This window comes from Nuphar pumila, chromosome 1 (genome assembly GCF_984573655.1).
Source record: "Nuphar pumila chromosome 1, dmNupPumi1.hap1.1, whole genome shotgun sequence".
Classification (NCBI taxonomy): Eukaryota; Viridiplantae; Streptophyta; class Magnoliopsida; order Nymphaeales; family Nymphaeaceae; genus Nuphar; species Nuphar pumila.
The window spans coordinates 173,032,387-173,104,475 of NC_143249.1; the positions used below are offsets into that span (position 1 = coordinate 173,032,387).

Below are 72,089 nucleotides of genomic sequence, written 5' to 3' on the forward strand. Positions count from 1 at the left end.
TTTTGGAATGTTACATGCATGCCTCAGGTGTGATAATCAGATCGTTAGCGATTTGAGATAGTGATTATGTTTTGGACCTCCTACGGAAGGGTGGGCTTTTCTGAGAAAGTATGACGCCTTAGTGAGTCATAACCGGTGACAGTTGGCCACGTAAGGCCTTGAGAGATGAGAATAGATTAATGTTGTTTAGGACAAAGCGTTTGTTAGAAGTAGTGAAAGCGATAAACGATGTTCTGATACTGATTCAATGCAGAGACCTCGTTCTAGGAACGAGAATAAGCTAGTTGTTGGGTGGTTCCCAGCCTACGATCAATTGAATCGTATGCTGCACTTTGACAGTGGCGCTGCTTACTTACTTTGAATCGCTTACCCGTTTGCACTATTTATGCATTTGCACTTCTTACTTACCGTTTGCACTGCTTACTTGTCGTGCACTGCTTACATGTTTAACTGCATATCTGCTTTAAACTGCTCAACATACTGAATTAAATGTACTTAATTCAGTTTCTTGTAGTCTCTCTTATGCACATACTAGTTTTTCGCGAAACTAACCCATTCTATGGGTACAAGTGATGATTAGGTACACTACAAGCGATGACGTGATTGTAAGATGACTTCAAAACTTCTTCTTCCTGCTCTTAGCTCGCGTCCTGGACGCTTTGAGTTTGTATTGGATTTTTCTTAGGATACCCGAATTTTGTGAGTTTTGGTTCTTTTAGCTAACGTGCCCAAAGTTGTCAGCTTGCCTTCTGATTTAACAAAAGAAAAATCTTTCACTGATTTCATAAACAAACTCTGAGGGAAAGAGATATTTCTAATCTCTTGCCTATTTTTCTGAAAAGGTTCGCAAGTTTGAAATTTGAGGCGTTACACAATGTATGGAAAAGTTATGAAAATAAGCATATCCATACCATAGAGAGATTTGTGGAGGGCTCTCAGCTTGGGCTTAATGGTCTAAGCCCCTCTGTTGCCACTACAAACCTCATTTCTCCAAAATTCAAGACACCCATAAGAGACGAAACCAAAATCTACAATCTGCCTATGTTTTTCTACCTATCCATGTGGAAAAATCATTGCGTCAATTACATTATAACAAGAATATTATTAGTGCAGAACCAGCATTTTCTCAAGATATATTTGATGAAAAGTGGTACACACCACAATAAAGAGGTAGCAAGAGGAGAATTACCTACCACAAAATCGATCATGATATTGCATAAAAAAAAATAATCCATCATTGTCTCAGCCAAGGAATGATATCGATATCATAGAATTTTTTAACCAAAACCCACATAACAGAAAGTATTATTATAAAGGAGAATCTCCAACACAAAACCCATCACTTTCCCCTCAAATTCTCCATGAAAACAATGTTTCATAAAAAAAAAGGTTTGGGGTTTGGTTCCACATGATTATTTGTGAGAAACAAAAAGGTTTGGGATTTTACCATATAGCCAAGCAAGAGTAAAGTTGTATTTGGCCCCCTCTGCACCGGGTAGCTCTTGTCTCTCCCCACTACACTCAGTCTCCTTTCCCACCACCATCCATTAGAAAAGAAAAAGCAAAATGAACCCTTTGTCAAACTCATCTCTAAGAGACATATTGAACAACATAAAATGTATACTAAGTCTAAATTAATAATGAAACTTAATGTTGTGCTAAGAGCCTCCATAGAGTCACAGCTAAATCAAGATTCAATCAACAGAAAAGAAGAAGAAGTCGACGACGGAGAAGAATGAAGAACGAGAAGGGAAATTTCATCAAACTTCTTCAACATATCCATGAAGGGCGCAAGCATGGCCACCACCCTTAAATCGACCCACTACAATCATCTTAATCCCTTGCTAAAAATAACAAATAACAGAGACAACCAATCTAAATCTACTAAAATTTATTGTTGTCATCGTCCTCCTCTCTTAAACATCATCACCAACCCTTGGTTTTTATTTTTATTGTATACCCCTCTCCCTCCAAAAGATAGGAATGATCTCAGAAATCCTTTAGTTTCCTCACCTGCTCCAACGTAATAAAGAGCATGACCGTAAAAGGGCCTTGCCTAGTGATGGTGGGCATGAAGCCTTTGTACAGAGCCATAACCCCCTCTGCCCTCACTGTCTTCAACGCGCAATCCAACGGCCTGGCATAGAGGGGAGCATCCCCCTGCACCACCTTTATGTTCATCATCCTCGTCTTGATCGCGTCCACCGGGTTCGACGCCACCGCCGCGACGAGCCCCGCAGTGAAGCTCGAGCTGACGTGCGTGTTGAGCTCGTTCCCCACGATCGCCTCCTTCGCCTGGTCGTACGTGGCCAGCTGCGACGCCGTGACCAGCATCACACGTTGGATGGTCATCGACGAAAATCACCAGAGGCTCGTCACGCCCAAGTTCTTAAACATCCGCCCGATGGCGTTCCCCACGTTCATGTAGTTCCATCGCTGCTCCACCGGGAGCCGTCCGTCTGCCTGGATACTCACCATTGCCACGTGTAAATTCCATAAATTTTAAGAATTATTAATAAATAAAAACTCAATTTTTATTTCAAAATTAAAAATATGTTTTTATATTTTTGAATTTGTATTATATGTTTATTTGATCATTTTTTACCAATCATGGCATAATTTGTATTTATAAAATTATTTTGGGTTATAAATCATTATATATTTATTATATTTAAATATATTTTTGATGGAGTTTGTAAATTATTAGAGTGTATTTGTATATTACATGGCTCTTAATAATAGTTTATAAGGTAATTTATCATTTTTGGCTAATCTTAGTATAATTGACATTTTTGAAGTTTTTTGCATTTGTGATCGCTGATGAAGGGTTCCTTGTATTGCTTGGGTAACGATTTTTACGAAATTCAAAACCCCTCGGTCTTTTGAGTTTCGATTTGTTGTTCTTCATATTATTAAAGTAAGATACCTTAACTGAACTTGTAGAGAGCATATTTAGGTATTAATTGTGTAAGCATGATTTAGTTACGCTAAATATTTAAATGAATTATAAATACAAGTTATGCACACATACTGTACTTAGTTATGAATATCTAGGGTTATTACGTATGCATAAGTTGTCCTATATGTTTAACTGATTTGAGTGCAGGATATAAAAAAAATGTGATACTTATGCTAACTATCAAAATGACTATAAGCCAGTGTGCATTAAATGCAATACAATGCAATGCAAAATGCAAATCGGGTAAATAGCCATGATAAATATATGGTGCAAATACATCATTCAATAAATTTATTTTATAGCATGTAACACCTTCATGTTCACATATTTCACTTAGTTGTAAATATGTAGGACTCTTGTGATTGTAGTTCGAAGATCATGCTTGTCATGATTATAATTAGCGAAATATGAAGTATGTTTGTTGCAAGTACATCTGTCTGTGGGTTTGAATGTTCGTACACTTATGAATGCATAATATGTACGCAATATGTGCCATCATACTTTGGTTTACTCATACTATGTTGCTTTGTGTGTTTGTATGAATTTGATACATGGTACACATATAACTACTATGAATATGTGTAAGTCGTGTTTGATGCATTCTATGAATGTTATATATATTGTATTGTCATATGATAGACTCATTTATTCTTGTATGGAAGAATGCATGCAAATGTTATAAATTATTTTGAACTTGTATGTCTTGTTTGCTTGAGAAACATGTGTGTATGATGTATGGTGGTGGTCGATGAGATTTTGACCTATCTTTTTTATGCAATTATATCTAAGGTAATATATTGATTCATATTGTGAAAAATGTATATATGACTTGAATCATGTGTACATAACTCAAATTACGTAGGAGTTACGTATGTTGAGGTTTAGTTGCTTCGTATTATAAAATGTGCATGTTCACATATGTATGTATAGAACTCATGTTTTTTTTATGCATGCTTCGATGTTTAATTTACGAAATGCAATGTTCCTTGTGACGATGATATGATATGTAGGATAATATGCTTATATATGATATGATTTAAATGCCACGTGATATAAAATTATAAATGCAGATAATAAATGTTTAAGTTTAATAATAAACTATGGTTTATGGAACCTTATTGGTTAAATGTGTGATTGTATAATTTAAGTGCTATATGAAGTGATGCATATTGATTGTATACATGCTTGTGCTCGTGTTGGTGGCTATCGATCCTGAGAGTGGTCAATTGTATTGATGTATGTATCACAATAATTTTCACTGGATATGGTACCCGTTGATGAACTTGTCTCAAAGGATTCTATATGACAGTGTGCACGACCAAATCAGGTAATCCGGCTAAAACGGTAAGTCTCTATGAGGAAGTGCATTGTCCAAGAGCGGGTAGCCCGCAAAGATGGTATATTCCTATGAGAAAGTGCATTATCCAAGACCAAACAGACCATCCGTCTAGAGCGGTAACTCTTTGCAAGGTTGTACATTTTTCAGACTAGGCGATCTAGCATGGATCTTGTAAATATTTATATGATTAAATGAATTTTTATGATAAATTGTGATGATCTTCTGAGTTGATTGAGATAACTAATTATGAATCTATAGATTTGGCTTTTCTATTGTAGCATGATTATGTACTAAACTCAGATTGAGAATCAGATCCTTATTAATTTTAGATCTTGATATGAGGTTATGATTGTGATACTTATGTTAGCGTATATGTGAATAACATATCACACCTACAAATGACTAGTTTTGACTTATTATGTGAACGATACATCATGCCTACATAGTTTCATTGCAAATGATTGTCTGAGTGAATATAAAACACCTTTGTATCATGATTGATGTTTATCATGAATATCTAACTAAATTACTTACAAGGTATGTACATATGTTTCATATTGGAATGGTCAAATGTGATTTGACTTATTATTTATAATAATTATGAATGCATATAAAAATGATGCAATGATTTGAATGTCTTAAATGCACACGCACACGCACACACACATATATATATACGCGATGACTTGTATAACTTGAATGCATATAGATTATGCTTTATTATGTGAGTTAAGGTTGAATAAAATATTAAGTGATGAAATGCTTTTAAATGCTTGAAATGAATAACTTATAAGACGTTGTTCCCTTGTCTATCACTTGCTGATTGATGAATAATATATCATGTCTTTACCTTTAAATGCTTGATATGTTTTCTTTAAGTTTGAGTTTGGGTTGTTTTACCAGACTTTAGCGAGTCTGACCCTGTTTTATGGGAGACAGGTAATGCAGGTAAAATATGATGAATAGTTAGAGTGAAGGACTGGTCAAGCTGCATCCTCGAGGGTCTACTCTTACCTTGCGATCTTGGTTGACATGATCTTTTTATTTTAAGTACTTGATCATGCAGAGACTGAACTATTGTTTTTATACTCTGATTTGAAATGAAATTAAAACTCTTCATATTTCAGTCTTATATTGTATGTGGTTTGAAATATGTATATCCCGTACATTTTGATTTGATTATTATTTTTAGTGTAACCCCGCCCAAAGTCTTAACCATTTTTTAAAATCGCTTCTGCATTATAAGATATGATTTACTTATACTTATCAAAAAAAAAATTAGTCTCAAAATTTCAATATTTGAACTATAATTAAGGTTAAAATTTTGGGGGCATTACACCACGTCCGTCAGGTTGCCCATTGTCGCTCTGATCCCACCAACAGTGAGACTGGTGGCGATCTTGCGAACCAGGGTGAGTTTCCTGGTGGACGGATCAAAGTATTTCTCCCTGAAGATGTTATATAGACCCATCTTGGTGGTGGAGTATAGGGCTTGCTGGAGGACAGTAGCGGAGACACTATTAAAGATCGTGGTAGGACCCTTAGTTCTTATGAACTTGATGCCGACGAAGATGGGTCCAACGCACGAGGGTGACGACGACGGTGAGGATGTTGGTGGTGGAGATGGAAGAAGAGGGGCTGGGGAAGGCAACAACAGGGGGTTGGGAAGTAGCAGCGGTGGTGGGAATGGGTGGTGGGGCTTCGCCTTGCAGTTGCATACGAACCTTAATGAGATCAAGAGGGTGGGTAGAGACGCCGACAATGATGACAGTGATGCCTCCTTTAACAAAATCTTTAGTCAGAAGGGAAAGAGAAAGAGGGGAAAATGAAGAGGGAGATGGAGAAAGGAGGACAAAAGCGATCCAGAGTGAAAAAGGGAGGACAAAAAAAAGAAAAGAAAAGCGAAATGAGGAAAATACAAGGCTAAAAGGAAGAGGGGAAAGATTCTTAGGGTTTTTTTGGCACACATAGACAACGTTAATTATTGTCGGTTTTAGATTCAAGAAGTAATAATCAACGTATTGATTATGATAATTATCACCGATTTTAGATATATTAATGATAATAATTATCATCAATTTTATATTAAACTAGTTAATTAGCATATTGATGATAAGAATTATTGGTTTAAAATAATAATGACAACAATAATTATTATTGGTTTTAGACATATTGACGATGATAATTATCATCGATTTTAGATTAAACTAGCTAATCATCATATTGACGATGATAATTATTGTCAGTTCTAGATTAATATTGATGACAATAATTATCATCGATCTAGATATATTGACGATGATAATTATCATCAATTTTAAATTAAACTAGTTAATCAACATTCCGACGATGATAATTATCATCAGTTTTAATCATAACGATAATTATCATCAATTTTAGATTAAACTAATTAATCAACATTTTGACGATGATAATTATCGTTGGTTTTAGATTGAACTCATACATCCAAGGTATCAAATGGTTTTGAGTTTTGGAATCTGGACATAAGACAGTCTTGGACCTAGTTATTAGAATTTGGATCTTGGATATATTTGGATATGGGTAGGGCTTGTGAAAGGTTCTTCTGAATTGGGTCAAGTGGGCCTACAATTGAATCTTTAGGACCTAAGGTGGGTTCAAACGGATCCACTAAAAGTGGTTTGGAATCAATTATTGGATCATCGTAATCAGATCAAGAAATGTGATTTTTTATGCTTGCATGTTTAAAAAAATTTGAAGTCGTTGATTTTCAAGCTTTAAAAGATTCTTCTTATACATCATAATCGGATGATCTAAACATGCATCTGAATTGCATCCGTACAGTTAAATTTTAGAAAAAAATAAAAAAACCTATGAAAATCTCGGTGTATACCAGTTTACATATTTGACTAGTTTACATATTTTAGTTACCCTAGATCATGGAAAACTATAATATGTAAACTAGTATGAACCGAGATTTTCATAGTTTTTTTGCAAATCTAACCCTGTAAATGCATTCAACGTGGTCCATTTGCTTAGAATCAACTATTGGATTATCGTAATCGAATCAAGAAATGTGGTTTTTTATGATTATATTTACAAAAATTCTAAGCCATTGATTTTCAAGCCTTAAAAGATCCTTCTTATACATCGTAATCAGATGATCCAAAAGTTTGTTTCTATAAAACCATGCATCTAGATCACATTCGCATGGTGATATTTTAGAAAAAAATAAAAAAAAACCTATGAAAATCTCGGTGCATACTAGTTTGCATATTTGACTAGTTTATATATTTTAGTTACCCTAAATCAAGAAAAACTATAACATGTGAACCAGTATGAGCTGAGATTTTTATAGGTTTTTTTGCAAATCTAACCCTGCAGATGCATTCAACATAGCCCATTTGCTTGGAATCGACTATTGGATCATTGTAATCGAATAAAAAAATATGATTTTTTATGCTTATATTTATAAAAATTATGAGCCATTGATTTTCAAGCCTTAAAAGTTCCTTCTTATACATCGTAATCGGATGATCCAAGAGTTTGTTTCTACAAAACCATGCATCTAGATCGCATCCATATGGTAAAATTTAGGAAAAAAATAAAAAAACCTATAAAAATCTAAGTGCATACCAGTTTGCATATTTGACTAGTTTACATATTTTAGTTACTCTCAATCAAGAGAAATTGTAACATGTAAACTGGTATGAATTGAGATTTTCATAAGTTTTTTTGCAAATATAAACTTGCAGATGCATTCAGAGTGGTTCATTTGCTTGAAATTGACTATTGGATCATCATACTCGGATCAAGAAATGTGATTTTTTATGCTTGTATATTTATAAAAATGTTGAGTCGTTGATTCTTAAGCCTTAAAAGATCCTTTTTATAAATCATAATTAAATGATTTAAGAGTCTGTTTCTATAAAATCATGCATCTAGATAGCATCCATACGGTAAAATTTAGGAAAAAAATAAATAAATAGCTATAAAAATATCAGTGCATACCAGTTTGCATATTTGACTAGTTTACATATTTTAGTTACCCCCAATGAAGAGAAACTGTAACATGTAAACTGGTATGAACCGAGATTTTCATAAGTTTTTTTTGCAAATCTAACATTACAGATGCATTCAGAGTGGTCCATTTGCTTGAAATTGACTATTGGATCATCATACTCGAATCAAGAAATGTGATTTTTTATGCTTGCACATTTATAAAAATTTTGAGTAGTTGATTTTTAAGCCTTAAAAGATCCTTTTTATAAATCGTAATTAGATGATCTAAGAGTCTGTTTCTATAAAACTATACATCAAGATTGCATCCGTATTGTAACACCTCAAAATTTTATAGCAAAAACTACGGATTTTTTTTTCAAATGATTTTAGAAATCACAACAGAAATTTCAAACTGGATAAAAGCTTTGGGTGAGTTACAGATCCATCACATCATTCACATATCAACTTAAAATTTCAACATCCACATTTAATAAAAGTCTATTACAAAATTTTAATTAATAATATTAGAGTCTTATTCAAAGTCTATAAAATAAATGTGAATGTTCACAATATAAAAGACTAGTATAAGTGGAAAAGATTTGACTCGGGTCCTGTCGCAACCTTCTGCCATCACATTGATCATCTATTCATTACCTAAAAAAAGTTTTCATAACAAGGTCAGACTTAACAAGTCCTCAATAGGAAATCGTTATTCAATTCACATAAATTAAAACAAACATGCAAAAGCATATTCTTACACTCACACATGCAAATTTCAATCAACATTTTAAGGATACATGCACTGCAATGCTTCACACGATTGCTAATCATACACACTTGGATTTCTTTTTTTAATCACGCAGTTAAAGATACAAACACTTACCATTACAAAATGGGCCATTTATGCATGAGTTGCTTACTTATCTTTAATTAGATTTTCTTTTTAAAGGGTACATGCCATGACTAACTAAATGCGCAATCATCTTAAGTTTTCACTTCTTAGCCCCGTGGGTATAATCACATGCTTAAACCTTGATTAGGGCCATGGCGCAAGCAGTGTATTCAGTTAATTGTGGCTTTGTCCTGTCCAGACACCTTTCACTAATCTCGAGTGAGGGACGACCAAAGCGAGAGATGCTCTCAACACCACCAACCCGATGCATCAGACTTTCACTCATGAGTATCTTATCCTCTACACTGCAGTCTATTGTGGAGGCTTCCCCGGAGCAATCTTTTGTGCTAAAAAACTTTATCCACGAAGCCATATGTATCACTTATCCTATCCTTATAAGCATCATACTTTAGTATCACATGGTTGACCTTGTTAATTCATTAGTTCTATGCAACACACATTATGAATCCAATTTAAGGATTCAGCCGCTTTTGGGCCCATGAAAGCATATTCTTAAAAATGCAAACTTAATCAATCATGTATCATTGCACATTTTTTTTTTCGCTTAAGCACTCATTCATCAATAAGAAATGATCATAACAAATAGATGCATCCAAACATTTATATTTCATGCATACTTCATTCACTTTGATATCAATTTGCAATGTAAGTCATTTGTGCCACAAGCACCATAATTAGATCATGTCACTAATTGGACACCAATACTTGTATACAATCAATAAGGGATTACATATGCAATACCATTCATTTCACATAAAAACATGTTTGAATACCAACAAGGTATCACATACATTGCTAACTCGGTCTTTAGCCGGTTTGAGATATGTCGAACCCCTAAACTGTCTGACTATTACAATTGTCATAGATTTGTGTATTGTTTGCAAACATAGCTGAATTTTAGATAGATTATAAAAAATTTTGTCAGCTTTCTGATGTCATAAACCGTTCATAAAAATTTTTTCGTATGAGGGAGATACACTGGTTTAGTATTCACCTATACTTTTCTATTCCGACTGTCACTGTTCTGTGCACAGTCTTGGTACAGAGCCCAAAATTTCAAAGATTGTATAAAATTTTATTACCTTTCCAACACAGCAAAGTGTTCATAAAAAGTCCATCAAATGAGAGAGATATGAATGTTTTATTGGATGAATGTTAGGTTGAAATTACGAAATAATGGAAAACATGCATTTGGGTGAGTAGAAATAAGACACCTGAATTGAAATTTTCATAAATTCTCAATAACAACACTTCACACACTATTTTAAAATTCTCAAATCATAATAATACATATTTTTTTATAAAAAATACCATTTTCACAACCATTAAACTGGAAAATCGATCTGTCTCTCAGAAAACTATTTCCTCAGAAAAGTTTTTAGTATGTTTCCTAATTTCAAGCATATATCTATATTTTTTTCTAAATATCATGGCATATTTTTAATTTTTCTATAATGACAGTATATAATAAGGATGAGAGAATTAAATCAAACATACTAACTGATTTTATACAAAAAAATTGATTATATATCCTCCCATTGAATTTGAAATTAATTTTTTTTTTCTGAGAAACCCATCATACACGGTTGGCATAAAATCCTAGGTAATTAAATAAATTTTTTTCTAGGGACTGAAATGACTCCCACTGGAAAATTTGATCAGTCCCTACTTAATTAATATATTTTTGGATCCACGAAGGGTTTTCATTCGAAAACCCTTTGGTGCTTCGAATCTGAGCTAATGCAATGACATGTACATATATATATTTTTAAGACTCAAAACCAGAGTCTTGTCTTACATGTATATATGGTATATATGTGTGTACACCTCTAATTCAGTGTGTATACATGCATGTAGGTACCAAGCTCAAATACATTTTAAACTCCCTAAAACAGATTTAGTAGAAATCAATTTTTTTGAGAGAGTTTTAAATCCAAAAACCATCTCTACTCTAAATATGATAAGTCTGATGCTGAATCTTCACATAAAGATATATCTATTTACAATCAGAATAAACTCATGCATATGAGTTCTGATTTACGTGTAGATAATAGAACCCCTACCGCTTTTTCGATAAAAACTGACTTCGTTCATCAAAAAACCAGTTTCTCAACTAGAATCACCTCATCCTTTTCGTGTGGTGGCTGCAGTTCGATGCTCAGCCCCCCTCCAACGTGTGGTACTATCCTCTTTGTGATGTGAAAGAAGAAAACCCAAGAAAAAAGGGGAAGATTGCAGCACCTCTGAAAGACAAGAATATGACTGTCATGATATATTATGCCATGTGATCATGAAGGTAAAAAAGGTAAAGTATTTATACAATGAATTCATAATATGTGCACAAGTGTTGGAATGTGCTGTAGCTGTAACAGTAAAGGGAGTATATGCCCACAGGGGTTTGAGGTGATGCAATGGCTGGTATGGCAAGGCTGTGATGACAGCACGCACCATGGAAACAAGTCAGCCTTCACAGGACTAAGTACAACAGTTCTTGTACAACTCATTAAACATCATAGCTAATGTTTTTTTTTTTTTACGAGACAAAACTTGTGAAATTACATGCAAAACTTGCCAATGCATCAGACACAGTAGCTAATTTTACTTTAGAGAGAGAACCTTTCACTTTTTATATTGAACTATCTTTAGAAAAATACCTTCCTGCTTTAGAGAGGAGCCAACAACTACTCTTTGTTGATTATGGAATTAAGTGCCCAAAGAACTAAAATGTAGATTCGCTGCTCAGTTTTGGGCAATTCAGACTTGAGAAAATTTGTCAGCAAAAAAATCAAGAATCCTTATTAGCTTTTAGCATAATAAAGAACTAAAAACTGCTTACATAGTTTAAGTGCTAACCAAGCAGCCATTGCAGCATTCTTTGGAGCTTGTTTCTTAGTCTTAGCAGGGTCTCCTGTAAATCTCATGCCGGCAAGCTCAACTGCGCAGGTAAAGACTAGCATGTGGCTTGGTCCAGATCGCACAGTGGTATAAACTGGTAGATTTAAACCAGCTCTGTGTGCTGTTTCTTGGAGCAAATTCTTGTACACTTCAGTCTCATCCTGATATCAAATTTACTTGGAGGATCGAACAAACTGAAGAAAGATCAGGACACTCGTGACATCCGCAACTTTGTCAATAAGATGAACAGAACACCATCCCAGCTTTATCAAGACGATCTTCGCTAGTACTCGAGGCCCTGCTATGCATAGATTATGATTTGGGCAACCTGGAATCAAACCTCTCAACACAGAAACCATGAGTTTGAGGGTTGCTTGTATCTCGGCCTCGAAAAATTTACTGTAGAAAACTATGTTTGTGTTTTCGACTCATCGTATTGAGGATAATGGAGCACAATCAAATCAGTTTTTGAATAGGCACAACTTAATATGCATCAAAATCAGACAATGTCCACCAAGATTACAAAGATAGTTATGTTTTATTCATGCATATGGAAATGCATACTCCCATGGAGTTTAACCTTCGGCATGGAAAAGATCTTACAGGTAAGTTATGACTTGGACGATATTGATGATGCCATGGCTCATACTTGGACAAATGCCCCCTTCATGATACCACAAGCAATCTAGCAAACTCAAAGGTAAGACAAGCGTGGAGAAGCAAGGCTGAACAGGGGAAGCAAGATAATGCCCTCATCTAGATATAAAGATATAAAGAACTGCACTAGCAGTTTCAATAAGCATGGAATAATATCAAGGTGAAGGGAAAGAATGATCATCAATCATCATTAAAACAAGAAATTGAATCTGCAAGAAATCAGAAATTGAAATAAAAGAGAAAATGGAGTCTGAATACAGGAAAATACTGAGTCAATCGACATTCAAATTACTTAAATTAAAAAAAAAAGAGAAAAGAACAAAATAAAATAAAATAAAAAGAAAAGCAAATGTTGGAATCAGACATTCCTTTTTGCTGTAGCATCTAATGGATCGACATTCGCATAAGCAACTCGACACCATCAGTGATGCATCAATGGCAACTAAAAAAAACGAGTAAACCGAGAGGAAGATTGGAAAAGAAGGAAAATTTTTTACCTGATTTGCAGAAGTCCTGAAGAGAAGGGGGAGCTGATGAAAGCTTGAGGATGCCTAAGCCTTGCCCTGTGAAATAGTCGGCTCCTTCTTTGGAGGTTTAGAGGAGAGATATTGATCTCAGCAGAGTTTCTGATTTGCAGAAACTTTGAAGGAGGAAGGAGGAAAAACGCCAAAGGAGAGACAAAGGATCAATGAAGCTTCAAGAGGATTAGCAATGGAGAGGTGAAGAGCCCAATCGTGAAGGGGAAGAAGAGGAATGTATAGGAAAGGGGTGCTGGGGTGATCACGGATCCTTGAAAAGGGGCCCCTGGGTGTCTTTTTAAGGGAAATCAAGAAGCCTCTAGAAGGAGAGGCTGTTAGGCATCGACGGTGGATGTAGGGGGGTGCGATGGATGGTTTGAGGAGGAGGAATGGAGGTTATTGCGGCTGGAAGCCATCCGTGAAGTAGGCGATTAGGGTTTCTGAGGGAAAACCCTGAGAAAAATCGGGCGAGAGTGGAAAAAGGGGGGTTTCCCTAAGCTTTTGTTTTGTGATTTTTTCGTTTTCCCAAAAGAAGGCTCTCTTAACAAAAAATTTCATAACAATGGTTAAGAAAATGATTTTTTTAGAAAAATTGATTTAGAAAGCTTAAACTCATTTGTTTTTCTCAAAAATTTTCCAAACTTTTGGTTTTTGTGTTATTTTTTCGATTTTTTTTCTATTTTTTTAATAAAATCCTAAAGTTTGGGGGAAAACAAAGATTAAAACTAATTTTTTTGTGTTTTTGCAAAAATATTTACAAAAGGGAATTTTTCTGAGAATTTAAGAGCTATTTTGAGAAAATTTCTTCAGAAATGGGTTTTGATCCAGATTTTGAGGAATTATGGATTTAAAGTGCTGGATTCAGATCCGGAGTTGATTTTGAATATATCAATATGAATTTTAATTTAGAGAATCTGAAGAAATGACTTGATTTTCTCAGAAAACGGGGTTAGTGGCAAAAGGGTCATTTTTACAAGACTTTGAAAAATTTGGGGTGTTCACAGATGCCCCTCTTTGCTACTAAGCCGGTTGAGAGCCGAGCTTAGTGGCAAAGACAACACTCCAAATTTTGAAAATGCCCCAGTCAGCAGGTCTAAACTGGGTGTGAAAGAATTATTTTAAAAATATGGTTTTTCAGGCTTTGAAACCTTATCCTGAATGGTTTTGGGGAGACGAAATCCTCAAAGATGATATGATTGAGTAGAAAATGAGGAAATCGTGATGGGACTTTTAGATGGAAATTCTGAAATGGTGGGAAATGAAAATTTTGATCAGGTCTCATGGGTGAGACAAGATACTCTTTTTGGATTGATTCAGGTTTAGCCCTTAACCTGGATGGGACAAAGATATATCAAAAATGAATTTGGAAATGAGAAAAGGAATACATGAGTACCTTGATGGGACATTTTTGAAAAATGCCTCGTGAAATGAAGCTCAAGTAGGATCCTATCCTGGATGGATATACAAAACACAGGCTTCTCGATGGGAAGAGCCATGATGGGATTGGAAGAAAACATCTCGTCAAAACGAGGAATCTTATTGGAATGTGACTCAGGTTTTACCCAAACCTGCAAGGAAGATACCTCGCGAAGCGAGGTTCCGGGTTAACTTTTAGTCTGGATAGAAAATCTACCATACGGGTTTCTCAAAAATGGAGAAAGCACGATGGGACCTTCAAAGTTTGGACGAATAAATCCGATAGGGGTTTTTGCGAAAGGAGGAAGTATAGGGTCCCTAAAGCTTTGAAAAGGGGAAGAAATTGGGCGTCTCATTGGTGACACTGAAATAGCTTTTGAAATTAAATGATCTTTCGCAAATGGTTCAGGTTTGACCCTTATCCTGAGTGGGGGAAATCTACCATACAAGTTTCTCAAAAATGGAGAAAGCACGATGGGACCTTCGAAGTTTAGACGAATAAATCCGATAGGGGTTTTTGCGAAAGGAGGAAGTATAGGGTCCCTAAAGCTTTAAAAAGGGGAAGAAATTGGGCGTCTCATTGCTGACACTGAAATAGCTTTTGAAATTAAATGATCTTTCGCAAATGGTTCAGGTTTGACCTTTATCCTGAGTGGGGGAAATCTACCATACAAGTTTCTCAGAAATAGAGAAAGCACGATGGGACCTTCGGAATTTGGACGAACAAATCCGAGAGGGGTTTTTGCGAAAGGAGGAAATATAGAGTCCCTAAAGCTTTGAAAAGGGAAAGAAATTGGGAGTCTCATTGCTGAGACTGAAATAGCTTTTGAAATTAAATGATCTTTCGCAAATGGTTCAGGTTTGACCCTTATCCTGAGTGGGGGAAATCTACCATACAGGTTTCTCAAAAATGAAGAAAGCATGATGGGACCTTCGGAATTTGGACGAACAAATCTGAGAGGGGTTTTTGCGAAAAGAGAAAATATAGAGTCCCTAAAGCTTTGAAAAGGGGAAGAAATTGGGTGTCTCTTTGCTGAGACTGAAATAGCTTTTGAAATTAAATGATCTTTCGCAAATGGTTCAGGTTTGCCCCTTATCCTGAGTGGGGGAAATCTACCATACAGGTTTCTCAGAAATGGAGAAAGCACGATGGGACCTTCGAAATTTGGACGAAAAAATCCGAGAGGGTTTTTTGTGAAAGGAGGAAATATAGAGTTCCTAAAGCTTTGAAAAGGGGAAGAAATTGGGTGTCTCATTGCTGAGACTGAAATAGCTTTTGAAATTAAATGATCTTTCGCAAATGGTTCAGGTTTGACCCTTATCCTGAGTGGGGGAAATCTACCATACAGGTTTCTCAAAAATGGAGAAAGCACGATGGGACCTTCGGAATTTGGACGAACAAATTCGAGAGGGGTTTTTGCGAAAGAAGAAAATATAGAGTCCCTAAAGCTTTGAAAAGGGGAAGAAATTGGGTGTCTCTTTGCTGAGACTGAAATAGCTTTTGAAATTAAATGATCTTTCGCAAATGGTTCAGGTTTGCCCCATATCCTGAGTGGGGAAAATCTACCATACAGGTTTCTCAGAAATGCAGAAAGCACGATGGGACCTTCGGAATTTGGACGAACAAATCCGAGAGGGGTTTTTGCGAAAGGAGGAAATATAGAGTCTCTAAAGCTTTGAAAAGGGGAAGAAATTGGGTGTCTCATTGCTGAGACTGAAATAGCTTTTGAAATTAAATGATCTTTCGCAAATGGTTTAGGTTTGACCCTTATCCTGAGTGGGGGAAATCTACCATACAGGTTTCTCAAAAATGGAGAAAGCATGATGGGACCTTCGGAATTTGGACGAAAAAATCCGAGAGGGGTTTTTGCGAAAGGAGGAAATATAGAGTCCCTAAAGCTTTGAAAAGGGGAAGAAATTGGGCTTCTCATTGCTGAGACTGAAATAGCTTTTGAAATTAAATGATCTTTCGCAAATGGTTCAGGTTTAACCCTTATCCTGAGTGGGAGAAATCTACCATACAGGTTTCTCAAAAATGAAGAAAGCATGATGGGACCTTCGGAATTTGGACGAACATATCTGAGAGGGGTTTTCGCGAAAGGAGGAAATATAGAGTCCCTAAAGCTTTGAAAAGAGGAAGAAATTGGGTGTCTCATCGCCTAGACTGAAATAGCTTTTGAAATTAAATGATCTTTTGCAAATGGTTCAAGTTTAACCCTTATCCTGAGTGAGGGAAATCTACCATACAGGTTTCTCAAAAATGGAGAAAGCACGATGGGACCTTCGGAATTTGGACGAAAAAATCCGAGAGGGGTTTTTGCGAAAGGAGGAAATATAGAGTCCCTAAAGCTTTGAAAAAGGGGAAGAAATTGGGCGTCTCATTGCTGAGATTGAAATAGCTTTTGAAATCAAATGATCTTTCGCAGAAGGTTCAGGTTTGACCCTTATCCTGAGTGGGTCATCCATACGGAATTCTTAAATGAGAAAACCGTGATGGGACAGGAAGAGATACTTCTTTTAGAGGCAACTCTTTTGAGAAATATAAATGTTAGGTTGCATCAAAAATGGATATTGAATGTTTATTTTATTCTTGGAATAGCTAGAAAATTTTGCCAATAAGATAAAATCATAGTAGATTCAAACGCTTGGAAATGTGCACGTATGTGCAAAAGATATTCTCTCTTTTACCTAGAGTATTTCCCCCAAATGAGGTTAACTCCTCAGTTCTAAGAGTCAAATTCAAAATTTTAGCACTGATGATTTTCTTCAAGGAAGCTATCCAGTTCCCTGATATGAGAATAAAAGAAATATTCTTAATTTCATAAAAGCAGGAAATGAAGAGATATTGATAAAAGAATTTTGCATGAGAAAAGATGACTTCTGGCAACTTCAGCAATTTGATATCTGGGTGTTTTCCCATGATGATCTTTTTGCACTCTTTTTGAGTCATTGGGCTTTCTCGGGCTTTTATGTCATCCTTCATTTGGATGTCTTGACTTTTCTCTCTTTTTTTAGAGAAGGGTACGTCACAAACTCCTTCATCTTGGAGATGTTCCGATTCTTCTTTTCTCAGGGATTATATATGATGACATGGGCTCAAAAAGGTCTTTAGATGATAGCTGGAATCAAATATCTTTTAGAGTTTGTCCGTAGGCTCATCACATCTGCCTTCATCTCGACAGTGATCCGAACTTTCCCTGGAAGGATCCGTCACAAACTCCGTCATCTTGGAGATGTTTCAAATCTTCTTTGGCCCCGGGGATCCACTCGCTTAATTCGCCTTCATCTTGACGACAATTGAGAGATCCCTTTTGCGGATATTTGATTGCAACTTTTTAAACGACAATGAGAAGATATGGGTTGAGTGGATTCTTTTATAGCTCCAGATATTTCCACTGCCTGATTGTCAGAAAGTCATTTTAAAACACGCGCCATAGCCAAGATCAATATCAATTCGCTTCTGGCTTTTCAACATCATTGAAGATTTCTTTTATTGATCATATCGAGGATATTTCTTACATCCTTTTGGTTGATCAACAGGGAAAATATTTGAATTTTACCTCTTTTTCGCAAAAAGTTTCACCTTTTGAAAGGAAATACAGGAGGTAATCTGAGAAAATTCTTTTTGTGTAGTAAGAATATTTAGAATCAACAAATGCTTTTAGCAAATTGGCAAAGTTTTCATGAATTCTTTGTGAAATAATCACTCAATATAGATTTTGATGAGACCTTGAGTCGCAATCTCTTGATTTTGGAAATACATGACCAGCAAAAGCTGGAACCTTTAAAATACATGACCAGCAGAAGCTGGAACGTTTGAAATACATGACCAGCAGAAAGCTGAAACGTTTGAAATACATGACCAGCAAAATCTAGATCTTTTGGAAATACATGACCAATGAAAGTTGGATCTTTTGGAAATACATGACCAGCGAGATGCTGGATCTTTTGGAAATACATCAGATTTGAGTCAGAACCTGAATTTTGTAAAAAGGAAAGAATTTGATAAGAACACTGAATTTAGAAGGTTACCGATGCGAGGATCGGATTTTCTAAATGAGCTCAACATATGATTGAAAATTTTGAGAAATAGCCAGTGCGAGGACTGGGTTGGGAAGATGAGCTAGAAAAGTAAAATTTTGATGAAAGATTCTGAATTCAATGGACCGTCACATCCTAACTACGTGGTGGTCTGTTTTCAGGATTTATCTCCTTATTCTGAATTGGGAAGGAAGGAAAGAAATACCTCGTTAGCAGAAGGCATCAGGTTTTATCCCTTAACCTGAAGGGGAAAAAGAAATGGTGGATTTCCAATGCGAGGATTGGATTCAAAAGGAAGTCCTGGTCGTAACTCAGAACTTCGACTGAAAATAATAGAAGAAAAACCCGAGTTGGAACTCGGATTTCCAAAAGAATGAAGGATTTCCAATGCGAGGATTGGATTCAAAAGGAAGTCCTGGTCGGAACTCAGAACTTCGACTGAAAATAATAGAAGAAAAACCCGAGCTGGAACTCGGATTTCCAAAGGAATGAAGGATTTCCAATGCGAGGATTGGATTCAAAAGGAAGTCCTGGTCGGAACTCAGAACTTCGACTGAAAATATTAGAAGAAAAACCCGAGCTGGAACTCAGATTTCCAAAGGAATGAAGGATTTCTAATGCGAGGATTGGATTCAAAAGGAAGTCCTGGTCGGAACTCAGAACTTCGACTGAAAATAATAGAAGAAAAACCCGAGTTGGAACTCGGATTTCCAAAAGAATGAAGGATTTCCAATGCGAGGATTGGATTCAAAAGGAAGTCCTAGTCGGAACTCAGAACTTCGACTGAAAATAATAGAAGAAAAACCCGAGCTGGAACTCGGATTTCAAAAAGAATAAAGGATTTCTAATGCGAGGATTGGATTCATAAGGAAGTCCTGGTCGGAACTGAGAACTTCGACTGAAAATATTAGAAGAAAAACCCGAGCTGGAACTCGGATTTCCAAGGTGATGATGGATTTCCAATGCGAGGATTGGATTCAAAAGGAAGTCCTGGTCGGAAATCAGAACTCTGACTGAAAATAATAGAAGAAAAACCTGAGCTGGAACTCGAATTTCCAAAAGAATGAAGGATTTCCAATGCGAGGATTGGATTCAAAAGGAAGTCCTGGTCGGAACTCAGAACTTCGACTGAAAATAATAGAAGAAAAACCCGAGCTGGAACTCGGATTTCCAAAGGAATGAAGGATTTCCAATGCGAGGATTGGATTCAAAAAAAAGTCCTGGTCGAAACTCAGAACTTGGACAGAAAATAATAGAAGAAAAACTCGAGCTGGAACTCGGATTTCCGAAGGAATGCAGGATTTCCAATGCGAGGATTGGATTCAAAAGGAAGTCCTGGTCGGAACTCAGAACTTCGACTGAAAAATAATAGAAGAAAAACCCGAGATGGAGCTCGGATTTCCAAAAGAATGAAGGATTTCCAATGCGAGGATTTGATTCAAAAGGAAGTCCTGGTCGGAACTCAGAACTTCGACTGAAAATAATAGAAGAAAAACCCGAGCTGGAACTCGGATTTCCAAAAGAATGAAGGATTTCTAATGCGAGGATTGGATTCAAAAGGAAGTCCTGGTCGGAACTGAGAACTTCGACTGAAAATATTAGAAGAAAAACCCGAGCTGGAACTCGGATTTCCAAGGTGATGATGGATTTCCAATGCGAGGATTGGATTCAAAAGGAAGTCCTGGTCGGAAATCAGAACTTCAACTGAAAATAATAGAAGAAAAACCTGAGCTGGAACTCGGATTTCCAAAAGAATGAAGGATTTCTAATGCGAGGATTGGATTCAAAAGGAAGTCTTGGTCGGAACTCAGAACTTCGACTGAAAATAATAGAAGAAAAACCCGAGCTGGAACTCGGATTTCCAAAGGAATGAAGGATTTCCAATGCGAGAATTGGATTAAAAAAAAAGTCCTGGTCGAAACTCAGAACTTGGACAGAAAATAATAGAAGAAAAACTCGAGCTGGAACTCGGATTTCCGAAGGAATGCAGGATTTCCAATGCGAGGATTGGATTCAAAAGGAAGTCCTGGTCGGAACTCAGAACTTCGACTGAAAAATAATAGAAGAAAAACCCGAGATGGAGCTCGGATTTCCAAAAGAATGAAGGATTTCCAATGCGAGGATTTGATTCAAAAGGAAGTCTTGGTCGGAACTCAGAACTTCGACTGAAAATAATAGAAGAAAAACCCGTGCTGGAACTCGGATTTCCAAAAGAATGAAGGATTTCCAATGCGAGGATTGGATTCAGAAAGAAGTCCTGGTCGGAACTCAGAACTTCGACCGAAAATAATATAAGAAAAACCCGAGCTGGAACTCGGATTTCCAAGGAGATGATGGATTTTCAATGCGAGGATTGGATTCAAAAGGAAGTCCTGGTCGTAACTCAGAACTTCGACTGAAAATAATAGAAGAAAAACCCGAGTTGGAACTCGGATTTCCAAAAGAATGAAGGATTTCCAATGCGAGGATTGGATTCAAAAGGAAGTCCTGGTCGGAACTCAAAACTTCGACTGAAAATAATAGAAGAAAAACCCGAGCTGGAACTCGGATTTCCAAAGGAATGAAGGATTTCCAATGCGAGGATTGGATTCAAAAGGAAGTCCTGGTCGGAACTCAGAACTTCGACTGAAAATAATAGAAGAAAAACCCGAGCTGGAACTCAGATTTCCAAAGGAATAAAGGATTTCTAATGCGAGGATTGGATTCAAAAGGAAGTCCTGGTCGGAACTCAGAACTTCGACTGAAAATAATAGAAGAAAAAACCGAGCTGGAACTCGGATTTCCAAAAGAATGAAGGATTTCCAATGCGAGGATTGGATTCAAAAGGAAGTCCTGGTCGGAACTCAGAACTTCGACTAAAAATAATAGAAGAAAAACCCGAGCTGGAACTCGGATTTCCAAAGAAATGAAGGATTTCCAATGCGAGGATTGGATTCAAAAGGAAGTCCTGGTCGGAACTCAGAACTTCGACTGAAAATAATAATAGAAAAACCCGAGCTGGAACTCGGATTTCCAAAGGAATGAAGGATTTCCAATGCGAGGATTGGATTCAAAAGAAAGTCTTGGTCGGAACTCAGAACTTCGACTGAAAATAATAGAAGACAAACCCGAGCTGGAACTCGGATTTCCAAAGAGATGAAGGATTTTCAATGCGAGGAATGGATTCAAAAGAAAGTGCTGGTCGGAACTCAGAACTTCGACTGAAAATAATAGAAGCAAAACCCGAGCTGGAACTCGGATTTCCAAAGGAATGAAGGATTTCCAATGCGAGGATTGGATTCAAAAGGAACTTCTGGTCGTAACTCAGAACTTCGACTGAAAATAATAGAAGAAAAACCCGAGCTGGAACTCGGATTTCTAAAGGAATGAAGGATTTCCAATGCGAGGATTGGATTCAAAAGAAAGTCCTGGTTTGAACTCAGAACTTCGACTGAAAATAATAGAAGAAAAACCCGAGCTGGAACTCGTATTTCCAAAGGAATGAAGGATTTCCAATGCGAGGATTGGATTCAAAAGGAAGTCCTGGTCGGAACTCAGAACTTCGATCGAAAGAATAGAGGGAGAAGCCCGAGTGAGAACTCGGGTTTTTGACAAGAGATTGAGTTTTGGAAATTTGCCAGTGCGAGGACCGGACCTGGGATTGAGGATGACCATTTAGGGGACTGAATGATCTGATTGCCCCCTTATCTTGATTGGAGAGGAAATAAAATCTAAAAGAACAAATGAGAAGAGATAGAAATTGATGGGAGATTTGACGAAAGAGAAGAATCAAGGAGATTTTATGGGAATCATCTTTGTTAAAAGAATTCTCACAGGTAGCATTGTCGCTCCTATGAGGGGTTTCAAGATTATCCCTTATCCTGAATGAGAAAGGAATAAAATTTAGGCAAAAAGTTGGTGAAAAGCTTTAATAAAGAATTGGAAAAATTGAAACTTAATCAAGAAATAAAACTGATAAAATTGAATGAAGAAAAGGATTTAGCTTTAAAAGAAAAAGACATTCAGGGATATCCCTCATCCCGAAGAAGGACTTCGTAGGATGAGGTTTCAGGTTCATCCCTTAACCTGAAGGGGGAGGGGAAAGAAAGAAAAGAAGGAAAAAGAAATACCTCATAGGAAAGAGGCATCAGGTTTATCCCTTAACCAGAAAGGGTAATAAGAATCAAGGAGAATTAATAAAATGGATAAAAAATAAAAATTGATAAAACTGCTAAAAATGGATAAACAAAAGTTTGATAGAAGTTGAGAAAAGAATTCGATCCTGCCTGCATGTGGGATCTTTTAAAATGAGAGAAGATGATGATAAAATCATTTTGGAAGGAAGGATTAACCACGAGAGCTAATCTTTGAAAGGGGATCATTCGTGAGAGATCATCATGAGGGTTAATTTTTTGAAACAATGATTTGAAAATCAATTTGTAGAAAATATGATCAACCCGAGGGTTGATATTGGAATGCAATGATTCAAAATCAATTTTTAGAAAATATGATCAACACAGGGGTTGATCTTTGAATGCAATGATTTGAAATCAATTTTTAGAAAACATAATCAACACCAGGATTGATCTTTGAATGCAATAAAATCAAATTTTTGGAAAATGAGATCAGCACAAGGGTTGATCTTTGAATGCAAATGATTTGAAATCAATTTTTAGGAAGATATGATCAACACAAGGGTTGATGTTTGAATGTAATGAAATCAAATTTTGGAAAATGAGATCAACACAAGGGTTGATGTTTGAATGTAATGAAATCAAATTTTGGAAAATGAGATCAACACAAGGGTTGATCTTTGAATGTAATGGTTTGAAACCAATTTTTTTAGAAAATATGATCAACACAAGGATTGATCTTTGAATGTAATGATTCAAAGTTAATTTTTTTTTTGAAAATATGATCAACACAAGGGTTGATCTTTGAATGTAATGATTCGAAGTCAATTCTTTGGAAAATATGATCAACACAAGGGTTGATCTTTGAAATGTGATAATTCGAAATCAGTTTTCAGAAAATATGATCAATGCCAGGGGTTGATCTTTGAAAAAGGTTGTAATAAAATATATGAACTAAAATTTTCATGATTTTTGAAAGACCCTCATAGGTAATATCATTTCTCTCATGAATGATGTCAGGATTGTCCCATGTTTTTTTAAAAAAAAAAAGGAATTTAATGCCCCAATATAGCAAAAAGAAGGAAGTATTGAATATCAAAGATATAAAGAAAATAGACATTTCATTGATAAGCAAAAAGTTGATAACAGAACTGAATATTTACAAGTATTTTAACTAAAAAGAAGTCACAAAGACTGAGCTGACTTGCCCCTATAAAGTGACTGACAAAAAGGGATGAAAGCAAAAAAAAAACTCTTGGTATTTTCAACTCTCTGAGTAGTATGGAAATGGTTTGGGTGGAACTGCAGTCTTCTCTTCTCCTTCCTCTGGCACTAGAAGCTCCTTGTCAATGTAGTCCTGCACAATGTTTTTGAGGACGAAGCAACGCTCCGTGTCATGCCCCCTCGCTCGATGAAACTTGCAAAAGCGATTCTTCCATTTCCCTTTGGTGACAGAGGGATCATCCTGCTTTGGGAGCTTGATCATTTCTTTCTCGAGCAGGTATTGGAGAACTTCTTCGATCGGCTGACCTAGAGGGGTAAGCTGACAATCATAACCCCAACCTTCATGCTTTGCTTTCTTCGGCTTGTTTGGCTTCCGCTGAGCACTGACCCCTATCTGGAAACTAGACTGAGCTTGCATGTTTAGGAGATCCGGATGCTTTTCTCCTTCATTTTGGACAAAGAGATTTTTATCAAGGCAATCCTGAACGATATTCTTGAAGATGAAGCAATGCTCAGTGTCATGCCCTGTTACTTGATGGTATCTGCAGAACTGGTCTATATATTTTCCCATGACTGTGGAAGGGCTGACGACTTTTGGGAGCCTGAGTAATCCGTTAGACATCATGTATTCGAGGATTTTGTCGAGCGGTTCATCCAAAGGAGTGAAATCTCGATCCCTGCTCCAATCTTTGTGCTTTGGTTCTTCTTGCTTCTTGCCTTTTTGCTGAGGACTGTATTGAAGAGGTCTATCATGGTTTTCACAATATTTCCCAATCTGGCTTTTATGCTCTCTCAAGTTGTTGCCCTGGTTGCCTTGATTGCTGCCCCTATTGGCTTTAGAATTTCCTATACCGATCTTGCTGTGTTCATTCATGGGGAAGGTGACAGGTGTCTTTCCTTCTGTGGGAGCTTTTCCGCAATTGGCTTCAGCTTGTTTAGACAAGATCTCAACCATCATCTTTTTGAATAATTGGTATATTGCGGGATCGATCTCACTTTTGCTGTCCTGAACCCCTCTTTTGACAAACTTTTGAGAATTCATTCCTTACTCTTTCCGCTTATAACTGGGATGTTAGAGCACTGTAATCTCCTGAGCTTTGTCTGACTCAACTGATAGTGTTGATGCTCTTTGTAGAGCATAAACGAGTCTTTTTTAGAAAAGATCTAGGAAGAAATTTTAATAAATGAGGAAATCATAATTTGAATATGAAAACATCCCATTACGAGGGATTGGGTTGTCATCAAAATTTGTGACAACCGCATCATTTTTCTGGAAAAGGATAGACAAGTAAAATGTGAATAAAGATAAATTTTGAAAAGGACATATCCTGACAAAAAGATGTTTTATTGTAAATGAAGGTAGGGAATGGAATATAGAAAAGAAAATTTTGAAGAATTGCAGGCAGGATAAAAAAGGAATTAGAAGAAATTAAGAGAAGAAAAAGGAAAATACACCTGGGTCTTAAAATAAAGAGGAAATTTTAAATAATATATACCCAGGGTTTTGAAAGATATAGGGAATATAAAATATCATACAATCATAGATATACAAACAAGGATGCATAAACAGCAATCCCTAGAGGCTGACTCTAAATGCAATATTTTTGAAATGGCTTGTAGGACCTTAATCCTAACTCTAGGGTTCAGATCATCTGATTCCAATCAAGATACGCTGATATACTCAAGCCGAAGCTCGAAGTACGTAGCATAGAAATATTCCTCCGGTTCTAAAGTAATGGTTTTCCCAACATCCTTGAGCACCTATCGATATACCTCGGACTATGGCCCTTAGGTACGTGGTAGGGGGGCACGAACCCAAATAAGTGGTCCAGTTGTGAGGCTCTCTCCCAAACTATGGTTCAGTGAGACAGCCCAGCAACGTGAAGACCGGGACAATATAGGTAAGGAGGTTTCCAAAATATGCTCAACATGCAAGAAATCAGATGGATCTAATGCAAGTCCTAAAGAGATAGGTTAAAATGAAGAGAAACATACACTTGCATACATTGTTTTGCATTCAATCCCTAGAATTGAGGAGAGTTGTATTTCAGACCTAGATCTAATGTGAGCATGGAATAATCTCCTCAATATGGTCCTACCAAACCATACTTAAATCCTATATGCAATGATGTCAGCTTAGGACAAAATCTGGGCTTCCTAAGGTTTGCATGGAAATGAAGCTGACATATGTTTAGAATAAAAACTTAGATAATATCAAAGCAAAGCAAAAAGGCAAAAATTTGACCGGACGGAGACGAGTCCCATCTCGGTCGCCAAAACTGTGATCATCGCAAAATTTTTTCTCTCGTAATATTCTCTCTCTTCCTTCTCTTTTCCTTTCCAACCTCTTATTTTCCTCCTTTTTGAAGAGAGAAAGATAAAAGACAGAAAGAAAGAGAGAAGAGAAAAGAAAGAAGAGAAGAGAAGAGGAATTCTTTTGCGGGTTTCACTTGACCTTAATTTTGAAGAATTTTGAAATAACTCGCCTCCGTTTTTGAAATATTTGCGGGAAAACTGGGAGACGGGATCCGCTCGTTGGTACGAGGTTCGACCGTTCCTGGCGCCTTTACCAGGGGTAATCGAACCAAGGGTCGAATTCATGCCTTTTGCTTTGCGAAGAATTTATCTAAGTATTTTATCCTAAGTCTAAATGCACAAAGAATCATGCTTGTGCAAATGCAAAGATGTATGCTCTTTTTGAAAAATGTTTTGAAGAATTTCCAAGTGAATCTGATAAAGTGAAGAAATGGTTTCTAACCTAGAACTTAAGATTTAAAGTTCTAAGTTTTAGAATAATCAGAGCTTTAGGAAAATAAATTTGGATTTCTGAGAGAAATGATCTTAAAACTGAGATAAAAGAGAAGAAAGGATTTTTCAAAGTCATAAATGGACTTTGAATTTAGAAGTTTGAACTTGGATGAATATTTGGAATGGAATTGAATTCTATCTTTGAATTTTGAAATCAAAATGAAATGTGGGAAGAATAAAATTGATTTGAAAGTTGGAATTCAAGATGGAATTTAAATCCAAAGTCTGGATTCTAAATAGAGTTGGAGATTTAAAATTGAATTATGGATTTTAGAACCTGGAAAATAGGAGTTGGATTTGAAATCTGAAAATGAAAGTGGAGTTGGATTTTGAGATTTGAGATGGAATTGGAATTGGATCCAAGATTTGGAATCCAAGATGGAATTTGGATCTGAAGTCTGAGATCCGAGATAGATTTGGACTCTGGATCCTAAAGCGAATTGGATCTGAAGTCTGAGATCCAAGATAGGATTGGGTTCTGGATCCTAGAATGGAATTTGGATCTGAAGTCTGAGATCCAAAGTAGAATGGGGTTCTGGCTCCTAAAATAGAATTTGGATCTGTAATCTGAGATCCAAAGTGGAATGGGGTTCTGGCTCCTAAAATAGAATTTGGATCTGTAATCTAAGATCCAAAGTGGAATGAGGATCTGGATCCTAAATGGAATTTGGATCTGTAATTGGAGATCCAAAGTGGAATGAGGACCTAGATCTTAAATGGAATTTGGATCTGAAACTTGGAGATCCAAAGTAGAATGAGGATCTGGATCCTAAATGGAATTTGGATCTGCAATCTGAGATCCAAAGTGGAATGAGGATCTAGATCTTAAATGGAATTTGGATCTGAAACTTGGAGATCCAAAGTGGAATGAGGATCTGGATCCTAAATGAAATTTGGATCTGCAATCTGAGATCCTAAAAGGGGAATTGAGTTGATACTTGGAAATCTGGATCCGAGTTGAGACTAGGATTTAACTTTGGATTTGGGTTATGAAAAGTCCAAGTAGGACCTTTAAAGATGGATCTGGGTTTTTAGAAATCCAAAATTTAAGTTTTGAGATTCAAATCCAAACCTTGATCGAAGATAAAGGAGGTGAACTTGATTTTAAAATCAGAAGATAACTTCAAAGTTTAAATTGAACTTTGAAATTAAATTTTGAATTGAGTTGGAAATTTGAAGTTTGAATATAAAATGATTTTGGAATTTCAAAGTCAAATTGGACTTTGAAATTGAATTTTGAATCTTTGAAATGAGATAGAATTGGATTTTGATAAGATTTGATTTAAGAAGAAGAATCACTTGGAATTTTGAAAAGGAAGTTTTTGAAAATATGATGCAATTCTACCCTAAATGATGAATGAATTTGAAGAATTTGAAATTGGATTTTTGAAAAGCTATTTCATTCTTTAAATGAATTAAAAATGAGGTTGAAGACATAATACATCCCTGACTATGGTCATTGAATGTATTATGTAATAACTACATTTAAATTCAAGTGAAGAATAAAATAGATTTTTGGTGCTTTTATAGAATTTAAAATAAAATTAACTCTCAATATGCCCTGACTATGGCCATTGGTATATATTTTGAGTTAATTTTAAGTTAAATTCTGATAAAAGAAGAAAATATTTAAGGAAAATATGATGAATTTTAAAAATGGATCCAGTGTTATTTTGTAAAAGATAAAAATGCTAAGTTTTGTCCACACCCTGACTATGGCCATTGATGTGGATCATCAACTTAGTATTTATTATCTCTTACAAAATGGTGCATGTGCCATTCGTGTTTCACCATTGTGAGAATTTTAAGAAATAAAGGCAAAAATGCATGAAAATAGACAATTCATGATATTTTATAATGCTCATCCATTCTACCTAAAGCAGGAAATACAAATTCTCATTAAGGCCTATCTTATTACATTATTTGAATCGAATCTAAAAATGTCAAGGTTTCTAAGCCAAAGAAAAAATTCTGCAAAACAGGAATTAACCTAAGCAAGAGGCAAGCATATCACAAGAGATATCATAATGGAAGCTTAAGACAGCATGATGGAATATACCTAAATGACATGCATATATATACTATTTGATATGATGCAATTACACACATTGAACTGATATGCAAAGGAAAAATGACATTGTGCATATGCAACGGGTATGGAGGTTGATGAATACGGGAAGAAGGGTTTTGCACATGATATGGATACAGCAGTATGTATGAGACATGCCGGAATGATGGTGCTGTAAAGGGGATGCATCCTAGATCAATGCCACTAATGTCAATATATACTAAAGCTGACTTTAATAAATAATGAATACATTATGTAACACCCAAAACCCAACCAGAACAAGTAAATGACCTGTACCTGATTACCATAGCTTAATGGTAACTTGGTTCCTGCAAAAGAATCATCAAGATTGGATAATATATGGTACAACAACTTAATTTCTGAATGTTGTTCAACACCCTACTCAAATTCAAGGCAGTAATGGAATCTTGATAAAAAAATGGTTTCCAACCCTCGAATTCTATACCAGCAAGATCTTGTTCCTGCAAATGGATTCTAAAAGCGGACTCCAATCTAGGATTTGAATTCCCACTTAGGCAACCACACTATCAGGTGCCTAGCTTATTATACTTAATCACAGATTGCAGCACCCCTGAAAGACAAGAATATGACTGTCATGATATATTATGCCATGTGATCATGAAGGTAAAAAAGGTAAAGTATTTATACAATGAATTCATAATATGTGCACAAGTGTTGGAATGTGCTGTAGCTGTAACAGTAAAGGGAGTATATGCCCACAGGGGTTTGAGGTGATGCAATGGCTGGTATGGCAAGGCTGTGATGACAGCACGCACCATGGAAACAAGTCAGCCTTCACAGGACTAAGTACAACAGTTCTTGTACAACTCATTAAACATCATAGCTAATGTTTTTTTTTTTTTTACGAGACAAAACTTGTGAAATTACATGCAAAACTTGCCAATGAATCAGACACAGTAGCTAATTTTGCTTTAGAGAGAGAACCTTTCACTTTTTATATTGAACTGTCTTTAGAAAAATACCTTCCTGCTTTAGAGAGGAGCCAGCAACTACTCTTTGTTGATTATGGAATTAAGTGCCCAAAGAACTAAAATGTAGATTCGCTGCCCAGTTTTGGGCAATTCAGACTTGAGAAAATTTGTCAGCAAAAAAATCAGGAATCCTTATTAGCTTTTAGCATAATAAAGAACTAAAAACTGCTTACATAGTTTAAGTGCTGACCAAGCAGCCATTGCAGCATTCTTTGGAGCTTGTTTCTTAGTCTTAGCAGGGTCTCCTGTAAATCTCATGCTGGCAAGCTCAACTGCGCAGGTAAAGACTAGCATGTGGCCTGGTCCAGATCGCACAGTGGTATAAACTGGTAGATTTAAACCAGCTCTGTGTGCTGTTTCTTGGAGCAAATTCTTGTACACTTCAGTCTCATCCTGATATCAAATTTACTTGGAGGATCGAACAAACTGAAGAAAGATCAGGACACTCGTGACATCCGCAACTTTGTCAATAAGATGAACAGAACACCATCCCAGCTTTATCAAGACGATCTTCGCTAGTACTCGAGGCCCTGCTATGCATAGATTATGATTTGGGCAACCTGGAATCAAACCTCTCAACACAGAAACCATGAGTTTGAGGGTTGCTTGTATCTCGGCCTCAAAAAATTTACTGTAGAAAACTATGTTCGTGTTTTCAACTCATCGTATTGAGGATAATGGAGCACAATCAAATCAGTTTTTGAATAGGCACAACTTAATATGCATCAAAATCAGACAATGTCCACCAAGATTACAGAGATAGTTATGTTTTATTCATGCATATGGAAATGCATACTCCCATGGAGTTTAACCTTCGGCATGGAAAAGATCTTACAGGTAAGTTATGACTTGGACGATATTGATGATGCCATGGCTCATACCTGGACAGATGCCCCCTTCATGATACCACAGGCAATCTAGCAAACTCAAAGGTAAGACAAGCGTGGAGAAGCAAGGCTGAATAGGGGAAGCAAGATAATGCCCTCATCCAGATATAAAGATATAAAGAACTGCACTAACAGTTTCAATAAGCATGGAATAATATCAACGTGAAGGGAAAGAATGATCATCAATCATCATTAAAACAAGAAATTGAATCTGCAAGAAATCAGAAATTGAAATAAAAGAGAAAATGGAGTCTGAATACAGGAAAATACTGAGTCAATCGACATTCAAATTACTTAAATTAAAAAAAAAAAGAGAAAAGAACAAAATAAAATAAAATAAAAAGAAAAGCAAATGTTGGAATCAAACATTCCTTTTTGCTGTAGCATCTGATGGGTCGACATTCGCATAAGCAACTCAACACCATCAGTGATGCATCAATGGCAACTAAAAAAAAAACGAGTAAACTGAGAGGAAGATTGGAAAAGAAGGAAAAAAATTTACCCGATTTGCAGAAGTCCTAAAGAGAAGGGGGAGCTGATGAAAGCTTGAGGATGCCTAAGCCTTGCCCTGTGAAATAGTCGGCTCCTTCTTTGGAGGTTCAGAGGAGAGATATTGATCTCAGCAGAGTTTCTGATTTGCATAAACTTTGAAGGAGGAAGGAGGAAAAACGCCAAAGGAGAGACAAAGGATCAATGAAGCTTTGAGAGGATGAGCAGTGGAGAGGTGAAGAGCCCGATCGTGAAGGGGAAGAAGAGGAATGTACAGGAAAGGGGTGCTGGGGTGATCACGGATCCTTGAAAAGGGGCCTCTGGGTGTCTTTTTAAGGGAAATCAAGAAGCCTCCAGAAGGAGAGGCTGTTAGGCATCGACGGTGGATGTAGGGGGGTGCGATGGATGGTTTGAGGAGGAGGAATGGAGGTTGTTGCGGCTGGAAGCCATCCGTGAAGTAGGCGATTAGGGTTTCTGAGGGAAAACCCTGAGAAAAATCGGGCGAGAGAGGAAAAAGGGGGGTTTCCCTAAGCTTTTGTTTTGTGATTTTTTTCGTTTTCCCAAAAGAAGGCTCTCTTAACAAAAAATTTCATAACAATGGTTAAGAAAATGATTTTTTTAGAAAAATTGATTTAGAAAGCTTAAACTCATTTGTTTTTCTCAAAAATTTTCCAAACTTTTGGTTTTTGTGTTATTTTTTCGATTTTTTTCTATTTTTTTAATAAAATCCTAAAGTTTGGGGGAAAACAAAGATTAAAACTAATTTTTTTGTGTTTTTGCAAAAATATTCACAAAAGGGAATTTTTCTGAGAATTTAAGAGCTATTTTGAGAAAATTTCTTCAGAAATGGGTTTTGATCCGGATTTTGAGGAATTATGGATTTAAAGTGCTAGATTCGGATCCGGAGTTGATTTTGAATATATCAATATGAATTTTAATTCAGAGAATCTGAAGAAATGACTTGATTTTCTCAGAAAATGGGGTTAGGGGCAAAAGGGTCATTTTTACAAGACTTTGAAAAATTTGGGGTGTTCACAAGGAGATAGAGAGAAAAAAAGGAAAAGATGCAAAACTGGCCACATATAGAGGGTGTGAGCCCCTCCTTTTTTATAAGCCTTAACCTATTTCAAGATGTTGGGATTTAATCTCAACCCTTGATTTAGATCTCCTACCTCCTTCATTTTTCCTTTACTTAATATCCTTAAGCATGTATTTATTTTATTTTATTTTTTTATACGCATTATATTATATATATATATATTCTACTTAGTTAATCTAGGTTAGGTGCCCATATGATGTACTATTATGTACATCATATGACTTAATTTCATACAAGGTTGGACGTCTTTTCCTTGTGTGACTTTCTTTTCAAATTTCAAACTAGTCAAACTTACTTGCTTGGCAAACAAGTTGACTTGATCTGCTTTTTTATTTTATTTTTTTCTTTCCTTTATTCTTTCCATATCTGATTTTTTTTTCTTTTCTATTCACCCCATCCTAGAACCTTTTAGGATGGGACAACCCCTCTTGGGTGGATTTCCCTTGATTTTGGTAACTTTTGACTTAGTTTTTATTAAATTGATTTTTGGAAACTTTTAAGAAACTTGTAATTTAAAGTTTTAAATATTTTTTTTATCAATTTAACCTTGAGGTGCTGCATAGGATGGTCCCATAGTGGATGACCCACCTATGGACCTTTACTTCTTTATTGGTTTTGGCTAAATCCAATTTTCTATTCCATAATTTCTTTATTTATTAATTGACTTTATTTGATATTTTGGATTTCAATTTTTCCAAAACCATATTTAAATTTCAAATGGAATGACTACATGTAATCCAAATTATTTCAAATTCATATGAATTTTTTTAAAATACTAATTTGTCATAATTATCAAAATTCCCTTCTCAAAAATGCCATTTTTACTAAAATTAATTTTGAGTGCTATTTTCACTAAAGTAGGTAGGGCACTTAGTTGTTTTAAAGTTTTTTTCTAAAATCTACTCTATTTATTTCATAGCTCTTATTATCATTACCCATTTATTATTTACGAGAATATTCACGAAAAATTCATGAACATATAGGTATTATATCCAAACCCCTTTAAAAAAATTGTGTCCTCAAAATTTGACTAAGGTTACTAAACAAATAGACTTGTATATTTTGCTTTCATCTCTACTTCTGGCTCTCATGTACATTCTTCAAGTCCATGGTGTTGCCATCGTACCTTCAGTAAGAGAATAGTCTTGTTTTGCAACACTTGCTCTCGTTGGTCCAAAATCTCTATCAGATTTTCCTCGATCATGAGATCATTCTGTATCTCTATTTCGTCATACTAGATGATATGTGTTAGGTCAGACACATATTTTCTCAACATCGATACATGAAATGCATCATGGATCTTCGAGAATTGGAAGAGTGCCAATCTGTAAGTTGCGCCTCCAATCTTCTTGATGATGAGAAAAGGTCTTATATACCTTAGACTTAGCTTACCCTTTTTGCCAAACAGGAACACACTCTTGGTTGGCAAAATCTTAATAAATATGTGATCCCCGACATCAAAAGTGACTTTGCGATGCTTTGGATCTGCATAGCTTTTCTGATGGCTCTGAGCGGTTAGAAGCCTCTTCTGTATCAACTGCACTTGGTCAGTGTAGTGTTGTAGGACTATTGGTGACTCGATAGCTCGATCACCAACCTCACTCCAACATACAAGAGACCTCTATGGTCGCTCATATAGAGTCATGCCAATGCTTGAATGATAACTATTATTATAGGCAAACTCTGTTAGCTTCAAGTGTTTACTCCAATCACTCTTCCATTCCAGTACACAAGAACACAACATGTCCTCTAGCGTCTAGATTGTTCGTTTGTCTGCGGGTGAAAAGTTGTATTAAACTTAAGCTTTGTTTCTAAAGCTTTCTGAAGTTGTCCCCAAAACTTGGATGTAAATATTGATCTCTGTTTGAAATAATCAAGACAAGTACTTCATGTAACTTGTTGATCTCATCCACATATAAGTCTGCTAGACTCTCCAACATCTGATTCGCCCTGGTCGGTAAGAAGTGTGTCGACTTCATAATGCAATTCACTATGATCCATATAGTGTCGTATTGATGTCGTGTCCTAGGCAGACCTACCATAAAATCTATGGTAATGTCTTCCCACTTTCATTAAGGTATCTCGATCATCTACAGTATTCTGCTAGGTCTCTGGTGTTCTATCTTGACCTGTTGGCATACTAAGCACCTTGACACATACTCTGTAATATCCCTTTTCATGCCATTCTACGAGTAGTTCCTTTGCATATCCTTATACATCTTGGTGCTACCTGGATGTATAGTGTACTTAGTTCTATATGCCTTATCAAGTAGCACCCTTCAAAGTTGTTGATCCTCTGACACCTATAGCCTCTCATTGTATCAGATGCTACCATCTTCTTCTAGATGTAGGGTTGACTCATCTTGTTTGCATGCTGCAACCATCTTTGAGAAGCTTGGGTCATCCTTCTGTTGAGCTATAATACAATCCATGAGTTCGGTGTGCACCATTAGGCTTGCAATCTGAATGCTACCCAAATTTGTGTCAAAGGGTCTCCAATCAATAAGGTCCTCGAGTAGTCTCCACTCGCCGTTGATCATGCTTGCTAAGCTTCTTGCTCAATGCATCAGCCACTACATTGGCTTTCTTTGGGTGGTAGGATATGAAAAAATCATAATCCTTCATGAACTCTAACCACCATCTTTGTTTCATGTTTAAATCTTTCTTTGAGAAAATGTACTTGAGACTTTTAAGATCAGAGAAAACCTCAAACTACTCTCCATACAAGTAGTGTCGTCATACCTTAAGTGCAAAAACTACAACTGTTAGCACCAAATCATGCATAGGGTAATTTCGTTCATGTACTTTCAATTGGCGAGAAACATATGTTATGATCTTGCCATATTGCATCAATACGCAATGAAGTCAAATACCTGAAGCGTCACTGTAAACCACAAATCCTTCACGGCCTGAATGTAGACTTAGCTCTAGGGCTGAAGTAAGCCTCCGCTTTAGCTCCTGAAAGCTTTCTTTGTACTGCTGAGTCCATATGGACTTTATTCCCTTGCGAAGTAGTTTGGTCATCAGTGTCGCTATCGTAGAAAAGACTTGAATAAATCTTCTATAATATCCTGTAAGACCAAGAAAAATGCGAATATTCGACACACTCTTCAGTTGTTTTCAGTTTAAGACTGCTTTCACCTTAGCAGGGTCCATTGACACCCTGTCTTTTGAGATCACATGTCCTAAAAACATCACCTGCTTCAACCAAAATTCACACTTAAATTTTTTTGCATACAACTGGTGTTGTCAAAGTGTTTCGAGAACAATCCTCAGGTGCTCTATGTGATCTTCCTTACTCTCTAAATAAATCAAAATATCATCGATTAAGACTATCATGAACAAATCCAAATAAGGTCAAAAAGTCATGTTCATCAGATCCATAAATGCTATTGGAGTATTGGTTAGCCCAAATGACATCACCAAATACTCGTAGTGACCATACCACATCCTGAATAGTGTCTTCTGCACATATGAATCCTTGATCCTTAATTAATGATATTCAAATCAGAGATTTATCTTTGAGAAAACCTTGAAATCCCGAAGTTGATCAAACAAATCATCGATTCATGGAAGTGGATACCTATTCTTGATCGTTACCTAGTTCAACATGCGGTAATCAATGCACAATCACATTGATCCATCCTTCTTCTTGATGAATAACACTAGAGCACCCCCACAACAAAACACTTGGTCTAATGAATCCTTTGTCCATCAGCTCTTGAAGTTGATTATTCAATTCTTCCAACTCTGCAGAAACCATGAGATAAGGAGCTCTAAAGATTGGGGTCATACTCAAGGCTAATTCTATAGAAAAGTCGATCACTCTTGTAGGCGGTAGGCTTGACAGATCATCATGGAACACATCTGTAAATTAACGAACCATGTCTAGGTCCTCCATAGGGGTCATACTGGGTTCTACCAACAAAACACTGGCCAAAAAGGCCTCACACCCCTTCTCCACACAGTGATGGGCTTTCAATGTTGAAATAATTTTTCCTTTACTCTCCCTTACTAGCCTTGTATTCAAGAACATGCCGATCGAGATGATTAAAACGTATTCGTCGCTCACGACATACCATATAAGGATAGTGCTCATACATCCAATCAATACCGAGAATTACATTAAAACCAATCATATTTAGTATGATCAGGTTGGTAGAGAGGTTATGTCTTGAAATGATCACCTCCACGTCTGGTAAGTAAGAGCAATGGATATACTGCTCGAGGGTGTGATAATTTCCAAAATATAGCCAAATGTGATCGATGTCATGTCGATCATTTTAGCAAAGCACATGGATACAAATTATGTGAATTTCTATGTTTGCATAACAAAAATTTTCTACTGATGTCCCTATTTAACATTTTATTTTAGAATTTGCATGAAACACAAAATTTAAACTTTTCAGGAACAGTTCATAACAATGTGATGATGCATTAATTATGCATAAATATAATAAATTTTTATTAGATAAATGCATCATTTATAGGTTTACAATCCACACTTAGATGCATATAAATGTTATTGAGCTACGGTTTGAATTTCGTTCGAATCGGACTTAAAACGAGAGAGAGATTGCATTTTTAGTGAAACAGGTCGAACCTCGGGGCAAACCAAGTCATTTAGGATCCAAACACCCAATTTGGGCCTTAGATCTGGACAAAATGCACCATATCTAACCCAGATCAGCCTCAAACTCATTTTTCAGAAAGAATTGCTAAAAACCTTTCTGAAAAGGGCGCCCAACCATTAGTTATTTTTTTATCCTCTTTCTAGAATTTTCAGAAAGAGGGACCTTTGGTATAAAACTGAAAAGACGCCCAAGAGGGGGCGTCCTTGCCTAGGAAATCATGCCCTAGGAGCCCAATTCTTGCTCCTTCATCTTCTTCTCCAGCCACCACACCTCCTTCTTCTTCATCTTCTGGTTTGCCAAAGTTGTAGCATCCATTGGAGTTGCCGCCACTCCTCTTCCACCGTTTCTATCGCACATGCCTTCCTTGTCTTCTCTCCTTGCTAGAACTAACGCCTCATGCTCCATTTTTTTGCAGGAACTTGCAGCTGTGGAAGGACTCCAGCCATGGCATGGGTGCTATCTGCCCTGCCATGGCTAGTCGGCCCTACCCCCATCCGGCTTTCTCCCTTCACCATTGGATTCACGCCACCTTCGGAGTTTCACTTGTTGCATGTTCCAGCTTCCTACAGCAAAGCAGAGTTAGACAACATCAACAAGGGTTATTTTGGCACAGCTTCAAGGCAAATTTCTCTCTACCACGTCCTCCCATTCGCCGAACAATCCCAATGTGAGGTTTGTCTTTCTTTTCCCCTTTCTTTTAGGTAAAAACCCCTGTGCGTGTTTTTCTATTTGTTGCATGTGTTTTCCTATGTTATCCAACCTTAGTGTTAGCGTGTTAGTGCCCAAACCAGCACTGCAATTTGTATTTAGGTATTTAGTTTAATCTTGTTTACGTTTTCATATTTGTATATGTATTTCCCTCTATGGCATCTAAATTGGCTGGGTTACTTCCAGCCGGCTAAAACCGTGGAGTGCAAGGTTCAATTCAATAAAATGGCAGAAATTAGGCGTGTTTTATTAATTGTTTAATTAGTTTTTAGTGTTGTTTAAGTAGCGTGCGCTGTGTGTGTTAGAGAGATTGCAAAAAGCCCAAAATTTGGGTGGATTTCCCCAACCGATTTAGGCATCATAGTGTAAACATTTTTTTGTTGAAATTTTCTGTGTTAATAGCCTTTAGGTAATTGTTCAATAGCTAATTAAGAAGCTTAAGTAGCCTGCAGCAGAATAGGTTAATGATATATTGGATTAACTTTGTTCATTTTCTTTGAATGTAGTTTAGATATAATTTTGCTTTATACATTGTAATGCAATTGGCCCCTTTAGTCGTTTATTATTTGTGTTAGTTTTAGAATTAGTAGTTGTTGACTGTTATTTATTAGATTAATTTATACTAGAATGCATGCAGTTTACTAAGTTTTAATTGTGTAAATAAGTTAGGTCTTGTTTAGAACGTAGTTAGATTAAGTAAACTCCAGTAGGTTAAACTAGTTCCTACTTTAACGTAAAAGTAGTAGTCAATTCAATTGGCTCACTAGGGTTCCGTAATTAGCTTATATTAAGACTATTGTATTAGGTTAGTCAATCAGATTATTCTAATTCTTAATGGCAGTGTAGTTTAAAATAGTTAGTCATGATGTGTAAGTTGGAATTACTTTAGAATTAAGTTGCTCAAGTTCTTGTTATACTTAGAAAATTAGTTTAATTGATGTCATTCAATGACTTTTAGTTAATCCTAGCATTTTGTTTGACGGTAAGTGCAAGTGTTTTAAGCAATAGTGTGAACATTGAAATAATTCAAGTGAATAGTGTACTGAAGTAGAAACCTAGTTTTTGCATTGATTTTCGCTCGTTACCTTATGTGCATTATTCTGAGTTTTCTCAAAATGACTATTCTATGCTATTCATTAGCATGTTAACTATGTGCAAACAAAAAATCAACTCGTTTTGAGTTGATTTAGTTTGCCTTTTAAGCGTTCTACAAAATTAGGTTTTTCGCGATTTTAGACTTTGGGTCAAACGGTTCTAGAATTTTGATCATACTTGAAACGCTTATATCCGGAGTTTCCGGATGAGTTTTTCAATTCCGTAAAATTTGACAGACTCTTGAGTCTGTCAGAAAGAGAACAAAAGATAAATATTTAGATTCAAACTTAGTCTGCCCCTTCAAATATCCTGTTTACAAAAACCTATCATAATTCGATTTTGCACTATTTAGGGACAAAAGAGTCATTTACCTAGTTGCTCGATTTTACATAATTTTTAGTATTTTCTAGCATGTAGTTAGTGAATTAACAACAATTAGACTAGTTAGAGTGTATTTAATTAGTTAGTTTAGCTAGAAAGTATAGTTTTAGTTTTCTTTGTTTTTAATTGTAGTTTAATTTAATAATTGGTTCAGAAATAGTTGTAGACGTAACTTAGAATTAATTATTGACTCCATACTGACTCTTTATTTTCGTTGTTTTAGGTTGATAAGTTAAAAACAGATCTACAGGTGTATGTACAATGCGAAGTGCAGATGTACGTGTGGTGAAAAGACAAAATTACCCCTGGCGATCTGGAGAAGACTTAGCAAGTTGTTTCAGTTCATTTTCATTTTTAGATTGTCATTTAATTAGAATTGTAATGTTAGCATAGTTGTAAACAGTTGCGATATTAATAAACTGATGTTTTAAGTTTAATTTGAATATATCCCATTCCTTGTGGATTCGACCCGTACTCGCCACATTCGTGGAAAGTCGGTTTATTATTACTTGATGTGTGATTTTCGAAAATGATTTCAACGATGAAAATAAGGTTTAAAAATAAGCACTTACAAAAAACCATCAAGTTTTTGGCGCCATTGCCGGGGAACAATGATTATATTCTAATTATTTCTGAGATTTCAGTTTATTAATATGTGTTTAGTTAGTTGTTTTTTATTTGTTTTAGTCAATAGGATTTAACATAGTTAGCAAATATAGGATTCACATGCTATTTTTCTTAGAATTCACTGAATTACATGATTCAAGGAGCGGATAGACAGGTAAGTTTAGAGAACATAGCTTGTGCTTTTCTATATTTGCTAAAATTACTAATTTAAATCTAGATCTCTCTTTGTTATTTTAATCACATAGAGTAATTCTGACATAGTTTAGTTGTTTTATGTGTTAGTGCTTTTATTTTGTTAATAGTTATTCAGGGTGTATCATATGTATATTAGAAATAAAATTGTTATTTGTTTTATGTTTGGGTTTGATTTTTTTGTTTCGGATTTCATCGTTGTCATGCGTGAACACTTTTCCATCTGATGCTTCAATGCATGAGTTCAAGTTACCAAACATAGAGCACGCCTTCAGGAGCAGACCATTGACCAGATCAGCAAAAAACTATGCTTTCGTATATGCATAGTGGTGGTGCGAAGTCAAGTCAATCATCGGCTTCAGAGACTTGGGCATATCAGGTTGTATCTATCCTTTCTCCTGTATCTATATTATCGTTTTAGTGTGCATCTACATTGCAATTTTATATCTCTGCATGCCACTAGGGACAGTGTCATTCAAGCATGGGTGGGGGTGGTTAAGTAGATACACACTATTTTATTCTATTTATCATGTTTTAGTAGCTAAGACTCATAAATTAGGCGTTTCAGAAATTTTTTTAGCATATATGAATGTTTTTGATATAATCTGGCATGTTAGAAATTTTTAGAAGCCCCATGAGAAATTTTTTTCTGAACAAAGCTAAAAAGAGTCAGTATTTATGTAAAGTTCAAAGAAAAGATTGTATTTGAATGTGAAAAGAAAATTTTGAATCACAAAGTATAAGTATGCACAGTGTGAAATAAACTACTAAGTAAATGAAAAATATAGGAAAAAGCTCGAGCTCAAAAGAAAAGATCCTGCGTTAGGTTGTTTGGATGATTTCACAATCCTAAATAAGATGAGTTCAGAAGCTAGTTAAAGCGTTTGAATTCCACCCGGAAAGGAGAATGAAAACTTTGTGAGCCTCAGAAGCTTAGACCAAACACAAGTTAAAGTGTTTGAACCTCATGTCGAAAGGATAAATGAAGGAAGTCACTTTTGTGCCTAGTTAATGTCCTCGACATACAAATAGTGGTACAAGAAGGCATTAACATTGCACAGGGTACAAAAGCAGACCACACACAAGCTATCAAATGGAAAGAAAAGAAAAGAAAAGAATTGAAAAATTGGAAAAATTGAAAATTCAATGAAAAAGGAAAGGAGAGCTTCAATGAAAAAGAAAAAGCCATTACTTAGAAGTAGAATGAAAGACTGTGCAGAAAAATATGCAAGTGATGAAAAATGAATAATAATATGATAATACACGATTTTCTGAGAAACAATCATAGATAAATGCGCTTTTTAGAAGAGTGAAAGGAAAATTTTTATCGTGGAGGCATAAAATCTCTAATTATGTTATGAGAAGTAAAAAATTACATGAAATGTCTACTAAATTTGATTTCGAGAATTGCCTAACATTTTATAAGAAAATTTTGAAGTTCTGCATGATTTTTTATGTTTGTGGGTAGCATCTCTGCAAACCCTCACGAGACCTCGCTCGTCCACCGGGGTAACCCAGGGGTTTAAAGGGCTTGTTGCATGTGTTGAATGCAACCGTGACTCCTACGAAAGTGAGTTAGTTGTTTAATAAGTTTGCATTTTATTAGGGTAGTCCATAGCTTCGTTGCGAGGGTAGGGTGTATTGCTGGGGACTAGCAATTATTCTAGCATAGGGATATTTGATGATACATTAATTATGCATAAATATAATAAATTTTTATTACATAAATGCATCATTTATAGGTTTATAACCCACACTTAGATGCATATAGATGTCATTGAGTTACAGTTCGAATTTCGTTTGAATCAGACTTAAAACGAGAGAGATATTGCATTTTTAGTGAAACGAGTCGAACCTCGGGGCAAACCGGGTTATTTCGGATCCAAACAACCATTTTGGGCCTTGGATCTGGACAAAATGCATCATATCCAACCCAGCTCAGACCCAAATTCATTTTTCAGAAAGAATTGCTAAAACCCCCTTTGAAAAGGGCGCCCAACTATTAGTTATTTTTTTATCCTCTTTCTGGAATTTCCAAAAAGAGGGACCTTTGGTATAAAACTGAAGAGACGCCCAAGAGGGGGCGTCTTTGCCTAGGAAATCATGCCCTAGGAGCCCGACTCTTGCTCCTTCATCTTCTCCCCCAGTCACCATCACACCTCCTTCTTCTTCATCTTCTGGTTTGCCAAAGTTGCAGCATCCATTGGAGTCGCCGCCACTCCTCTTCCACCGTTTCTACCGCACATGCCTTCCTTGTCTTCTCCCCTTGCTGGAACTAAAGCCTCATGCTCCATTTTTTTGCAGGAACTTGCAGCTATGGAAGGACTCCAACCATGGCATGGGTGTTGTCTGCCCTGCCATGGCTAGTCGGCCCTACCCCCATCTGGCTTTCTCCCTTCACCATTGGATTCACGCCACCTTCGGAGTTTCACTTGCTGCACGTTCCAGCTTTCTGCAGCAAAGCAGGGTTAGACAACATCAACAAGGGTTATTTTGGCACAGCTTCAAGGCAAATTTTGCTCTACCTCGTCCTCCCATTCGCCGAACAATCCCAATGTGAGGTTTGTCTTTCTTTTCTCCTTTCTTTTAGGTAAAAACCTCTGTGCGTGTTTTTCTATTTGTTGCATGTGTTTTCCTATGTTTTCCAGCCTTAGTGTTAGCGTGTTAGTGCCCAAACCAGCACTGCAATTTGTATTTAGGTATTTAGTTTAATCTTGTTTACGTTTTCATATTTGTATATGTATTTTCCTCTATGGCATCTAAATTGGCTGGGTTACTTCCAGCCGGCTAAAACCGTGGAGTGCAAGGTTCAATTCAATAAAATGGCAGAAATTAGGCGTGTTTTATTAATTGTTTAATTAGTTTTTAGTGTTGTTTAAGTAGCGTGCGCTGTGTGTGTTAGAGAGATTGCAAAAAGCCCAAAATTTGGGTGGATTTCCCCAACCGATTTAGGCATCATAGTGTAAACATTTTTTTGTTGAAATTTTCTGTGTTAATAGCCTTTAGGTAATTGTTCAATAGCTAATTAAGAAGCTTAAGTAGCCTGCAGCAGAATAGGTTAATGATATATTGGATTAACTTTGTTCATTTTCTTTGAATGTAGTTTAGATATAATTTTGCTTTATACATTGTAATGCAATTGGCCCCTTTAGTCGTTTATTGTTTGTGTTAGTTTTAGAATTAGTAGTTGTTGACTGTTATTTATTAGATTAATTTATACTAGAATGCATGCAGTTTACTAAGTTTTAATTGTGTAAATAAGTTGGGTCTTGTTTAGAACGTAGTTAGATTAAGTAAACTCCAGTAGGTTAAACTAGTTCCTACTTTAACGTAAAAGTAGTAGTCAATTCAATTGGCTCACTAGGGTTCCGTAATTAGCTTATATTAAGACTATTGTATTAGGTTAGTCAATCAGATTATTCTAATTCTTAATGGCAGTGTAGTTTAGAATAGTTAGTCATGATGTGTAAGTTGGAATTACTTTAGAATTAAGTTGCTCAAGTTCTTGTTATACTTAGAAAATTAGTTTAATTGATGTCATTCAATGACTTAAAGTTAATCCTAGCATTTTGTTTGACTGTAAGTGCAAGTGTTTTAAGCAATAGTGTGAACATTGAATTAATTCAAGTGAATAGTGTACTGAAGTAGAAACCTAGTTTTTGCATTGATTTTCGCTCGTTACCTTATGTGCATTATTCTGAGTTTTCTCAAAATGACTATTCTATGCTATTCATTAGTGTGTTAACTGTGTGCAAACCAAAAATCAACTTGTTTTGAGTTGATTTAGTTTGCCTTTTAAGCGTTCTACAAAATTAGGTTTTTCGCGATTTTAGACTTTGGGCCAAACGGTTCTAGAATTTTGATCGAACTTGAAACGCTTATATCCAGAGTTTCCGGATGAGTTTTTCAATTCCGTAAAGTTTGACAGACTCTTGAGTCTGTCAGAAAGAGAACAAAAGATAAATACTTAGAATCAAACTTAGTCTGCCCCTTCAAATATCCTGTTTGTGAAAACCTATCAGAATTCGATTTTGCACTATTTTGGGACAAAAGAGTCATTTAGCTAGTTGCTCGATTTTACATAATTTTTAGTATTTTCTAGCATGTAGTTAGTGAATTAACAACAATTAGACTAGTTAGAGTGTATTTAATTAGTTAGTTTAGCTAGAAAGTATAGTTTTAGTTTTCTTTGTTTTTAATTGTAGTTTAATTTAATAATTGGTTCAGAAATAGTTGTAGACGTAACTTAGAATTAATTATTGACTCCATACTGACTCTTTATTTTCGTTGTTTTAGGTTGATAATTTAGAAACAGATCTAGAGGTGTATGTACAATACGAAGTGAAGATGTACGTGTGGTGAAAAGACAAAATTACCCCTAGCGATCTGGAGAAGACTTAGCAAGTTGTTTCAGTTCATTTTCATTTTTAGATTGTCATTTAATTAGAATTGTAATGTTAGCATAGTTGTAAACAGTTGTGATATTAATAAATTGATATTTTATGTTTAATTTGAATGTATCTCGTTCCCTGTGGATTCGACCCGTACTTGCCACATTCGTGGAAAGTCGGTTTATTATTACTTGATGGATGATTTTTCAAAATGATTTCAATGATGAAAATAAGGTTTAAAAATAAGCACTTACAAAGAACCATCATAATGCATAAAATTAAAAAAGAGCACACTTACGAAGCAATGTTAGTCAGTTGGATGAGCTTTGAGCCAAACTTTTTCATCGGCTCTAATACAAAGTTATAACACCCCAAATTTTTATCCAAAAAATTGCAAAAAATAATTTTTTTTCAAATGGTTATGACAACAAAAATTCAAAATTGGATAAAAGCTTTGGGCGAGTTAGAAATTCATCACATCATTCATATATCAACTTAAAATTTTAACATCAATATTTAATAAAATTCTATTACAAAATTTAAATTAATAATACCAGAGTCTTATTCAATGTCCATAAAATAAATATGAATGCTCATAATTCAAAACACTAGCATAAGTGAAAAAGATTTGGCTTGGGTCCCGCCGCAACCTCCCACCATCGCATTGGTCATCTATTCGTTACTTAAAAAAAAGGTTTTTATAATAGGGTCAGACTTAATAAGTTCTTAGTGGGAAAGCGTTATTCAATACACGTAAATTAAAACATGCATGCAAAAGCATATTCTTACACTCACACATACAAATATCAATCAACACTTTAAGGATACATGCACTACAATGCTTCACATGATTACTAATCATACACACTTGCGATTTTCTTTCAATCATAAGTAGTTGAATAAACATGGACACTTAGATATGCATGAGCAATTAAAGATGCATGCACTTATCATTGCAGAATGGACCATTTATGCATGAGTTGGCCAATTTTCTTTTTATTGCATTTGAAAAAAAAAATTGAGAAACTCATCATACACGGTTGGCATAAAATCCTTTGTAATTAAATCATTTTTTTTTGTAGAGAGTGAACTGACCCCACTGGAAAATCTAATCAGCTCCTACTTAATTAATATATTTTTGGATCATTCAAAAACCCTTGGTGCCTCGAATTTGGGCTAATTGGCTATGCTCGATTTGCCCGTATTTGGCTACAATGCAACATGTATATATACATATTTTTTTCCTAAGACTCGAAACTAGAGTCTTGTCTCACATGTATATGCATGTGTACACCTCTGATTCAGTGTGTATACATGCATATGTGTACCAAGCTCAATTATATTGTAAACTCTTTAAAACCGATTTAATAGAAATCAATTTTTTTAGAGGGTTTTCTATCAAAAAATTGTCTCTACTCTAAATATGATAAATCTGATATTGAATCTTCACATAGGAGGTTTGGTACAAGATATATTTATTTAGAATCAGTATAAACTCATAAATATGAGTTTTGATCTACGTGTAGAGAACAGGAACCCTACCTATTTTTCGATGAAAATGACTTCATTATCTGAAAAATAAGTTTCTCCACCCGAATCACCTCCTTCTTTTCGTGTGATAGCTGCAGCTCGATGCTCAGCCCCCCTTTAACGTGTGGTACAATCCTCTTTATAATGTGACAGAAGAAAGACCAAGAAAAGAAGGGAAGAAGAAGAAGAAGAAGAGATGCAAAAATGGCCAAATGGAGGGGGGGGGGGGGGGGGGTGAGCCCCTCCTTCTCTTTTATAGGCCCTAGCCTAGTTCAAGGTGATAAGATTTAATCTTAGCCCTTGATTTAGATCTCCTACCTCCTTCCTTTTCTCTTTTCTTAATTTTCTTAATCATGTATTTATTTTATTTTATTTTTATGTCTTACAATATATATACTTTTTTTTACTTAGTTAATCAAGGTTAGGTGCCCATATGATGTACTATTATGTACATCATATGATTTAATGCCATACAAGGAGGGTCCACAAGGCTGAACGTCTCCCCCTTGTGTGGCTTTTTTTTTCAAATTTCAAACTAGTCAAACTTGCTTGCTTGGCAAGCAAGTTGACTTGGTCCTCTTTTTTTTTTTCTTTTTTTCTTTCCTTCCACTATTCTTTCCATATCTCATTGTTTTTCTTCTTTGCTATTCAGCCCATCCTAGAACCTTCTAGGATGGGAAGGCCCCTCTTGGAAAGGTTTTCCTTGATTTTGGTAACTTTTGACTTAATTTTTTTTAAATTGATTTTTGAAAACTTTTAAGAAACTTGTAATTTAAAGTTTTAAATAAAATTTTCTCAATTTAACCTTAAGGCACCACATAGGATGGGCCTCATAGGGGATGACCCACCAATGGACCTCTACTTCTTTATTGGTTTTGGTTAAATCCAATTTTTTATTCCATAATTTCTCTATTTTATTAATTGACTTTATTTGATATTTTGGATTTTCTAAAACCATATTTAAATTTTAAATGGAATGACTCTACATGTAATCTAAATTATTTTAAATTTATATGCAATTCTTTTAAATACTAATTTATTATAATTAACTAAATTCTCTACTCAGAAATGTCATTTTTACTAAAATTAATTTCGAATGCGATTTTTACTAGGGTCGGCAAGATACTTAGTCGTTTTATTTTTTTTATAAAATCTACTCTATTTAGTTCATAGCTCTTATTATCATTACTCATTTATTATTTATGAGAATATTCATGAAAATCATAGGTATTATATGTACGGTGAAATTTTAGAAAAAATTAATAAAACCTATGAAAATCTCGGTGCATACCAGCATACTAACGACAATAATTAGCATTGTCAGTAGATTACAACTAATCAGCATATTGACGATGATAATTATCATTATCAATATGTTGATCTTTTGTAATTTATTGGCAACATATTGACGACGATAATTATTGTCATCAACATATTACAAATAATCAACATGTTGATGATGATAATTATTGTTGTCAATATGCCAATTATTTGTAATATGTTAACAATGATAATTATCATTGCCAATAGATTATAAATAATCAACATATTGACAATAATAATTAACGTAGTCACTATATTGAGCATTTGACATCTTATTGATGATGATAATTATCATCGTCAATAGATTATAAATAATCACCATATTGATGATGATAATTGTCATCGTCAATAGATTATAAATAATCAACATATTGACAACGATAATTATCATCGCCAACATGCTGATTATTTCTAATCTGGTAAATATGATAATTATCATCATTAATAGATTATAAATAATCAGTATATTGACAATGATAATTATCATTGATTCTATGATAAGCATTTGACAACTTATTGACGATGATAATTATCATCATCGATATGTTGTCAATAGATTACAAATGATCAGCATATTGACGATGATAATTATCATCGTTAATATGTTGATTATTTGTAATCTACTGACGACAATAATTATTATTGTTAATATGCTAGTATGCCAACGATAATCATTGTGAACTATATTAATTTAAAAAAAAAAAATTGAATATAGCTGATGGTAAAAATAATTATCTATATCTCTTATACCGACGATAATTTATCATCGGCTTTATTAGTTTCAAAAAAAAAAAGAATTGGATATAATTGATGATAAAAATTGTTGGGTATATTTTTTATGTTGACGATAATTTTTCGTCAGCTATGTTAGTTTCAAAAAAAAAAAGAAACAAAAATTAGACATAGCCTGTAATGCCTCAAAATTTCCAACTTGAAAATGTAGAATTTTAACCCCAATTTTTTTTGAAATAGCATAGCGGAAAATAGTTTAGGTTTGAAAAGTCAGACAATTTCGGTCGATTACAAAAATGAGTTACATATTTGAAATTGAGATCCATCTTACAAACCAAAGGAAGTAAATATAATTCCATGAGACTAAGATAGTTTTAAATGTTATACATCCCCAAATGTTTAATAAAATATCTCATTAAAATGAGACACTTGGCAGCTGATTTCAAGATCGGCAACTTAATTAGGGAATATTGGATCAGGGCCTCGCCACACACTATCTCTCACACCGCATCATTGTTCATCACCTGCACTCCATGAAACATGGTGAAAACTCTTGCGAGACGGTAAACAAACTTAAGCATCATGCATTATAATAAGTAATCAAAACATATATCATAACATGTATCAAGGCAGTCATATCATTATGCATCTTTGACATCTTATCATGAGATATCAAGTAATCAATATAAATAACATGATCATAGTCTTAATTATGCAATATCAATATGATTAACATGATCATAATCTCAACTATGCAATAACATTATAAATAACATGATCATAATCTCAAATATGAAATAACAATATGAATAACATGATCATAATCTCAAATAAATCGCAACTAACTATGTTAGTAAGTTAGCAGGGTTAGTATTATTATGTTTTGATAGTCTTTTCTCCTCTGGGTAGACAGAGATATTTGTCATTATGTTAGCTAGAGTATACTACGATGTTCATTATGAAAATTGTATATTTGTCATAGTACCTACTGACCGGATAAACCAACCCAAACTCACAGTTGACAAAGGACCGAGAGATATTCGGCGCAAGGGCAAACCTGGATTGCAATCCCTATCGCTGCAACAACTGAGGCCTACCGTTTATCCGGTGACCTAAACCTCCCTGACTTTGAGTGACGGAGGTCTAAGGATGCCTCTGCTCCTTAATTTTTCAAGTCGGTATGACATGTAGCTACAACCTACATGTGATATTTGTCACTCAGGGTTGTACCAAACCACCCTCTCTCAGGTGGACCAAAGTGTGAATGGGTGACATGGCCGGCTCCATCTTCATTATAGGTAGTTAGTCTTCGACCTCTATCTGATGATAATCCATCTTGTCTAATGAAAAGTCAAAGTTAGGTCTAACGACATGTTAAATTTTTTGACTTGTCGTCAGACATTGTCTAACGACAAGTCAAACCTTTTGACTTATCGTCAAACAAAATTGATCGTGATTGTTGTCCTGTGTTGGCCATTACTCTCTAATTGTGCATTCTTTTAAGGTGTAGTTTGGTGTGTTGAAAATTTAACATTCTCTACTTTAAATAATCTTTTTGGTAAAAAACCAAATTTGATTGATTTGATGGTCAAAATAAGAGTTAAAGTGGACCCTACTCGAAAATAGTTTTTTTAGGTAGACAAATCAACTTATTTTGGTTATAACTTTGCGCTTTAGTATCAAAATGACTTGATTTTATCATGTTTGAAAGGTAGGACTCTCTAGTTTAAACTTTTTTTTGGACAAGTCTTAAGGATGTTGTTTTATAGGCCAAAAGTGCAATGAAAGTAGAGAGTATACCAAGAAAATTTGGGTCAATTGGCTTTTAAAAAATTGACCTTTGACACAAGATTGATAGGTCAAAATTGGGGTGGCTACACCACAAGAATAACATGATCCAAGCATAGATTTTTACTAACCTAAACATGTAAAACACAATTTGAGGATCAGATGCGCAAAAAGATAAAAAATAGGAAATATTATAGTTTTGTTCTAAGGGGTTCCTTACCCACAAGTGTAGCCAATGTTGTCTTATATATATATATATATATATATATATATATATATATATATATATATATATATATATATATATAAGAAATCTATTATTGTGATGTTTTTCATATACTTGACCTGTAGATGTGTTCGACATGGGCAATTTGCAAGGAAAAGATATTTAAATCATGTTTAATCAATAAAAAACATGATCTTTTAAGCCATGAATATTTATAAAAATCTTAAAATGTTGAGTTTTAAACTTCATAAAATCTTACCTGTGTGTAAGAATCATATGACAAAAAAGTTGATTTTTATAAAATCAGGTATGTAGAACACTTTTGTATGATAAACTTTAAGGAAAAGATGGAAAAACCCTTCAAAAGCTTGGTAGGCTAGAAAAGTGATAGGCAACTATATATATATATATATATATATATATATATATATAGAGAGAGAGAGAGAGAGAGAGAGAGAGAGTTGCCTACCACATTTCTTGCCTACCACCAACCTACCAAGCTTTTAATGGGTCTTTCTACGTTTTTCTTAAATGTGACGTACAAATGTGTTATACATGCTTGATTTTATAGAAACTCTTATGTTGTCCAATTTTGACCCACAAATAAGTTTTTATAATGCTTAAAAATACATGGTCTAAAATTTTCATAAATATTCAAGACTTAAAAAATATAGTTTTATAAAAAAAATGATCCAAGTATCATTTTTGAGCAATCAATTATGCCAAACACATCTGATAAGAGAAAAACAACATAAAAATATAAGAAACGTGATAGCTGCCTACCAATTTTATGGCCGACGGATGGTTAGATTTAAGAAAAACATGAAAAAACCTTTCAAATGCAGCAGTAAGCCAGAAAAGTAGTAGGCAGTTACCACACACACACACACACACATATATATATATATATATATATATATATAGATAGATAGATAGATAGATAGATAGATAGATAGATATAGGGGGTAAATATTAACTACTAATGAAGGTACATAACTAACGAGATTTTTTGTAGATCAAATGTTACATATGTGATTATGATAAGTAATTAAGTTTTTAAAGGAGTCCAAAAATCAATGGCCCACAATGTATAAAAAATTTATAACTCAAAAAATCATATTTTTACATCAGAAAAGCACAATCCAAGACTTGATCCTCAAAAAACAAACCATGCTGAACACATATGTGTGATTAAATTGAGTTGATACAACTTGCACCTATGACTTTTAGCTGACCAGTCTCATACTTTTATTAGTAGCTAATATATATATATATATATATATATATATAGAGAGAGAGAGAGAGAGAGGTGGTAATTGCTAACCATGCTTTTGAAGGGTTTTTTATGTTTTCTTTAAATCTAACCATTCAATACAAATGTGTTCTATATACTTGATTTTATAGGAATGGAGTCTTGGATCATTTGATTCCGATAAGTAAGCAGGTTTTTATAAGGTTTAAAAATCGCTAATCTAAGATTTTCATAAAATATTTCAAGCTTAAAAAATCATATTTTGTTTATAAAAAAAAGACTGTCTAACACATATGTACGGTCAAATTTGCTGAATTTGCATGGTCAAAAACTTATAAATAAGCTCTTGAATCAAACTTTTTGGATGCCTTTCAAAAATTTCACAAAGATGATTTTTAAATCCTTGTAAAACCTTACCTACATGTCAACGAAGTTTGACAGACAGTTTAGGTCTTCTCACTAAATGGTCCACCTACCTATCCCTACTTTGGGAAATAATATTTAGGGATATTTTCCAAAAATCTCGACTGTACCGATTCCATCTTCATGATTGAAAACCTATAAACAAATTACCTGGTCAATTTTTTTGATGCGTATAATGTAACAAAATTTAAAACAAAACTATGGATGTCTAGATCCTTATAAAATCCTATCTGTACACCAAACAAACTTGATCCAAAAGGTGATTCATAGGTTTTTGGTCTATAAGATCACATCCGTATGGACAGATTTTCTCAAAAACATCTCTAAAATTGAATTTTGAAGGCTAAAACAAGTAGGTGGACCACTTAAGCATTGTTTGGATGACACCCCACCCAAAACCCAGTTTTGGGTGATCAATTGGGTTTTCAGCCCCAAACCCAGGTTTTGATGTGTTTGGGTGACAACAAAATCTGGTTGAAAACCAACAGAGTCCGCTTGTCTGGTAGGAGCAGCTGGTGCACGTCATCTTTCGTTGGGACATTGCAAGTTCAAACCCAATGGTATAGTTGTATAACTGGTAAGGGTCTGTCTAACCCCAGTTTGCCCTTTAAAAAAAATCTGGTTGAAAACCTGGGGAGAGTTCAAACCTAGCCTCCCTCACATCATCATCAACTCCCACAAATTCTCTCTCCCCTCCCCCCACCTCCCTACATACCAATGGAGTCCAGCCGGAAAATGGCCGAAAAACCCCTCTTTATTTTTGTGTTTTCAGCAATGGTGGTGGCTGGCCAGCCACCAACAGAGAAATGGCCGGCCAGCCACCTTTTTTTAACAGTTTTTTTGAAAAATAAGGCTGGCCAACTATTTTCCGACCAGCCACTGGTCAGGAAATGGCTGGTCTGGGGTCGCCCATGCCTCTTGACCCCAGGCTGGCCATTTTTTGGCTGATGGCCGGCTAGCTATTTTCTGGTGGCTAGCCATTCCTCTCTCTTTTTTTCACAATTTAATGGCTGATTGGCCATTTTCTGACCAGCCGCCGGTTGAAAAATGACCCACTTTTTTTTTTCTCATTTTGGTTTTTTGTGACTAAAAACTGAAAACTAGGTTTTTGGCCACCCAAACAACTCAACAGGGCTAGTGTTTGCAAACTAGGTTTGGGTTGGTAAAACCCTAGGTTTTAACTCCTATCTATCTCCATTACACACATGTGGGCAAGGAAGCCTGTAATTGGAACTCATAGGGGAGGTTGTTTTAACTAAATCTGAATGTATTCGGCATATGATCAAAATTATAAGTATACAATCTTGGATCATAAATTTTTTTAACATAAAAATATCTATTTTATCATAAAATCTAAAAATTTAATACATTGTTGGCCATTGATTTTTCAACACTTAAAATCTAATATATATACATTAAAAAATCATGATCCAAAGGTCAGTTTCTGCTAAACTTAATTTATAATCTGAAGGGTCAGATCTGAAAAAAAAAAACTGAAACAAAATAAAACATATTACATTTTTTTCACTAAGAGGTTTCTTACCCACAAGGGTAGCAAACATTACCCCTACATGTATGCTGAACAGAAATCCATCGAATCCACATGCTACGATGCGCACGGAGTTGTCATTTTGACCAGAAAGCACACTGTACAGTTCAGCTTGCTGCTTGTGAAGGGCGTGAAGTAGTTGAATACTGCGATTGGCTTCCCGCATTTACTCCACATGCCTGCATGTCTCTGCCACTCGCAGAGTGCAAGGAGGAGCGCCACATGCAGACTTCAATATGTATAGCTAAAATGATTTGATTCAACTTGACATTTCATCAACAGAAATAGAAATTAGAAACTCTTATGCCCCACCACATTCGCATCACCTAGAGACCATTCTATTCCACTACACGAACCCTAGGCCTCTTACCCTGGAAAAAAAAAAAGATCAAAAAGACAATAAAAAAAGGCAGAGAGAGAGAGAGAGAGCAATGGCATATGACTCGAGTACTTCAACATCTATTTTTATATAAATAATAACATGATACGTTGGTAACAACAATAAAAATATACTCCAACCCAACCCCAGCTAAGAAAAAAGATAAAAACTAAGGATTCCCCCCCACGTGAGTATGAACCAAACAGACCAACTTCCTACACTGAGCGCCAACTCAACGAGCCGACCCGGTTCGGTCCAGAGGTTGGACCGGTTGTGCGGATCGGTTCATCACATGACGGAGCAGCTGTTGGCGTTCTCATCACTGAAGAAATGGGTGGCGTACTCGGCCGACTCGGAGGGCGGGGGCTGGTAAGCAAAGGCAGCGGCCGGCGGCCGGCTGTAGGCCATCTGGAGGTACCGCTCGTTCGCAGCGGCCACCTGCCGGTTGTTCATCATGGCTAGGTACTGCTGGTAGTAGGGGTTCCCGGCCAGAGACTCCGGCGTGGCTCCCTGCAAATATCCGCCGGTGTTCATCATGGCTGGCACGCCGTGGCTGGCCGGAAACCCGCCCATCTGAAAACCACCACCACCAACATGAGCAGCAGCATGACCACCATTAGTATTAACTTCCATGTTCTGAAAACCATGCATTTGGTGACCACCACCTTCGTTTTTCCCACCCTTCTTGCCTCCATTGTTGTTGCCACCACCATTATTGGGGGGCTTGCCACCACCATTATTGGGGGGCTTACCACCACCATTAGCACCATTAGGCATCTTATTCTTACCATTGCTATCACCACCACCACCACCACCACTAGTTTTTACATCAATAAAGCCAACGTTTTTACCACCATTTTTTCCACCACTCCCTTGATCTGTATTGTTCCCACCTTTCTTACCACCACCACTGCCGCCATTTTTAGCGTCACCATGACCACCTTTGTTTTGGGGATTGGAATCTCCACCACCACCCTTTTTCCCATTCTCTCCACCCTTTTTCCCACCATTTTTTTCATTCACAATATGTTGGTTGCCTTTCATGACTTGACCCTCATTCGCCGGCTTTGCTTGCTTCAGGGACTGCATCTTGTTGAACACATCGATCTCATCCTCATCGCATTCGTCGTCGTCATCATAGGCGTCGAAATCATCATCATCGTCACCGAAATCATCTTCCACCGGCATGTTGAACTTGACGGATTTGGGGTCTTTGAATGGGAGTTTCATGTCTTTGAAATGAGGAAGGAACTTCATGTCCTTCACGCCTTTGGCCATCTGCTGCTGCTGCTGGAGAAGCTGCTGTTGCTGCAGCAGCTGCTGGTGTTGCTGCATAAGCTGCTGTTGTTGTTGTTGTTGCTGCTGATTGCCTCTCTGATCTTTGCCGCCCTTTTGAGTTTTGCCATCCTTCTGGTTATTACTGTTGTCAAGTTGAAACTTCTGAATTTGGGAGTTGAATTGGTTTCCCTTCTGACCCCACAACTCTGCATGCTTTCCTGATTTTTCCAGTTTCTTGATCAGAGTTGCCGGATCTACATTACCTGAAACCGTCACCTTCCCCTGTTCCGCATCAATGGTGGTCGTATAGACCCCTGAAAATTAATCCCCACAGAAAAGAAGAAAATAAATAACTGCAGAAGCAGCGATTAAAAAAGCAAGCAAGCGGACGGATTAAAACAACAACAAGGTGAACTCGAATGAACAGAAACAAATTGTAAATTTGAGAAATGGTATTCACCGTCTATTTTCTGCAGCAGCTTCTTCACCTTCTGCTTACATCCATCGCAATGAATGTTCACTTTGAGCACACACGTCTGAAAGAAGAACAAAACAGAGAACACTCAGAAAGCAGATTAAAGAAGAACCAAGATTTGGCAATAAGAACAGTCGAACTGCATTAAATGGAATAGTTCAAACAAAAAAGTGAGAAGACAGGAAAACAGAGGATGAATATTTGCAAGATCTGGGCTTTTGGAAGCAAAACAAAAGTACCTGGATCTTCAAGAACTTGATATCTTCTTCTTTACTCATTCTTTCCACTCACAATGGAACAAGAAAAACCAAAAAGAGTTTACAGAGAGAGAGAGAGAGTCTAATACCAAAAAACCATGGATAGGGCCATTTTTAAAAGGCGGTCGAGAGAGAGAGAGGCGGTGATTTTTGCCAATGGAAAGAGAGTTGTTGGAGGCGGAACAGATTAAAATATAACTTAGCTGCTATTTCTAGTTGCCCTTCCTGTTGTGGAGCCTCCAGTACCCTCTCTCCTTCTTTTATCGTAGATTATTTATTTATTCAAAGTGATTCATCCACTTTTTCCTACTTTTTCAACACCACTTTTTTTCTCAGCTAAGTTTTCTATCGTTCCAATTATTATTACAAACAATGCCCCCCACAAACAAGCCGGCTCGCTCCCCACCTCGGCTTTCTAATCAGCTCCAAAGTTTACTTCCCCCGAGAAATTACTCGCCAGGACAGTTCTAACTCGGCGATTAGTCGCGGGGGGCAGGGGAGGACCCCCCCCCCCCCCCCCTGTGCGAGTCCCTAACTCTTACATCACCCACGCTTGGCCGAGGAAGATGGGATCACCCAAAACCTATATTAAGTTTACAATAGTTTAGTGGTCAATCCATGCTATTCTGTATAAGCAAGATTCACATGAAGGGGGACAGTGGGATCCTGTAGTCATGTACATAGGTAAGTCTAAAAGGGGACCAATCTTGATTCTTGAGGGCTATCCCAATGTGAGATGGATAGTTGGTTGGTTGTGGGTATCCCATTGTACAACAGTAGCAGTTTGCTACTATGTTAGAACTTTTTTATCTCTCATAGTTTGATTGATGGTTGTGAAGCCTATTCTGTACAATGGTATGGCCTGGTAAAAACATTCAACAGCTGCATCAGAGTGAGATGGCTGGCTCGGTGAGTCGCAATCGTACAATGGTATCACTTCACCATAAAGTCTGCAAAATGCCTAAAAACGATGGTCACAACTTGCTACTTATCAAGGGAAATGCTGTTACGGGTACATGGTCTCCGAGTTACCTGTGGAAATCACGAACCAGATGCATGGCTTGACAGTGCACGTCAAAAAAGATGAAAGTGTGACTAATTGGTTTGATGATTGGATGAATGTTTCAACTTTATCTCTTTTTTGTTTTTTTTGTTTAATAACTGTGCATGCAATATATTATTTCTCTCTCTCTCTCTCTCAACAGCCAACAATGAATGGTGGTAGGAAATCGAGGAGGCTGTGCCCCATTTTTGGAAATACTCTTAGGGCACCTTTGGAAGCTAGAAAATGGGTTGAAAAAATGCAGGTAGAAAAGAAAAAAACAAAATTTTTAATCATTTCAAACAAGATTATTTTTGAAAGAAAAGTCTTTTGTGAAAAGTCTGGTTTTTTACTAAGAAAAATTCTTTCGCATAAGAGGTCGATGAATTTTTCTTATCAAAAATTCTTTTTCATTAAGGTAATCATTCACCCAAGATTAGGGGTGCCAACAGGTCGGGTTTGGTTCGGACCTAACTGAAACCAGACTTGAACCAGATTTTTGGGTACGGTATCAGGTCCGAACCCAGGGTCCATTATAAGAAAAACCATATCCGGACCTGATAAAAACTACATGAACCAAACCTAGACCATACTAGGTAAAACCATCTTTTTTATCATTTTTACATTGAAATTTTGTGTCTTAATCGAAACTTGGGTTGGGTTCAGATCTGGTATAAAATTTCACAAACTATACCCAGGTCCATGTATTAATCAGACCTTCGGGTCTTAATCCAGTCTTCTTATTTATCACCATACCTGGACCCTATAGAGTTTGGTTCGGGTCGAGTCTGGGTAAACCAGGCCTGTTGACACCTCTACCCATGATACATCTCATTCCATGGGCTGTTAGAAGAGCTTTCTCCATCTTAATCTTCCTCTCAATCCCTACCATTTTCAGGTCTCTCTCTTGTTGGTATGGTGACTTAAGTCACTGTCATTAAAATATACATCTCAGCCCCCACAAACTTGTTTGTTTGTGTTGATATGTATTAAGGAAAATGATTGTAGTTATATAATTTTAATTAAACCTAAACTAATTTCAATTTCTCTTTCTTGTTACGTATACTCTCTCTTCTCATCTCTCTCATCCGCACTACACTCTCACTCCCATTTCTTCAACTTGGCGTCAAACCCCATCCCTTTCACATGCCTAAGTGAAAGGTGCAGGGTGTGGAGTTGTTTTTTGTAGAGGATGTTTCTGCATATAAATAAGATAATAAGAGAGTGATACCGATTGAACCTTGATAAATTTGTGGTTTGAGGGCTGAATTCGATTTTCAGGTGGATTCTTTGGATTTCTTGTGTATCAAGGTGTGATCCTTTTACTCTATCAACCTCTAGGAGCATGTAAGCATGTAGATGAAGTTTTATTTAAAACCATGCAAGCTTATTTAAAATTTTGGCATGTTTGGGAGGCAATTTAATATGTGCATCATGAGTGTTTTCTGCTAAAAAATTTATGGTATGCTACCAGATTTTATGAAGTTGACAAACCATGTTTAGATTTGAGCTTTGTAGAAATTTTGCATGCCCATGACGGTTGTATGTTTAGAAAATGGTGTTTTTAAAAGCATACATGTGTGTTTAAGTGAGTATGAGCTTTAAATGCCAATTTAAACATGTTTCTCGTAGAAATCTATGCTAGAATTGTTTACCATTGTATTTTCTGATGAAAATTCATGAAAATTCTATTTTTGAATCTTGATTTTTTTGTTCGACCTTGTCTGAGGATGACTCCTGCAGATTCAGAGTTGATTCCCTCATGTCATGCTCTTTGTTCTATCCTTGAAGGTCAACTTCTGCATATTTGAAGTTGACTCCCTCACATTCTTAGTTGTTTGTGCTTCTAGGGGATAGAGAGTCGACTCCTGAACTCAAGAGAGTAAACTATTGTGTGTATTTGATTTCTATAGAGCTCGATAGTCGACTCCTATAATCAAAGAGTTGACTCCTACAATGTAAGAGTTGACTTCTACAACTCAAGAGTCAACTCCTACATACTGTGAGTTGACTTTTGTAGCTCAAAAGTTGACTCCTGTGTGTTATTTAAGTTCTGTTTGGCTCAAGAGTTGGCTCTTGAACTCAAAAAAGTTAACTCTTGAGTGGGTTATGAGATTTATATGATGGATTTTTATGTGAGTAAAGGTTGTTCAGCCTGAGATTCGATGAAACCAACTCAAAGTAGTTGTGTATGAGTTGTTGAGATCAGTGTTTGTTGATTTTTATTAATCTTTGTAAAATGAGACACCCATTTGTTTTCAGTTGGTCCAAGGAGGGACCCTGTTCGTGTTAAGATGCACGGGTGGTATGCAAACATGCATGTGTGGTGTGATGCATATGGATACCCTTATATTCTTTTTTTTTCAGTTAATGTATTGATGATGTGGCAATACGTAGATCTAAATGCATGATATATAGTTGTTTGCATGTATTGCAAGTGTAGCAATACGTAACTGGGGTGCTTATGTAAGCATGAATTTCTTAGTTTTGTATTATAAGGTTGACAATATATAGAGGATTGCATATGACATGAGCATGTATGTCAGATTTGGGGTGTTGACCCTAAGTGTAGCTTATGTGGGCATTAGCCTATGGTACTAAGAGGGTATTGTATGATACATAAATAATTAATATTAATAATAAGTGATAATGCATGAAAATGCATTCATTATTATTAATAAATTCATACATTTATGTATCTTTTACTGTGTTAAAGTTCATGTTTATGATATTTTAGGTGTCAGAGAGCTACGATTCAAATTTTGTTCAATTTGGAGTTAAAACGACCAAGTTATAGTCGTTTTACGGTTTTGGAGCAAATTTCGAGGAGAATCGGTTCCTCATCCGGTCCGAATAACATTTGGTGGATCTTGGATCGGGTCCACATGTGATTAGTAATCCAACCCACTTAAATTCATTACAAAAATCCATAAAACGTCCCTCCTATTTGGTGCCACCCCTTTTTGCAAAATAGAGTAGGCTTAGGTAGTATTTCGAAATAGCTTTTATTTTTTGGACCCTTTTTGTAATTCTTGTAAAACCTAGAATTTAATATAAAAACTCACTTTAAGGAAGACGTGAATTAGTTCTGGCCCTCCTTTCACAGCAACCCTCTCTCTCTATGATCTCCCCTCTCTCTTTTTGATCTCCCCTCTCTCTTTCACACAAAAATCTTTTTCTCCCTTCTCTAACCTCGATTTTGTCTTCTTCTTATTCACTATTTCTTCTTTTTTTGTCCTTCTCTTCTCTATTTCTACTGATTCTTGTAGAATCAGTGTGGGATCCACTCTGGGAGCTGCTGCATGCTGCATAAGGCAAAGACTCGCTCTTTTCTCAACACAGGCCATCGAGAAACACCAGATCTACGATTCAGTATTTCTTTCTTCTCTCTTTTTTTATTGTAGATTATAATTTTTTATTTCTGTTTTATTTAGCGTGATTTATTTTTATGAATTAGGTTAGATTAGATTATGTTTATGAATCTGCATTTAATTTGCAGTTTGTATTAGTTTTTTTTATTGAAAATAAAATTAAACAGCAAGATCGATCGACGGTTTGGATTGATCCTCCTTCAATCCAAACTGTTGATCGATTTAAATTAGCATTTTTCTTCTTTTCTGCAATTTTTATTTTAATGTTTTTTTTGTTTTTTTCATCTTTCTGATTAAATAGAATATTATTGTAATTTTTTATCTTCATTTTATTTTCGTTATTTTTATTGATTACAAAAACAAAAAAAATTTAGATAGATTGATGGCTCAGATTGGTCATCGTCCAACTCGAGCCATCATCTAGATCTAGATTGACGTTCTTTATTAATTTAATTTTTTGATTTAATTTTTATTAGTTTATTTTGTTTGATTAATTATTATCTGAATTTGTTTAGTCTTTTGTTCTGTTGATTTGTTATAATTAATTTTTTTAGAAATTATTAACTGGAGTATTGGTTTAGTTTAGAAAAGTCGATAGTTAATTTTCTGGGTTTTCATTTTAATTTTCCTATTTTTGTTTTAAGCGTATCTGGACTTCTCGAATTCATTTTTTAAATCCATAAATTGGATTTGGCTTTTGGATGAGTCTATTTGCATTCTACAAATTTTTGTCAGGTTTCGATGCTGATTGATAGACTATTGCATCATTTTATGCGAATCTATCCAGAAACACCCGTTTTCTACTTTTTTGCAATTTTTTTGTTGGCATAATTGTTTTTGGGAGTTTTGTGAGGAGTTTTTCAACTCCGTAAACTGCATTGAATTTCTGATCGTGTCAGGAATGACTCTGAAAATTTTTAGCAGGATTCAATGCAGTTTATCTGTCTGTTTTGCAGATTTATGAAAACCTATTCTGATAGGAAATCTGCCAGTACTTGAGTTGAAGCCTTATCGGCCACACTCAAGTACACCTTTCTAGGTGACTAGCAAACACTCCCTATCATCATTGCAATGGACCTGACGAGTGATAAAGAGCATCAATTGATTCAGATCCTGCAAGAGCACAAGATGGCAATAGGGTGGTCCATTGCGGATTTGAAGGGGATTGACCCCTCCTTTTGCATGCATAGGATTATCGTGGATGAGGGTACTAAATCCTCTCAAGAAATGCAAAGGAGGTTGAATCCCAATATGAAGGAGATGGTTAAGAAAGGAGGTCGTAAAGTGGTTGGATGTAGGGATTATCTATCCCATGTCTGATAGCTAGTGGGTGAGCCCTACGCAGGTTATCCCCAAGAAATCGGGGCTCACAGTGACGATAAATGAGAAAAGAGAGTGCATCCCCATGAGAACCACCACAGGGTAGCAAGTTTGCATTGACTATAGGAGATTAAACAATGCAACGAGGAAAGACCACTTCTTGTTGCCATTCATTGACCAGATCCTTGAGCGACTCGCAGGCCAGAGTTATTTATGTTTCTTGGATGATCAAGTGGGCGTTCACCTTGAGGATCAGGAGAAGGCCACCTTCACATGTCTGTATGGCACCTTCACATTTCGACGTATGCTGTTTGGGCTATGCAATGCCCCCAACAACTTCTCGGACATGGTAGACGACGTCCTCGAGATATTCATGGATGACTTCTTGGTATATGGCTCATCTTTTGAGAATTATGTCTAAAAGTTAACCCGAGTATTGAAATAGTATATGGAGACAAATCTGGTGCTTAGTTCGGAAAAGAGCCACTTCATGGTAAAACAAGAAATAGTGTTGGGCCACATCGTGTCCCAGAGAGGTATTGAGGTAGACAAGGCCAAGGTGGAGACTATTGCTAAACTTACTCCACCTACCTCAGTACGCCAGATTCTGTCATTTTTAAGGATGCTAAATTTTACAGACGATTTATCAAAGATTTTAGCAAAATCTTCTGACCCTTGTATGCACTGCTTTCTAAGAAGATGCCCTTTCATTTCGATTCTGAGTGCATATAGGCTTTCCTTACACTTAAGAAAGCCTTAATTTCAGCCTCAATTTTGTGATCTCTAGATTGAGCGCTTCCCTTCGAAATAATGTGTGACACATCTGATTACGCGGTCGAAGCCATTCTCAGCCAGAGGATTGATAGAAAGCCTTGTGTGATTTATTATGCTAGTAGGACCCTCTTTGATGCTCAGCTGAACTATACCACCACAGAGAATGAACTACTAGCAATAGTATTCATATTAGAAAAGTCTTGGTCATACTTGTTGGGTTCTAAGGTAGTCGCCTATTCGGATCATGTCGCTTTGCAGTATTTGATGAGTAAGAAGGACACCAAGCCATGACTCATTCGATGGATCTTGCTACTATAAGAGTTCGATCTCGAGCTTCGAGATAAAAGCGGTAGTGGAAATGTAGTAGCAAATCATTTGTCGAAACTGACAATGGAGTCATCCCCTCAGCTGGGGCCAATCAATGACTCCTTCTTGGATGAGCAGATCTTGAACGTTCAGTGTCTTCTCTGGTTTTGCCAACATTGTTAATTATCTGGTGACCAAAAAGTTTCCTGCGCATTGAAGCAGAGCTGAAAAAGATCGATTTATGGTGCAGGTGAAGCATTACTTCTGGGAGGATCCAAAACTTTTTTGATTGGGGTCCGACTAGGTTATTTGGAGATGTGTGCCTGAGGAAGAGGTCCACTCCATTTTGACATTTTGTCATTCCTTGGCTTATGGAGATCACTTTTCCAGTAGAAAGACCACAATGAAGGTCTTACATTCTGAATTTTGGTGGCCTACACTGCACAAAGACTCACATGAGTTTCATCGTAGATGTCTGCACTGCCACCAAATGGAGAACATGTCTAAGAAGGACATGATGCCCCCAATCCCATTTTGATTATTGAAATCTTTGACGTTGGGAGATCGATTTTATGGGTCCATTTTCACCATCCTATGGTTTTGTGTATATTCTTGTGGGAGTGGATTATGTCTCCAAGTGGGTAGAGGCAGTAGCCATCCGGACCAACAATCACAAATTAGTGCTTAATTTCATTAAGCACAACATCTTCAGTCGGTTCGGTATGCCACGTGCCATAATAAGTGATGGGGGAAAGCACTTCAAGAATGTGCAGGTTGCTTCTCTTCTGAAGAAGTATTTTGTACAACACAAGATAGCCACCCCTTACCACCCACAAACCAGCGGTCAAGTTGAGGTCTCCAACAGGGAGATCAAGAGGATCTTAGAGACAACAATTAGGCCAGACAATAAGGATTGGTCCCAGCGCTTCGCATGTCTCCTTATCACTTGATTTTTGAAAAATCATGTCATTTCCTTGTTGATTTGAGCACACGGCCTATTGAGCGATCAAAGCATTCAATTTCAATTTAGCCCAGGCTGGCAAAGAGCACAGACTACAGTTGAGTGAGCTTGAAGAGCTTCGCAATGAGGCATACGATAATGCTAAAATTTATAAAGCACGAACCAAAGCCTTCCATGACAATCATATCCTTAAGAAGGAATTTGTGCCTGGGCAAAAAGTTTGGTTGTTCAATGCGAGATTGCAGCTCTTCCTAGGGAAGCTTAGGTCTAGATGGGATGGCCCATTTGTGGTCCACACGGTATTTCTGCACGGTGTAGTTACTTTACTAGACCCCAAAATAGGCAGGCTTTTCAAAGTGAATGGGCAAAGGTTTAAGCCCTATATTTCGAATCTCGGAGAGGGACAAGACATTGAGTCCATCGATTCCATTGATTGTGAGGGCTAGCAGTTTCTGAAGTCTGGCTGAAGACTTAAAACTTAGTAGTTTTTTTCTGCTTATTTTTTTTCCTTTCTTTTCGTTTGATGAGCATGAACGACAGATCATGTATACATCATTGATAGAGTTTATGAGTTATAGGTGATAGGACAGTTTGGAGCTTCTCAACAACGTATCTTCTCAAGTGTGTTTAAGTACATATCAGGTTGTATCTTTCCTTTTTTCTCTTTTGTTTTGTTCTTTATGTGCACTCATGCATTCATATAGTTTCATGTAAGCATGGGAGAGTGCCACTGAGGATAGTAACATTCAAGCATGGGGGAAAGGTATGATGCATACCTTAAATTTTTTTGTCCATGTATTAATTTTAATAAAACTCATAAAATTAGACATTTTTGAAGCAAACTTTAACAATATATGATGGTTTTTGCATATCTTTGACATTTTGAGATGAATTTTAAGCCCCGTGTAGAAATTTTTTCTGAAATGGATGTAGATGAATAGGTTATTTATGTAGCTTTTGAAGAAAATACTTGTTTATAATTGTTAGATTTTACTTTGATTTATACGAATATTGATGCACTGAATTTTTGAAAATGAGCAATGTTAGGAAGAAAAGAAAAGAAAGAGCATACAAGTAGTATTTTGATGTTTTTAGTTATTCACCCTTAATAGCAGAGTTCAGGCACAAGTTAAAGTGCTTACACTCATGTGAATAGAATCCTTAGTAGCTGGGTTTAGACACAAGTTGAAGTGTTTGTGCTCAGGAGAACAATGGCGCTTAAACTATCAAAACTCTTTGTCTAACCGACACATGAGGCTTTTTGGATTCGAGTAATTAAGTCTGAGGGGTGATCTACACCTGGTGCCCTAAAGCCATCTAGTTTGGGAGCCATCTGCCCAAAGCTCGCTACAGGGATCCATTAGAAAGCACGGTCAGTGGAATGCAAATGACAGGAAAAAACTTTAAGTAGCTATGAAAAATCTAGGATGTAGTGACTCGAGTGATTAAGTCTGAGGGACACTATGTCTAGTAACCTAAGGTCGCCTGGCCTAGGAGTCACTAGCTTAAAGCTCATTACATGGGTCACAAAATTTGAAAATTAACATAGTTTTTAGAGGAAATAAATAAAAATATAATAAGAGCTTAAAGAAAAAGAAAAAACTATTGCTTTAAATTTTTTTGCAAAACTGTGCAAAAGCATTCGTGTAATGATAGTAGATGATGACATGAGTAGGCAAATTTTTCTAATAAAGCATAGATAATCTTGAATTCTAAAGAAATAGATAGAAAATTTTTCCACTGTAGAGGAGTTGTTGATTCAAAAAAATAAAAAAGAATGTGATTACATAAAATATATCTGTTGAAAATAGTTTTAATTGCCTAATGTTTTTGAAAATTGTATAAGTATGCATGACAGAGAAGTTTGTAGGTATCATCACTAGAAACCCTCACGAGACCACACTTGTCTACTAAGGTAACCCAGGGGTTTAAAGGGTTTGTTGCATACGCTAAATGCAACTGTGATTCCTACGAAAGTGAGTTAAACATTATACATTAATTTTGCATTGTTACGCTTTGTTTCATAGATAGGTTGTTCTTTTAGTAGAATTAGCATTTGCTGGAGGACTAGCAAACAATAAGCATAAGGAAATTTGATAATACATGAAAATACATTCATTATTATTAATAAATTCATGTATTTATGTGTCTTTTACTGTGTTAAATCTAATGTTTATGATGTTTCAGGTGTCACAAAACTATGATTCGAATTTCGTTTAATTCGGAGTTAAAATGATTAAGTTATAGCCGTTTTACGATTTTAGAGCAAATTTCGAGAAGAATCGGTTCCAAATCCGGTCCGAATAGCATTTGGTGGACCTTGGATCGGGTCCACATGTGATCAACAATCCAATCCACTCAAATCTATTACAAAAATCCACAAAACCCCCCTCCTATTTGGTGCCACCCCTTTTTGCAATATAGAGTAGGCTTAGGTAGTATTTTGAAATAGCTTTTATTTTTTAGACGCTTTTATAATTCTTGTAAAACCTAGAATTTAATATAAAAACTCACTTTAAGGAAGACGTGAATTAGTTCTAGCCCTTCTTTCACAGCAGCCCTCTCTCTTTCATGCAAAAATCTCTCTCCCTTCTCTAACCTTGATTTCGTCTTCTTATTCGCTATTTCTTCTTTTTTTCATCCTTATCTTCTCTATTTCTTCTGATTCTTGTAGGATCAACGTGGGATCCACTCCAGGGAGCTGATGCATGTTGTACGAGGCAAGGACTCACTCTTTTCTCAACTGAGGCCATCAAGAAATGCCAGATCTACGATTCAGTAATTCTTTCTTCTCTCTTTTTCGATTGTAGATTATAATTTTTTATTTCTGTTATAATTAGCATGAATTATTTTTATGAATTAGGTTAGATTAGATTATGTTTATGAATCTGCATTTAATCTACAGTTTGTATAGTTTTTGTTACTGAAAATAAAAATAAACAACAAGACCGATCGACAGTTTGGATCAACCCTAGTTCAATCCAAACCGCTGACCGATTTAGATTAGTGTTTTTCTTCTTTTCTGTAATTTTTATTTTAATATTTTTTTATTTTTTTAGTATTTCTGATTAAGTAGAATGTTGCTGTAATTTTTTTGATCTGCATTTTCTTTTCATTTTTTTTATTGAAAATAGAAACAAAAAAATAGATAGATTGATGGCTCGGATTGGCCATCGTCCAACTCGAGCCATCATCTAGATCTAGATTGGCATTTTTTATTAATTTAATTTTTTGATTTAATTTTTATTAGTTTATTTTGTTTGATTAATTAGGATATGAATTTGTTTAGTGCTCTATTTTGTTGATTAGTTATAATTAATTTTTTTTTTAGAAATCGTTAACTAAAGTATTAGTTTAGTTTAGAAAAGTCGATAGTTAATTTTCTGGGTTTTCATTTTGATTTTCTTGTATTTCTTTTAAGCGTATCTAGAGTTCACAGATTTATTTTTTAAATCTATAAATTGGATTTGGCTTCTGGACAATTCTATTTGCATTCTGAATATTTTTGTCAGGTTTTGAGGCTGATTGATGGATTGTTGCATCGTTTTACGTGAATCTATCCAGAAATGCCTATTTTTCTACTTTTTCTATTAGCATAATTGTTTTGGGAGTTTCGTGAGGAGTTTTTCAACTTTGTAAGCTGTGTTGAATTTCTGGTCGTGTCAAGAATGATTCTAAAAAATTTTAGTAGGATTCGACACAGTTTACCTGTCTGTTCTGCTGATTTACAAAAACATGTCCTGACAGGAAATCGCAAAATCGCATAGGACATAATTGATGTTTTTGCATTTGTTTATTGTTGTTTTGTGAATTTTTGTGGTAGTGTTGTGTCCTGAAATAGAAGACACTCTATTCCAGACTAGATCTCGATAAAATCAACTGGGATTTGTGTTTAGAATTTTGGGTCTTTTTCTTGATTTTTTACTTGTTTTCTGCATTATTTTTTATCTAACCTAGTCGGGTAGAGTTTGTGTTTTGTGTTTGTGTTTTTGTTTGTTTTGCTAGGTGGCTGCTACGAGCTGGAGGTGTGGTGTCTAGGTGGATGCACAAGGATCAACACCCACAGATTTGGAGCTTAGTGCACGAGCAAAGGTGACTCTTTTGTTTTCTTTGTTTTTTATTTTTAAATTTTATTTCTTAGGTAAAAAAGGCCTTAGGCCACAATTGGGGTTGTAATTATTTTTCTTTCGACTCGCGACTGTGTAATAGGGTTTTACGTGTTTTGTGCTTCACATTTATTTACTTTTTTATTTTATTTTCAAGGCAATAAAGGCATGCTTTGTTTGGAATACAAAATTTTTCATCCCGTTCCCTAAGTTCAAGTGAACCAGAGTGTGAACCGGTTTTATTATTTGGTGTCTGATTTACACATCGATTTTATTAAAATATATTTTATAAAACATGCACTAATAAGCTATAATGCATGATTAATGTTGCTCGCCAATGTTTGTGGCTGGTGCTAACTTATTAAATGTGAACAAGCTCGTACCAACACTGTAGAAAGTTGCTAGACAGTTGAGTGAGTTATTGTCTTTTCGATCAATGAAATTTGTACCCTCACCATGGGGTTTAGGGTATGTTTATAGCATGTTCTGCGCATCGTGCGGGACATAAAGCACAAAAATATCACATTTTTTAACAAATGTGGGATGTGGCAAATGATGTGTTGTGCATCTGCCATGTCTATTATTCAGTGTTATTTTTGTTCCATGTAACCCCCCCCCCTATTACAAAAATAACAGGGACGGGTGGAACAATAAATAGAAAAAAAAAATCGATGTGTCGTCTCTCTCTCTCTCCCGCACTTTCTTTCTGCTCGAGTTGAGAAGAGGGAGCAGCGATGTTGAGGGTGTTGGGATGGGGGCGGGATGAGGACTACTGGGTAGAGTTCTGGGCTAGCCCAAAGAGGGCAGGGTGGCTTATGAAGCATGGTTAGTACATCAAGACGTGGCATCGCCAGTGGTTTGTGCTAAAGCGAGGGAAGGTCTTCTGGTTCAAGGAGTCGCAGATGACAAGGGCGTCTAGGCCCCACAGTGTCATCCCTGTGAGGACGTGCCTAACTGTGAAGGGCGCAAAGGACATCCTCAACAAGCCCTTCGCCTTTGAGATCTCCACCAGCCTTGACACCATGTACTTTATTGTCAACTTCGACAAGGAGGAGGACTCGATCAACTCCATCGTCCAACACTCTCGTTCCATCACTGACTCTGAAGACGTCGACTACAGCTCCAACAAGCGCGAACCCTAGCCATCGTCGGTCGCAAGAACAACAAGTGAAAGCAAAGAGTTTCTTCTTTTCCTCATGTATGCCTCTGCTTTAGTATCAAGAATTGAAGGATTCACTCCTTGCAATATTTTCCCTTTTTATATAAATTATTGCTTTGTGCGAATCAACTTGACTATCAGGTTTCTTTACCCTTTTTATTATCTCTAGTGATAATTTTTTTGAAGGAAAGCTATGATCATTAATTGATTGAGGGAAGTGATCATTTTCATCTTGTTTTTATTGATTGCTCGAGTGTGATGAGTTCATTTCAATTTCTTGTCTGATGAATTTGTTATTTTTTACGAGATACATTTCTTTAGACATATGGATCTTGATGTTTGATAGCATCATTTTAATTCTTTGATTCGTATATGTGTTGAACTAAAATGGAGTGTTTAAATTTGTTTCGTTACCTTACCACCTTCTCAAAATTCGATTTCTTCAATATGGTGCAGACTTTTGCAATTTTCTCCACCATCACTCCATAAGTCTTATTTTTCAGGTATCCAAGTGACATGATATTTAGGAAACTTGGACAAATTTGGGAACAATGGATGAGAAGATCCATATTGTGTTTATGTGTTTGGAGTAGAAAAACTCTATTTTTATGAGTAATTTGGAAAATGGCAAAAGCTTATGATTCAGGAATGGTAGGGCGAGTTCTCATGATTCAATTTTGTTTAGCATTTTCATGACTCTGCTGGATATTTTTTCCATGGACTGGCATTAGCATTTCTTTAACTGCAGGGCTTCTCTAGTTACCAGTAGAAACATTGATCTTGTATGCTGAAGACTTGCTGCCATGAGCCACCATGGGAAACTGTATATTCTAAAGATATCAGACTAGCATCTTGCAGTTTTGTTTTTCCTTACCTCCTTTTGCTACTTGAAGCAATTCAGAGGATGAAGATGGATCCCTTCATGATAGCATCTGGGTTAAACTTCCTTGTCATGCTAGGAATTGCAGTCCTGGTTAGTGGACGGGAAGGTGACAAACATGTGTTGCAGTAGTAGTAGTAGTAGTATTTTAAACTTTCCTTTTGCATCCTTGGAAGTAAATCTCATCATCTATGCAACAAAAAAGTGCACCTCTCTCTCTCTCTCTCTCTCTCTCTCTCTCTCTCTCTCTCTCTGCAAGGTAGGTTAGGTCAAAAACCCACTTGGCTAGCTTGGGCAGCCCCAAGTCCTAATTGTTGAGACTTAGAGCTCTTTACAGGGAGCCAAGTCACTGGTGTTGTTTTGATTGATGCCCCAATCCACTTGGCTAGATTTCTGCATTACCATCTTTATATTTTAGCAGAACCCTCCACTTGTATTGTATGAAGAACAATGGTGAGCCAAAAATGATACCCATGCTTCATGAATTAAAATGAATATAATAAAATAGAAGTATATAGGTTCTTCATATGTACTGAACTTTGCTTAACATAAACATGTGCAGGGGCTTATTCCTTTTCTCTTTTGCTCATATTGATGTGCATCATCACATCATGGAAACAACTCACGTTGTTCTCTTCAATTTTGTGTTTCACATGTGGCTAAGTTGTCTTGCTATTGTTTTGTGGTAGAAATGTAGATTCTATGGAATCTATTAGCTCATCTTCAGTTTGCAGATACCCTTACTTTCGAGCAAGCAACCTTTCATCAAATCTGACAAGCTAACCATACTTCCCACTGTAGTTGTTTAAATTTGGTGTGGTTTTTGGAGATTGATACTAAAAAATTACCAAGCCGGGTAGCCATCTACATGCATGGTAACTTGGTGGAGAAAATGAGGAAAATCTTTTGATATGTTGCACCTTAGAGTTTTGGGACTATCTTTTTTCACTTATCAATTACATCAACCTTATACACTATCTTTTTGTATGCAGGTATTATAATACAAATAAGCTCACCCAAAAAAGTGATGTTTATAGCTTTGGCGTAGTTCTTTTTTAGCTTATCTCAAGTCGGTCGGTTATCTTTACCAAAAATGAGCATATTATCTCAGGTCGGCCAACTATCTTTACCAAAGATGACCGTATTCATATCATCCAATGGGCCATGGTAAAGCTTTCAGAAGGGGATATTCAAAGTGTAGTTGATCCTAGGTTGCAGGGGCAGTACAGTAGCAGTTTCCTACGTATTTTTGCAGAGATAGCAATGAAGTGTACTGCTAACATGAGACCTACAATGGATGATGTTCTAAACAAGCTAAAAGAAGCTATGGAGCTGGAGGGTAGCTGATAAAAGACTAGAAAAAGCATCAAAAGAGAAATACTTCTGGATTATCCTTCCTTGGGTGACTTGTCAATCAAACAAGGATTCAATTAGTGGATTAAAAACATGGTAGATAGCAATGACTAAAGACTATTACAGAGTTCCAGTCCATAGTTTTGGCATCTACTGAAGATGTGTAAAGGAGGGAACATGCAACACATTGAATAAGAACCATAGAACATAAGCAAGATTTGAAGCTCAGGAAACCAAAGCTCATGGCCTTGCTGAACTCGTTCATGGATTGAAACATGATCCCAATTGAGGATTAAACGTAACACACACATAAAGTCTCATCCTTTTCTCTAGCTTAAGCAAGATCACCAGCAATCAACCCTCCAATTTCTGCTATTTGCAAACAATAAAAAATATAATCTAGCTTTGTGTGCTTACAACTATGCATGACTTTGTCTTAATCTTTTACTCTTAACACCACAGGATCATCACACATGTATTTGGTGCATATCAAGCACTCATGTCATTCAAGCTTGAGTAGCTAGGAGGCAAAATCCACTCTAATTTGTGCTATTATTACGATTATTCGAATGTCGCTTGGGTAAAAATATACTCGAGGCAAAATCCAATTAGAGATCCATATTGGGGCAAAAATCCAATTTGAGATTCATATTCGGGTTAAAAATCTAATTTGAGATCCATATTTGAGGCAAAGATACATATTTAGAGCAAATAACCAATTTGAGATCCATATTCGAGGCAAAAATTCATATTTGGGCCAAAAATCTAATTCAAGATCCATATTCGAGGCAAAAATCCATATTTGGCTCAAAAATCCAATTTGAGATCCATATTCAAGACAAATATCCATTTTGATATCCTTATTTGGAGCATTGGACTCTAATACTCAAGACAGAGGTGGAGCTACTGCAACATGCCTAGTAGTGCACTACGTTGACTATAGAAAGAGGGATAAGGTCCTAGACTCTAGGTTTTAAAAAAAAGGATGTCTTGACGAAGGGTCTTGGACTCTAGTGCAAGTGTCCTTGTATCCTCCAAGGGTTAAAAAACATAAGAAAATGGATAAATGAACACATTTGGATGAACCAGAGATGCCCATAGTTTCCAGGGGAATGGTGCTCCTTTGGTGTTAGTCAAGATCATAACAATAAATGTATG

General features: G+C 36.0%; 1 protein-coding gene and 1 pseudogene across 1 annotated transcript; both read right to left on the bottom strand.

Annotated features, from left to right (window-relative positions):
• Positions 1-1,989: 1,989 nt before the first annotated feature.
• Positions 1,990-12,113, bottom strand: LOC149851304 (mitochondrial uncoupling protein 4 pseudogene; annotated as a pseudogene).
• Positions 12,114-53,709: 41,596 nt separating this feature from the next.
• Positions 53,710-55,680, bottom strand: LOC149851305 (uncharacterized). The gene is made up of 3 exons (XM_090008167.1): positions 55,642-55,680; positions 55,388-55,463; positions 53,710-55,241 (listed from the first exon to the last, which is right to left on the bottom strand). The coding sequence occupies exons 1-3, from the start codon at positions 55,678-55,680 to the stop codon at positions 53,938-53,940; spliced, it is 1,419 nt and encodes a 472-aa protein (XP_089864293.1). The 3' UTR covers positions 53,710-53,937.
• Positions 55,681-72,089: the final 16,409 nt, after the last annotated feature.

Bases quoted from the DNA above. Each gene is read 5' to 3' on its own strand.
- LOC149851305 (XM_090008167.1), bottom strand. From the start codon at position 55,680: ATGAGTAAAGAAGAAGATATCAAGTTCTTGAAGATCCAG. The intron at 55,464-55,641 runs GTACTTTTGTTT...TTCTTCTTTCAG, and splicing joins TCAAGTTCTTGAAGATCCAG to ACGTGTGTGCTCAAAGTGAA. The intron at 55,242-55,387 runs GTGAATACCATT...ATTAATTTTCAG, and splicing joins GCTGCTGCAGAAAATAGACG to GGGTCTATACGACCACCATT.